Here is a 72,089-nt window from a genome sequence, read left to right as displayed (position 1 = left end):
AGCCACTTGTCAGGTAAAAATCATGCTGCAAATCCTCCACCACTGACAGGCCAACAAATGACTATGATCTTGATGACAATCTAGGGCCACAAGATCTGCGAGTTGTAAATGGAATTGCCAGTATAGAATGCAGGTGCTAATCATGAGTGGGTATCCTAGGTTTGGAAAAGTGATTTACAGATTTACATGTTTGTGTACTACACTAGGATCATCAGTCCTAGGTACACTATTCACAACCCTACGCCTGTGCCTGAGGGGGGTGGCGGACAAGCAACAAATAATTTCTAACAACAAGGATACCCAGGAAGCTTTGGAAAGCTGTACATGGGTTTGGCCAGCACACCACAGGTAAGGAAGAAGTCCAAATAGGGTACACCCAAACCTTGGACAATCCCATCAACACTCATCTTTGGAAATGCAGACCATTGACAACATCATTTCCTATCAGTAACCCATTACTCACAACAAACAGATAGATGCAAGCACACCTCTGGCCATGAGCTGCATGCACACCTAGGCCATTGTACTCAAGTGCCTCATACTCGTAGCACAACATGTGGAGCTACAAGCTGCTAGGAAGTTAAACATACAGTCAAACATGTTCATTAGTGAATAGGGAAGCTGGAGTCTGTGGGTAAGACTTTGGCATCCCTATTCTGGGAGAATCAAGGTCTGACTGGCTGACTAAATCACTAATATGGTCCACTGCTACTTTTTCTGATTTCAAGTTTTATCCACATAACTCATCCTTATTCACATTGCCATGCCTACAGGACTGACCTACAATGCCAAATTATGACAATACGATAAGGATTGGCCAACTCAAAGATGGGGAAAAAAATGATACTCCACTCAAGGAACAAAACAGATCATTGACCAGCGCATCACAGCTTGCTATGTGTCCAACACACAGGAGTCAATCACACATCATCAGCAAACACAATACAGAACAGAAATATCAACACTTACTGAAGATGTCTGGGTCCGCAAATAAAGCCACCTCTCCGATAGTGCAGGGTGCAGGTCCACCTGTAAGGCATGGGAGGGAGAAATGTGCTCAATGTCCGTGCACTATACAACACTTCCAAATACAAATACTATGTGTAATATTAACTCAGAAAGTCAATCCTCTCAGACATGATGATACTGCATCCTACATACCACTGCAAACATGCACAGACCCGGGCACTCCAGTGAGTGAGACACACATATCTGCACACATGTAGTGGCCCTAACTATCATGTGGTAGCAAACATGTTCCTTCATTAGTTAGCAGACAAATTCATGGAGTGTATTCCTCTCATCATGTGTATCCATGAGAGACATGCAAAGCTACTTTCTCTGAGGACTGCAATACCAGTCACCCAGACATTGTGACTAATACCATTTATGACACACAGGTACAATGAACAGAGGACCAGGGACAGTTGTTAGCCCTCAATTTGTATAATTTTCTGCATTTGATGTGCCACAGCTATGGCAAGTTGCACCAACCATAGAGATATGAACCCGTGTGCATACCTTTTGCCATCCATCCCTAATTTAAATGTGGCACTACAAACTCAAAATATCAGTCTAAGATGTTACCTGAGGTAAGCTATAACTTGTTATGTATGTGTCAGAATCCAGTTCAGACATGTATCCGAAAACAATAGAGGGACACATTATTTCTTGAAAAAATGTGGATTTCAAACATATGTTATCAGATACACTCACAAACCACACATGAAACATATGTTAGAGCCACATTGACATCATCAATTGACGTGAAGGCAGTACTAATTTACAGGCTCCTGTTGTGTTTTGAAAGTTAGTCTAGCTGTTGCGTCAACAAATGATGGGAATGTGTAGGAAATATTGTATACCTCACAGGCAACTGTGGCACAGCATTTGTGCTGCTTTTTGACACAAAGGCGGCACAAACGTACAAAATACAATTGTATTTTGTAAGTTTGCACTGCTCTTGCTTCAAAACAGGTCGCAATTGTGGTGCTAACAAAGTAGAAATATGGCCCTGTATGTTTAACTAGCATTCCACATGTTCAAATACATTTCCGGCAGCATATGAACAAATCAGCTACTATCACTACAGAGCATTTAAACGTGCACATTGCTCTGATTTGTAGTCACCAACAGGGCCACCAATCACAATCCCCAGGTGGTTCAGCAGGTCTTGCTCCCTGGCAACAAGGTCAGCCCAGCAGTGCTTCAGCTGGTGGTCATTGTGCAGTGTGTTGTAGATTCTCTGGAGATGGTACAACACCTTTGCCCACCAGAGCCTCCTTGCCTCTGTGTGATAGCCTTGGATCACACAACCACCTGCCTCTATCATTAAGGGTAGGAAGTGGCACACCAGCCAAATAAACCCACCCAGCTCCTCCTCTCCCATCCTGCCAAGACGAGGCCTACCCAACATTCTTGCACAAAAAAAGGGAATAAAGGAGTATAGAGGAGAATAGAGGGAAAGTAGGACAGGGAAATGCAAAATAACTAAGAACACAGCCCAACTATACCCAAACTACCACTACCCACAACAGACTCCCAACACAACAAAGACAAATGTTGACACCACAAATGACCAAAAAAACACTAAGACAGAATACCACAGATAGTTATGAAACACAAAAAGACAATTTAGAGACCACACTGGAGACAAAATCACAAAATGCACAGAGAGACAAGTCAAAACACAGCCACACAGTCAGGAAATATCACAGACTGCAAAGTGAAAGTGAAAGTACACCCACTGTAACAATTCTGTAAACAGGATATTCTAGTACATCACTTCCTGCCTCAAATGCGGTGCATTTTTATTGTTATGTGTCAAGATATTATGACTCTTACAGTCTGTGCGTCATTTTTTTGACGCACATGATTAGAAATAACCCTGCATCCATATTGTGAAATATGTTTCATACTTAACCATTTTCTGGGGGTACAATGTGGGAATTACCGCTCAGGGCCAATGGATGTTTCATGGCAATATGTGTCATATTTCGACATATATGCGTCATTTTATTTACTCATGTGCGTCTTTTTTTGATGCATATGCGTCAAAATTTCTGTCTTTAACTGGGTTTGGGTCATTTCTCATTTGTAATGGTACATGACAGTTGCGACAATACAGAGATAGGCTGATTGCACCCACATTGGGCATTACGGTGTATGGGCACATGTGATAGATCATACTACTGCGGACCATGGTCCTCTACTTGTTGTACCGAATTTGCACTCTTCACTGACGCAATAGAAGGCCAAACGTGTGGGATACATTTAGGTATTACCCAGTTTGGGCATGTTTTGCGTCAAGAGAGGATAGCAAGGCGACCCAACTCAATACAGTAACTCAATGCCTATGGGTCAATGTGTGTGATTTGGCTACAACTATTGTTGTTGTCCCACTGTGTGACCATCACAAGATGCATTTTTGCAAATCTGCTTGTATGCATGTGGAGTCAATGTGTCCAACCCTCAGATGCAAGTCAGTGTGGAAATGAGAGGGGCCATCTGTTAGTCATACACATGGCAACAACTGCTGTGTGCACTTCCTAGGTTTTTTGGAACATAAGCACCACCAATGACAAAGCATGCACAGGATAGATAGCAGACGGTTGTTCATGGCAATGTTCCAAAACTTACCCATCACATGTCCTGGAATGTTGGATACTACTTCCTAGGCCCTTGTTTGTTTACCCACCATGAGTCAGGCATGGGATGATACTATGTGGGTACCGTGTTTGTGACACTGAGTCCCAAATATAATACACAATTGTAATGTTACGCCACAGTTGGAGTCATATAACTGAGCCATGTCTCTCCTGTGGCAGTGGAGGACCAGCAGACCAAGCAGCACGTGTTCACATATTTCCAGTGGTAAAATGCACAGAGGTGTCTGGTTCATGTGTGTGGGCCAATGTTTAGCCTGTATCATTATTGGGGTCTATGTTGTCACATTTACATGCAGGTCTAGTCATGAGTCTGTGGAGCCATTTCCTATATCTACAAAGTATCCTTAGCAGATCAATAGCAGGAAAGCCAATGAGGAATTGAGAACACACATGGGGATGGTCCAGCTCTGTCACTGCAGACGTGTTATGAGACTGTCAACAGGGCAACCTTGGTGTGCTGACAAAGTTAATGTCTCAGGATTCTTATACTGGCAGGTGTCCTCACATGTGTACAGAGGTTGGCCTCTAAAATTCACACTGCATCTGGGAACATCAGTGCCTTTGTGCTGATTAATCTCACAGCTATTCACCACACAAGCCCCATCAATATGTTGGGAGCAATGTGAATCAGAGTGTGGACTGTCAGGGTCCTAACATGTGTAGACATTTCATGCACATTATCTGACGTTGTTTGTTGTGCTGGAGGCACTATGCCCAATCCATGCAAACGGCCATGTGTGTGAATGTGGCTGTACATTCATATGCATCAAAATAGATTTTGAATTTTCTGTGTCCTAATCTGTATCTCAGTAATGCTCCATGCGGCTACACTCTGATTCTGATAGTTAGAGATAATGTTATGCAAAAATGATTATCCAGACCATGATATAGTATATAGTATAGGTGTTTATTGACATATGATAAGACAGTGGTGATGGATGAGTAGAGTTAAAAGAAATTTTGGACAATATGTTGTCTCAGACGCAATCCTGCAGCTGTGTTTGGATGGTCCCCCTCATGTTGATGGACAGCATCCTCCTCTTCCTCCTCTTCAGGCATTTGTGGGTCGGATTCAGATAGCAGAATGTTCCTTCTTACACATACGTTGTGCAGGATGGCACAGGTCAAAATTATTTTGCACACCACTTCAGGTGATTGTAGGAGGCTGCCTCCGGTGATGTCGAGGCACTTGAATCTTGACTTCAGGATGCCAAAGATCCTCTCGACTATGGTGCGTGTACGCCTATGTGCCTTATTATAGGCACGCTCTGCTGCAGTGCTTGTGTTTGCAAATGGGGTCATGATCCATGGCTGGATCCCATACCCCTGATCAGCTGAAAGAGAAAATGAGTGAGAACATGTTGATGTACCTTGCACCATAAATATCACTTTGCATGGCAGTTGTTCTCTTGTGTTGTCTGTAACTCATTGGTGTTTGTGTTATTGTGTGGAATCCTAGGCTTCTAGGATGTACCATCAGCATTGGGTTGTTTCCTTATCTGAACGGGTGTTTGGCTGTTGACTGGATGTCAGCAGTATTTTTGTAGAGTTGCAGTACAGTGTGTACTCCCTTGCATTGTGTCATGTGAAATAGGTGTCACTGTGTCTTATCTGGGGGTGACATGATACTTCAATACACAGAATCAATTCCACAGTGGTGGTAACACGGTTGCATCTATATACCCTGGACATCCCATCCAATTTCACATGTGCAATAGAATTATTGAACCATCAGTGAGACCCTTAGATTTGGCAAAGTGACAATGTGCAACACATCTCCGTACGTTGTGAGCACTGACGTGTTGATACTTTGCCACAATGTTGGTGATCAAACCCCGGTGATCGACAATGGCCTACACATTGATGGAGTATGTGTGCTTCCTGTTGCAGTATAGATGTTCGGTTGCAGCAGGTGGCACAATGCGTACATGTGTGCAGTCAATGGCACCAAGGACGTGTGGGAAGCCATTAATTTGGTAAAACCCCTGTTTTGTCTCCTGCTGCTTCGCCTGTGTGTTGGGGAAGCTGATGTGGCGGTGTGAGGGAGATGATAGCATCCAGTACCTTGGGTAGGAAGGCGGAGAATGATGGCTGTGAGATACCAGCTACCAGAGTGCCAGTGGTTTGAAAGGAGCCACTTGCCAACATGTGGAGTACAGCTAGCAGCTTGGTTTCTGGTGAAATGGTGTGGGGTGTCTGCAAGCTGGGTGCCAACTGTGGCTCAATGTTGCGCAGCAGCTGCTGAATGGCTTGCCAGTTAAGCCTGTACCTCTGAATGATGTCTTGTTGGCGGAGTCCCAGAAGGGTTGTCCTGGTGTGGAATATCCTCTCCTGCCTCCTGCGTTGCCTTTGGGGTCCCTGCTGGTGTTGTGGAAGCTGCTGTTGTTGATCCTGTGCTCTGCGTCTGTGTGCATGCTGGATGAAAAGCACCTCCGTGTCTTCCTTTTGGAGCTCTGCTGTTGCTTCTGTGTGTTTTAATTAAGTACAGGTGTGTTTGCCCCATTTTATCGCCTGCCCTGACCCAGGTGTTATTTTTTTACGCAAATCGGGCTGTGCGTTATTTTCCGCCTCCACCTCCCGACTGTGTGTCATTTTTGCGCGGTAGCATAAATACGGCGCACGGGAGCTGAAGTCATTTTTTGGACGGGAACGTCTACCTTGCATATCATTAACGCAACGCGGTTTCCCGCATCCAGAAAGTGACGCACAGGGCGGAATTTGGGCGTTGGCGAGCTCGGGCCTCAAAGTTTAAATATGGTGCACGTTTGCGCCAATGATGCACATTCGGCGCAGACAGAGTATAAATATGCCCCTTAGTCCGAACGTAGGAAATTGACCAGGACCTCCCAGCCAGCGTATCCGAAGAGAGCTCCACGGATGTCAGATCAAGCTTCAGGTTTTCCCCGGTCGGAGGATTTTCACCTAAAAAAAACGACTAAGTCCAAAGGTAAAATCTCCACCAAGGGCTCCCGCAACATGTTCCCGAGGAAGAGTTCCAGGAGGTCGGATTGGACTGGCAGGTTCGTCCCCCTGAGGAAAATCTCCAGAAAAACGACTAAGGTAGACTTTTGACCGGGGCCTCCCGCGGGCTGTAGCCAAGCCAGGCTCCATCGCGGTCGGCCTTAAACTTTGACTGTGCCCCAGTCGAGGTGCGACCAGATGACCAGATTGGTGCTTTTTGTTTCTATGCGCTATAAAGCAATAATTCTTTCAACATTCATATCTCTGGTTCCCCTTATCTGATTTTATTTGTGTTTGTGTCATTTTAAATCTAAAATATTTACTATTTTTTATAAATTGATTTTGAACTGCTGCTTGACCTGAAATTTATGGTTGCCCCACTGAATCAACTGAAGCTTTTTGCCATGGAGAACAAGAACCAAGACCTCCAGGAATCACTGAAACCTCACACTGAAGCAAGCCTGCCATCATCAAATTGAAAATTGGATTGCCGAGGATGACAGCTCGACTTTGAGAGAAAAAGCTCCAAAAAAGTGATTAAGTGCAAAGATAAAAACTTGACCGACCCCAACTACTCGTTGTATCTGGCCCGCACTCCATTGTGATTGGCCTAAAACTTTGTCTTGGTCCTGGTGCAGCACAAATAAATATCATCATTGGTGCTTTTTACTCTTAGGTGCTAGAAAGCACATTTCTTTATTTCATCTTTAAAAATGTATAACTTGGGTTCCCTACATTGGCCTTTTGTCATTCTAGTGCCACTTTAAAGACATAAATATTCTCTCTATTTTTATAAATGGGTGTTGGATTTTTATTGTGTGTTGTGTCTTACTTAGTTACTGTTTTGTTGATATTAAATGCTTTACACACCTGACTGCTAGGTTAAGGCTGACTGCTCATTAGTAAAGCATCGAGGTTTGAGCAAGGATTAATTTATTGAGACTTTGACTGCACCTTATTTGGGATTGTGGTGTTATCACTATCAGTATGTACCTAGTTGCACCTACTAATAAACCACTTTCAAACAGTTGCTCTTTAACTATGATATGCATGTTAGACACCTATATAGGTTTTGTACATGAGATGCAAACATTGGACGCTAAGGGGCATAGGCATACTCTGCACTGAATTAGTGTAATTTTTGTTTTACTCTAATTCGGTGCAAAACTAACTCCATATTTATACTTTGGCTCTAGGCCTGTCTAGCGCCAACTTTATGGAGGTAAAGTCATTTTTGGACGTGGAAACCTACCTTGCCCTAAAGAGGTGCAAGATAGGCGTTCCCATGCAAAAATGACTCTATGGCCTAATTTATACTCTGGTTCAAAAATGGTGCACGGGAGGGAGGAGGGATCAAAAAATGGTGCAAAGCTTGCTTTGCCCCATTTTTTAGCGCCTGGGTCAAGGCAGGCGTTAGGGGACCTGTGTGCCTATTTCCATGGTGGAACATCATGGAATAAGCCCACATGTACCCTCCCTGGGCCCCAGGGACACCCCCACCCACACTAGAGGGACAGCGGAGGATGGGGTATCCCAGGTAAGTACAGGTAAGTATCTTATTTTATTTTTTAAAGTGCCAATGGGCCCCCATACATGGCACACAGTGCAATGGCCATGCCCAGGGGACCCTGGTCCCCTGTGCTTGCCACTGGGGTGGTAGGCATGACTACTGTCTTTTTTAAGACAGGAGTCATGTGGTATGGATGGTTTTGCGTCAGAAAATGACTCTAGGCAGGTTAGAGTAATTTCTTTTTACTTTAACCTGCCTAACGTAATTTTTTGGTGCAAAACCCCCTTCTTCCATACCACCAGCCCCACCCGACTAACGTAATTTTTTTTACACTAGCCTACCCTTTGCACCGGGTTGCACCATTCCATAAGTATGGTGCCTGGATGGTGCACAGAAATGGTGCAAGCGGGTGCTAAACTTTTTGGTGCAAAACTGCGTTTAAAAAAGTATAAATCAAGGCCTAAGAGTCTCTGGACTATCATAGCACATTAAACACCTCCATGTGCACACTGGACACAGCTAAACACTGTACCCATGCGGCACACCATGGATACTGCAGAAGCCTCCGTGGATGTGACGCATGCATTGTGTGATTTTAGTAAGCTGTACCTCTATGTAATGTGCAAAACTAGGCACACTGTGCAGGGGGTCCAGGCAAGCACATGTTGACGTGTTGGTTTACGGGGGTAAAATCTAGATCACCTAATGCTCTAATTTTTATGGTAGCTTGGTCCAGCAGTTAGGCCAAATATTGGAGAATTGAAAAGCATTTGTTGTACACACAGCATCAATCTTGCAACTTACTCAAAGGAATAACTTGAGGACAATTTATAAAAATACTTCAAGTTTTTATATACATTTTAGGACCAATATCATCAAAATTGGTACTTTCCGAGATGTGGCTTTTTATTTTTTATTTTTTAAATAGGGGCATATTTAAGAAAAGTGGTGCTGTACACAGTGCAGCGCTACTTTTCTTGTGCCCTTTAGACCCCCCTACCACCATCACCATCACGTGTGCACTGTATTTAAAGTACAGCGCATCATGGCACAGGGTAGGGGGCAATAGCGTAAGTTTTTTTTACGCTATTATGGTACACTGCAGGAGTAGCACCAACATATTGGAGCTGCTCCTTCAGAATACATAGTGGCCCATTGTATGCAGTGGCATTCCCCCTTTTAATTAAAAGTGAAGAAAAAATTACACAAGAAAATCTGTTAGATTACCTTGCACCATTTTTTTGGTCTCCCTAATGGGAGAAGGCCCACTTTGCATACATTATGCCTGGATGCAAAGTGCTGCAATGCATGCATTGTGACACTTTGTAAATATGGTGCAGCGTTTTTGGCCTTCTAACGCCAGGTTAGCATAAAAAAATGATACTAATGTGGTGTTGGAATGGCACAGGGGGCTCTCAAATATGCCCCATAATCTTTTTATGCGTAATTACGCACCAAAGGAATCACTGGAGGTTCACCTTTAAATACATATAAAATCATACAGTTTGTTTACTAAGTTTTTCTTTTGCAGGTTGCTTGATGTTGTCGGTGTGTACACTGAGCTTGCTGGAGAAGATTAAGCAGCTCCTGGTTCCAGCGGTAGTAGTGGGAAAAGGTCTCTGGAGCTGGAGCAGGGATATTGCAGGGGACCACTTAGAAAAGCACTGGGAGGGAAGAGTGGGGAAACAAAATGGAAAGGAAGGGATAAAGGGAAGCAAGAGAAACATAAGGACAGGGACAGAGGAGCAAATAGAGAAGGGAACTCAGGATCCCGCGCAGCCAGATAGGAAAGCAAAAAAGGGGAAAAAGAAAAAAAAGGAAAAATTGGAGGGGGGGGAAAAAAGGGGAAAAAAAGAAGAATAGAAAATGACCAGACTTCGAATTGCCTCAATTAATATATGTGGATTAAATGACCCCCGTAAAAGAAGGAAGAATTAAAAACTTTTAAGGCAGATATTTACTGCCTACAAGAGACACATGTGGAGTATAAAAACTCCAGAATTCTAGGGTCACTCGGTATGAGAATGATAGTTTGCTCAGAACAAGATGTCAGAACCAAAGGGGTGGCAATATTAGATCGGAGTAACAAACTGAAATTCATTAGACAGAAGGCTGACAGGAATGGGAGATGGGCGATTGTAGAATGTTAGTTACGGAAGGGTAGCTTTACACTATGCTCTGTATATGGGGTAGTTACGGACGACCCAGCAGTATTGGACACTCTCGCTATAGAGCTAACAGGCTGGTCTCCTCCCTATATTCTTTGTGGTGATTTCAATTTTAATGGCTCTTGGGAGGGATTGCAGGATCTATTAGCACCCATAACCAAGAAATATCAGGGACGCAAGCCTTGCGTATTTAAGGCAATGGTTGGTATGGTATGGTTGGTATCCAGAAAGAGTTAGGATTGGTGGATGCTTGGGTAAAGTTATGCAATCCAGACCCTCGATATACTTACTATTCTGCCCCTCATGCGAAGCTGGCGCGACTTGATTATTTCTTGATATCCCCCGAATTATTAACGCATGGAAGGATGGAACTATATCCGCAGATTATATCAGATCATAACCCATTAGTATTTGACTTGGAATTGGATGGGCTTGAGTATAAGGTCAGGAGGTAGACATTTGAAAGAGGGCTCCTTCAGGATCCTGAATACTGTGACTATATGAGAAATTGGATAGTTGAATTCTTGGGGTTCAACCAGGGGTCAGCATCAGTAGGGATAGCGGAGAAATATCTGGCGCAACGTTTGGAAGGGTACGAGTACGGAGAAAGATCCGGGCACCTGTTAGCAATAAGGGAAAGCCAGAAAACAGCAGCTGGGGTCATTGGAGAGATTAGAGATTGGCAAAGACATATAGGGGGTCATTACAACATTGGCGGAGGGCTCCCGCCGCCCGCCAAGCTGTAACCGCCATGCGGCCGCCAATGCGGCCGCACTCCTGCGGTGCACATTACAACGTCCCCGCTGGGCCGGCGGGCGCAAACCTAGTTTACGCCCGCAGGCCCAGCGGGGATGCGGCCGCAACATAGGAGCCGGCTCCTAATGGATCCGGCGGTGTTGCGGCAGTGCGATGGGTGCAGTTGCACCCGTCGCGCTTTTCACTGTCTGCTATGCAGACAGTGAAAAGCTGCACGGGGCCCTGTTAGGGGGCCCCAGGACTCCCCTTACCGCCAGCCTCTTCCTGGCGGTGCAAACCGCCAGAAACAGGCTGGCGGTAGGGAAGCCATAATCCCCAGGGCAGCGCTGCCCTGGCGGATTATCACCGCCGGGGCTAAAACGGCGGGAAACCGCCGGCCCCGGCGGTGCGACCGCGGCGCTACCGCTGCGGTCGAAATACGGGTCTCCGTACCGCCAGTCTGTTGGCGGTACGGACGCCACTTTAGCCCTGGCGGTCTCAGACCGCCAGGGTCGTAATGATCCCCATAGTGTCAGATGCAGATGGAATTAGGAAGGTGTTCCAGAGATATTATGCAGAACTATATAATGACACATCTGTATTTTCGGACACAGAAATGCTAGAATTCCTAAATTCTAACAAGATTGAAAATTATCGGAGGAGGACCACCTGCATATGGAAGATCAGATGGACACTCTAGAATTAGACAAGGCATTGAGTGAACTTGCAACTGGGAAAGCCTCAGGCCCTGATGCGATCCCCCTAGAGTTTTATAAAACCTTTAAAGTATTGCAGCTCCCGGTGATGATGGAGTTATTTATTCAGGTACAGAACGGTGGGCAAATACCACCATCATGGGATATGGCCAACATAGTAATTTTTTTTTGAAGAAAGGGAAGGCCCCACAAAATCCGGATTCATATCGGCCGATTACATTAATCAATAGTGATGTTAAAATATGCTCAAAAATACTGGCCGCCCGATTATCCTCGGTGATCAAGAAATTGGTAATACCTAGACAACATGGGTTTGTCCCGGGTAGAGACACTACTGATCATATTCGAAGAGTTGTTACGCTCTTCGATGCTACAGAAGTGGCAGAGGAGCCCATGGCAGTCGCATTATTAGATGCAGAGAAGGCATTTGATCAGGTGAACTGGAAATATCTGTGGCAGGTAATGGAGAATTATGGTCTTGGGAAGAAATTCATCCTAGCTGTAAGGGCTATATATAGGTCACTGGCAGTGAGAATACAACTAATGGGAGGGCAATCCGAGTGTATCCAGGTGAGGAGAGGTACCAGGCAGGGATGTCCATGTTCTCCGCTGCTGTTTGCTCTATAAATAGATCCCCTGCTTAGACAGCTGGAAGAGAACAGCAGGATCCCACCGGCGTGTAGGCATGGATGGGATACAAAAGTCCTAGCATATGCGGATGACATAGCCATTATAACTCCCACTCCAGATCTGGCACTAAAAGAAGTTGAAGAGGTGACGAGGAAATTTGCAATGTTCTCTGGATACCTGATAAATAGAACTAAAACACAATTATTGACTAATCAATACACGAACGCCCAGGATAACCGGAGGGTTGATCATGCAGTGTATCTGGGTATCGATATTACACCAAAAGTAGGAGAGATTATTAATCTGAATTTAGATCCAATACTTGCGAAAGCCAAAAAAAGAAGTGCAGGTGGAATAATCTACATATGACTATAATGGGGAGGTGCAATATGGTTAAAATGATCCTCCTCCCCAAATTGTTGTATATGTTTCATGCTGTACCATTGAGTTTTACAAATCCTAGATTGATCATGAGATTTATCTGGGCATATGGCAAGTGTAGAAGAGCGAGTAAATTTATGTCTCTACCACGAGAAAGGGGGGGGTGGTCCTTATCAAACATAAAACTATACCAAATGGCAGCAGCTTTTCAGTACATGCGTCCACTATGGGGGGCTAAGAAAGAAGGGACTGAGGTAGAGGACTGTCCTAATATCTACGAACTGCAGGTAGGAGCAGCAGCCAATGGCTACTTACTAACATTTCACAAACCTGGATACTATAAAAAAGCTCGAAATATGGTATTAGAGGCGGCTTATAAATGCTGGCGATTATGGCGAAAAAGAATGGGCTTGGTAGATTTAATTATTATACTATAATAAAGAATAACCCATTGCTTCCTGAAATATTTAACGAAACTACATGGTAAATTGGGCTTTCCTATGTATAGAAAGGCTAGGGGACTTTTTAGACAATCTCGGGGTTAAGGCATTTGGGGATTTTCAAGACCAGTATGGTTTAGAGCTAAGGGACTTTTTCAAATATCTACAGATACAAGAATTCTTGGGTAAAAAAACAGGGGGGGCACAGGGATTTAGAAGTAACCAACTGCTTAATGACATTTTGGTAAAATCCAATATAACAATCAGTTCAATCTACTCATTATTGATGGCAGAACAACCTGACGACCTGGAGAAGTACAGTGAGAGGTGGAGAGATAAGCTGGCTGACGGGAGTAGTAATTTTTTTAAGTCATTAGAATTGGACATACTATTTTACTCTCCTCTTCATTGCAAGCACAACATTATAAGACCGTGTTTGACTTGTATCATACACCAGCGCATCTTGCCAAGTGGGGGAGCTCATTAGGAACAAATTGTCCGAGATGTGGGATCTATGGAACAGATATTGTACATATGTTTGCCACTTGTGGGGAACTAACGGCTTTGAGAGATGGCATTCAATTTGTTCTAAAAGGGGTCTTGGGACACGATCTGGACTTTACCCCGAAATCATGGACTTAGGGGTCGCCGAGGAAACAGGGGGATGCCATAGAGCATTTATCTTTCTGGCCATGGCGGTTTATCGAATATGTATTTCTTCTGCATGGTTGAACTCACGACCACCGTCATGGCAGCAATGGCTGGGCAAATTATTGTCTGTATATCACCTGGAAATGCCATTGTATGAACGTAATGGGAGACGGGCTAGGAATAAAGGGAAGGCAATATGGGGGCAATTCCAGGACTGGATCCTGGCCCATTAATGTCTAATTAACCCAGGCTCTCCCCAATCCATAATAATGGAAGCTTCCCCCCTTTAGGCCAAGTGGGCTATGTAATTATCTTTTGAACTCTTATATTTTGGGCAAAGTGATGTATGATTGTAACTATTTCTCTTTCCTTTCCAAATAAAATATTTAAATAAAAGAAAAGCCCTGCATAGGTAGGTTTAAATCTGAATCCTTTGGATCTCTTTGGAGTCTCGAGGTCACATGTGGTGGGGGACCCTTAGGGAACAGCAGGTTCTTTGGTGCAGAGCACAGGGCAGTCGAGGGCAGAGCGAATCAGTAAGCCAGTAGCTGTGCACAAGGATGCCCTCTAGAGCAGGAGGTAGGTTGGTTCAAGGGTTGTTTGCAGGATGACGGGGTGCTCTGGTGGGAGGTCCAGGGTGTTCCTGAAGTCCCTCAACTGGGGCTTCCTCCTGGTCCTCTGCAGCCCTGGGTAGTCTGCTTTTCTTGGTGCCCGATGTTGGCTGACCAATACCCAGGGTAATGGCAAGATTTGGCCACTAGAGTTTACAGTGCCACCAAACTTGGCACAATGGCATGGATTGTCCTCACGGTTGTCAGGGAGAAGTTAGTCCAGCTGCGGCATCCAGTTCAGGAGTTAGCAGCTGGTCATCCAGTTCAGGAGTTAGCCGCTGGTCAGTGAAGGGTCCCTCAGTGGCTTGCTGGTTTCTTGTAATTTAAAGTGGTACGGCCACTCTGAAGGGAGTTCTTGGGTGAATTGCAAAGCCTGGAGGTCCTCTGGGATTTTTGGAGAGTTGTCCAGCTGTCCAGCAGCTCCTCAATGGCAACTGTCGTGTCCTGGGTGCAGCAGGCAGGGTTTGGCACCTTTTCTCTGGTGCAACAGGTCCACAGTTCTTATGCTTCAGATCTTTTTGGTGCTGGTCTTCTTTTGTCCATCAAATCTGATTTATATACTGTACTTAATGGGTGTTTCATGGGGAACTTGGTAGTGACCAATGGGTCATCCAGCCTAGGGTCGCTACACCCATTATGTGACCTCTTCCTGTGGGGAGGGGTCACTTCCCTATACCTAACTGGCTAGATGGAGGAAAATGAAATGGAGTGTCCACCTCGCAGGCAACACCTTAGGGGTGGTGCATGCCAGGTGGGGCCACTCCTCCTACCCTTTGTGTATTTTCCCACCATTTTTCCCATCAAAAGTGGGTTTTTGCAAGGGGGTGGTCATCTACTGCTAGCAGCAGGCTTGGGGATCAAGTTTCAATGACAATAAGCCCTTTGAAGCTTGCTGCTGTTAGCACCTCCTCCCAGTGCAGGCTTTTTCTGCAACCCAGAGAAATTAATCTCTCACCCCAAGGTTGTAGATTGGCTTTCTGGTGGTGGCAAGCTGGTTAGAACCAGTCAGCAACCAAGCCAGGGTAGTTGGCTTTTGCAGGGGTCACCTCTTAGGTGACCCCTGTGTACATTTAGGAATAAATACAATACTGGCACCAGTTTGCATTTATCATTCTGAGTTGTTTGATACCAAACAATCCAGGGTTCAGAGTGGCCATCATGTAGCTGTAAAACTATTGTTCACCAGTGTCTAGCACATGTAACAAAATGGCTCCACTGTCTACTCACTATGCCCAAGTTTTGGCAGGGACACAGTGGGGGCGTAGTGCTCATGCATCTATGCCCTCAGATTCAGTATGGTGCACCCTGCCTTAGGGCTGGAAGGCCTGCCAGAGGGGTGACTTACTCATATTGTATGCAGTATGTAGTGGGCAGGGCGCACATGGAGTGTGCCATGTCGAGTTTTCATTTTAGGTTTGCACCAGGACATTCAGCCTGCAACTGCCATGCTGGGAGGATCTGGATGCTTGGCCCTAGAGGGAGTCACAATCAGAACTGCTGCCCTCAGGGGCTTACCCTTAGTACGTCATGCCCTGGGTAGCTAAGTACCATTTATTAGGAACTTACAGTGGCAGCTAAAGGTGTTGCCAATTACCTTTGCAATTTTTAGGGAAAGAGCACTGGCGCTGGGAACCTAGTTTGCAGGATCCCAGTGCACTCCAGTCCAAGTTGCATCCAGAAACCAGGCAAAAAGTGTGTTGGAAGTACTGCAACAAAGTACCAGTTCAGACAGTGATGCTATAAGGTCTGCCTCTGTGGCATGTACACAGAACACTGCTATAGAATGTGCCTCAGTCATGGCCCCATGGACATGTACTACCTCAGGGAGCCACTTCTAAGTTTAGGATAGTGCCACATGCTCCTACGCTACTTTGTGGTGTTGATTTCTCCATAATGTACTGCCACCCTCACCTGCCTGTAATGGGCCACAGCCCTGAAGGCCACGCAGGACAGGGGCAGAATCATCTCAGTGTGAGTTTTGACAGGGCATCCTTCAACCCCCACAGTTACTTCTGTCAATGCCGTTTAAAAATCACAGATATTTTGACCTGGAGCTGACTGCTGCAAGTGTCAATAATTTGCCCGACCAGAGAATAAAACTGTGTACCATATGGGCCTAGTTTAAGATGCAGCGATCCCTGCAACCCCTATTATAAAATGTGGTTGTATGGCGAAACAACGCATTACTTTGCAATGCATGTTGTTACCACGCGTGCGTTGCAACGAGAATACCATTACTACACATACCCTTTATCATGCATGCCCTTACAACAAATTATGCTGTAAAAGAATGTACATTAAAGGCATGTGCATGATAAAGGTTTTCCCTGCCCTGAGTCTTAAATGTGGTCCTCGACGCGACTCCCCCGGCACCCAGCCCTAATAAAAAACTACCTAGCCCCGGTCCTCAGCCCTAAAATCAGACCCCAGCAGGACACTCCAGCGCCCAGCCCTTCTAAATCTACTGACCCCTGCCCTAAGTCCTAAACATGGATGCCAGTGAAACACCCCCCTGGCCCCCAGCCCTTCTAAAAACTACCTGACGCCTGCCCTAATCCCTAAAACCAGACACCTGTGTGACACCCGAGCCCTTCCAAAAAATACCCATCCCGTGCCCTGAACCCTAAAATAGTACCCTTACCCCTGCTCTAAGCCCTAAAACTGTCCCCTCTGCCCCCGCTCCAAGCCCGAATAACATCCTCCCTGCCCTGCCCTAAACCTGTCCCCCCGCTCCAAGCCCTAAATACACCTCTATCCCCACACCCTGTCCTGAGTCCTAGAATCATACCCCTCCCAAGCCCGAAAAACACCCCCACCCGCCCTAAAGCTGTCCCCCACCCCTGCTCCGAGCTCTAAAATCATGCCCGCTCCTTCCCTGAGCCCTAAAACCGTCCCCCTGCCCCACCCACACCCTAAGCCTGAAAACCATCCCCACCCTAAAACACTGCCCCCACTCCAAGCCCTAAAAACATCCCTGCCCCTCTCTAAAATCATCCCTGCCCCCTCCCTGAAATCATCACCCCCACCGCCCAAGCCCAAAAACAGTGGACCCCTCTCCTTCAGGCCCAGTTCCCCCTTACCTGCCTCTCAAAGACGAGCAGCTAGCTCCTCTGAGGAGCAGCGCAGGTCATTTAGAAGGATCTCTCAGTTTTCTCTAACAACGCCAATAGCTTTTACCTCCATTACCATGCATACCACTTACCATGCATAACTTTACAAGATCATTTGTTGTAATAGGATGCGTGGTAAAGGCTATTTGTGGTAATGATGCATGCATTGTAACACATGCATGGTAAAGGCTATTCGGGGTAACTGCAGCACTGTAGTGGCTGTTTCCCTAAAATACAATAAAACAAGCTTCCAGTGTTTTGTCATTCAGTGTGTTTTAGTTTGTATGGAACTTCGAAAACACTATTTAAGTACCACCAAGTCTCACACGTCCATGGTTCACAGCTGCATCAAACATGAGGATTCCTCTATCAGTTGTGTATGTTACCTCTCACTAGGCTCTGTGATACACTTTGTAGCCTGGATTATTAACTGATAACACTCTCACACAATCAACTAACTTGTAACACAACACTGGGAGTTTAAATGTTTTAAAGCAGAGTTACACCACTTCTAGGACATCAACAAGAGAAGGGTGCACCCTGGTGTGAGTCAGCTTCCCACAAAGACATCCATGCATGTGTCCCTGGAAGTTTGTATTGGTGGTATTCAGGGCAGAGTTCTCGGGGACACCACGAGCATGTTTAAACGCCCATCTCCAGTAAGCATAGCACATTCAGCAGCACTCTCAATGAGTGTCAAAACCACAGATGACATCAGAACCTGTGATCCGTGCGGCAACAGTGGGGGAACCACACTCCATATATGGTAGCCAGAAACCTGCGCTACTGCAGAATCCTGAGGTGGTGCATGTGTGACGTGTGTTTAATCTATCGCACTGAAAGCATGCTTACAAATGTGTCCATACATGCCCTATAAGGGACATTAACTATGCAACACAGGTGACACAGTGACACGCCAGAACCTCTGCACTGTATAAGAGATGAGGATACAATTAAGTACATTATTGACTTGAGAGGACACTTACTAAAGTTAACATTTATGCACTGCGTAAGCAGTGTTTGTACCACCACCTGCACACCTGAAAAGAAGTTACAATCAACAACAGGCACACAGACATACACATACCAATTGCACACGTCAGCTATCTTAAAAAGCGAGTACATGCACACACTCTCTTTATGAGATATGTACCCTGTAGTAATACTGCACACTGGATGTAATCACCCACAGGCAAGCACACATATGAGATATGTGTGCAGTCCATTGCACATTGTATGTCTTACATATGAGATTCTCACCTTCGCAAGTGAGTGTTACCAGCCGGCGATGCAGCCTCAGAGACACTCAGCAGGTGTAATGTACACAGCAGGCGCTTTGACCTGCCCATGGTCCAAGTAGACGGCTCGGAATCTGGTAGATTTGCTGAAATCACAGATACTTTATGTCCTCCCCTGGAAGGTCTGAACAGCTACTTTAAAAGAACTACTGGATACAAACAACTTTCATTGAAAAACTATTAAAAAGTAAGGTCACTTTTTGCTAGTTTTTGAAGAGACCAATGTTTGTGGCCAACATTTTCCAAACTTCGTTTAGTGATGCTTTAGGCACACAAAGCAGGGATCAAAAGCCATTTCTGTACACGTGTACGTGAACCTTTTGATACTGTTTGTTGTGTGCATGTGTGGTAATAACATGTAACAGATGTTTACCTTCTGAGGTATACACTGTTTTGGTTTAATATATTTTCCAATATATATATTTGTGTGTTTGTGTGTGTTTTCTGCATTGTTTAGGAAATGTACGATGATGACAAACTGAGCATGATCTGGAGAGCTAAGAACACAGAAGCAGACCTGGGGATGCTTGGCATCACTAAACAAACAATTCAAGCATGTGTGTGCATAAAATCTGAACCCATGTATACGGTCCCTGTAACCTTTTATCTTTTCAGCAAATTTCTAAGGTTTTTTTAAAAATTCTATTTCCTAGCTACTATGTCTTTGTAACCTTTGTTTTTTTCATTGCATACATACATATATATATATATATATATATATATATATATATATATATATATAGTTACAGTAGTTAGGATGCATTTTGTGTGTTACTTTAGAACTATTTGATGAATCTCCATGAAAACTTTTTAAAACGTGCTTTTCTTTTACTAGTTTGCACATGGAAAATGTTGGGGTGATCCATGGAGTGGGGGCCAAGAAACAAAGGATGGGTCCCAAATGTGTTTCCCATTCATTTTCCCATAGGAACTTTAGACACAGTTACAGCCTCAATCGCTGAATGGATTTACACCAGATTTGGCAAATGGTTAGTCCTAGGCTCATAAAGAGTTCTTGATGTGTTTCAGTGTAAATTTATTCAGGAGTTTTTAAGTAATTAATGCTCAAAAACGTTGTATATCTAGGGACATGGAGGCTCTGGTGATCCCAACAGATGTAAACTGAGTTCTGATTGGCTGCCACCACCTTAACCAGGAAGTGGTGGCAGCTATCTTAGGACTAGGGACTCTGTCCTGAGTCAAACAAGTGAAAGAAAAGACACAAGGGATCAGGATAAGAACACCTTAGCCCTTAGGCCTGGTGGTGGGGTCCCAAAGGGACACCCCTGTGCCAAAAGTAAATACTTTTAAAATGTTGCTGCAGATTCGTAGATGTTCTCTAAATCAATATTTTTAAAAAACAAATCAAGCACAGGCTCCAGCACTTGTTTCTTTCCCCCCCTCTGGAGTAGGCCAGGGAAGTGGTAGGGAGCATTTGTGGCTCCCTCTCAAGGCTGATTTTTTTCTCACCCAGAGGGAGCAGCAAAAATAGCTGCAACCTATGGATTGGAGCTATGATGGCTCCTTCTGCATGTGGGGAACTGGCTGTGGGGCTTCCCCAGTGGCACCCAACAGCTGTATGGGTGAGCACCAGGGCAACCACCTTTAATAATATGAGCCCGGAGTTATGGTTTCCCTGAGGCCAATAATGGCTCAGGGGAAATCATGCGGCCCCTCTCACCTCTAATTTTAGAAACAATCCTGGGGGCAGAGTCCTGAGGGCCTTACAAGGCTTGAGGAGAGGGACGTCATGGCCTCCCTCCCCTTTAATTTTAATAGTGGTCCTATGGGATGGTGTTCCAAGGGATAACAATGCTTGGGTATGGTGGTCATGCGACCTCCCTTCGCCTTTAATATTAATAGTTGCTCTGGTGGATGGAGTCCCCAGGGCCTCACAAACTGGGGGGTCATGTGGTCCACCTTCCCCTTAAGAAAAAAAAGCCCTTAGAGATAGGGCCTCAGAAGGCACGAGGAGGGGGGTCATGCAGCCCTCCTACCTTTAAAACATATATGGCCATGGGGGATGGAGTTCCCAGGGCCAGAATTAGGTTTGGGGAGGGAGGGTATATGACCTCTCTCCTCTTTAAAAAAAAAAGGCCCTGTGCAGTGTGGGGTTGGCTGTCTTGGAGGCGTTGGCCAAAGGGCCTGGTTATAGGCAAGGGCCTGTGGCCAACTCCCCACTGTGCACGACCGAAGGCCCTGTGTAGTGTTGGGTTGGCTACCTTTACGGAGGTTGGTCACAGGGCTAGGGTTAGAAATGGGGTCTCTAGTTGGCAGTCAGTTACACCCTGTCCAAATAAGGACCCTCAGTCTAGTCAGGGTATGGGAGATACACCGCTCCGATAACCCCTGCTCTCCCCCTTGGTATCTTGGCACAAGCAGTCCGGTTTATCTCAGAGGCAATATGCAAATAATTTGTACACACACACAGTAACACAGTAAAAACACCACAAATGTACTCAACACCAGCTTAAAAAAATAGCAAATATTTATTTGACTAGAACAAGACCAAAATGACAAAATTCTAACATACACAAGCCAAGATATCAATTTTTAAAGTAAAAAGAGTCTTATTCCAGAGGAATCAATGGATGTGTTGTTTTAGTGCAAAGTGCTTGGAATGCGTCAAAATAACCCTGGAGGGGAGAGGGTGCATCAGAAAAGTGAGCAATGTGTTGATTCCTTACTCGCAAGTGAAGCTGTGCACTGATTCTTTCTCCTCTGGGTAAGTGATGCGTTGATTCTTTCCTCGCAGGGAAGAGATGCAACGCTTTCTGGACAGGCAGCCTCGAGTCTGTGAGACGCTCACAAGGCACTGCACAACACCAGATGAGAATACCCCAACAGACGGCTCTCCTTCTGCACCTCGACCCGACAGCTTCGCTCCGCCGACCTTGCCACGTATCTGCAGAACAACCACTGGCAGCAGATCTTTCTCGCACCTCGCCGTGAAGACATGGAACACTCTTCCCACCCACCTGCGTCAGACCAAGGACCTCCTTACCTTCAGGAGACATCTCAAGGCATAGCTGATCAAGCAGTAGCAGCCCCCCTCAGCGTCTTGAGACCCTCACGGGTGAGTAGTGCGCTTTACAAATTCCCTGATTAATTGATTGATTGATGTTGAAGATTTGACACCCATGGACAATGCGTGGAAAATCCAGATGCACAGCAGCACTAAATCTGTGCTGAGCTGGCGATGCATCAATTTCACAGACACTGCGTACATTTTTCTGCTGCAATGGCTACGGTGTGTGAATTTTGACTCAGGTTACCAGCTTCCACTTCTAAGGGCCCAGGGACTGGATTTGGCACCACTTAGCAAGTCAGGACTCTCAGCAGAAGAGCCAAGGCACTGGCAGATGAAGTCTTTGATGTACCTGAGACTTCACAACAGGAGGCAAGCTCAGTTCAAGGCCTTGGAGGATCTTGGAAAGCAGGATGTAGAAAGCGAAGTCCAGTCTTTTCACTCCCAGGGCAGCAGCAGTAGGACAGCACAGCAAAGCAACAGGCAGAGTGGCAGGTCCCCCTCAAGTGTCCAGCTCTTCTCCCTGGCAGAATGTCCTCAATTCAGGAGTGTTCTAAAGTTGTGGGGTCAGCAGTCCAATACTTATATTCATTTCTACCTTTGAAGTAGGCAAACTTCAAAGGAAAGTCTTTGTAGTGCTAAAGACTCTGCCTCTCCCTGTCCTGGTCCCAGACACACACTAGGAGGTTGAAGACTGCTTTGTGTAAGGACAGGCACAGCCCTGTTCAGGTGCAGATGTCAGCACCTCCCTCCACACTATCCCAGGAAGACTCATCAGGACATGCAGGACACACCTCAGCTCCCTTTGTGTGACAGTCTAGAGTGAATTCACAAACAGCCCAACTGTCAGTCTGACCCAGACGTGTATTCCACAGCCAGGCAGAGGCAGAGAATGGATAAGCAAGAAAATGCTCATTTTCGAAAAGTGTCATTTTCAAACGTACAATTAAAAATCACCTTCACTAAAAGATGTATTTTTAAATTGTGCGTTCAGAGACCCCAAACTAAACATCTCTATCTGCTCCTAACGGAAAAGGCAATCCCCATTTTACCCTATGGGAGAGATAGGCCTTACAATAGTGAAAAACGTACTTAGCAGTATTTCACTATCAAGACATGTAAAACACACCAGTACCTGTCCTTACTTTTAAATGCACTGCACCCTACCCATGGGGCTGCATTGGGCCTAACTTAGGGATGACTTACAAGTAGTAAAAGGGAAGGTTTGGGCCTGGCAATTGGGTGCACTTGCCAGTTCGAACTGACAGTTTATAACTGCACACAGACACTGCAGTGGCAGTTCTGAGACGTTTTACAAGGCTACTCATATGGGTGGCACAATCAGTGCTGCAAGCCCACTGGTGGCATTTGATTTACAGGCCATGGCCATATATACTGCCCCTTATGAGGGACTTACTAATAAGTCAAATATGCCAAACAGGGGGAAACCAATCACCAATCCAATTTAGACAGAGAGCACTTGCACTTTAGCACTGGTCAGCAGTGGTAAAGGGCCCAGAGTCCTAAAACCAGCACAAACAGATCAGAAAAAAATAGGAGGAAGAAAGTGAAGATATATGTATATATATACATACACACAAGGGCGTGAGTTATACTTACCTTAGGGTGCGAGTTATAGTTACTTGAAAGAACTCTAACTATACCTGCTGAATTGCTGAATTTCTATGGTTTTTGAATGGTTAAATCCAGAGCTTAACTATAACGTCTCTGTAACCTTTGGTGTATTTAGGCCCAATTGCCATCAGATGGAATGCAGTACGTTCAAAGAAGTGCACTAGTTACAACTGCTACATGAGTAATAATACCAACTAGCTATGAAATGCAAGCTGTTGTGAGCACAGTTACAAAATTAATACAAGACAAAAAACAATGGCGTACTGCTCACCACTGAAGAATCTGTGGTGTGAGGGCAGGATATGCAGCACAAGACTTGAGAACCACCTTCCATTCTTTGTGCCACTCTGTCACGTCACCACCATCACACAATACACACCAAACACGGGACTTCAGGTTCATCAACCTCACGCATTCTTGCAGCCTTTGTGCAGACATCCTGCTAGACTATTTTCACAACTCCACACTTTTACATAATCCCCTCCCCCCAGCCACGCTGCAATGCTAGCCTTGCTTCACTGATGTGGCTCACAAGAAGCCCTTCTCATGCTATGCGTTCATAGATGTTTATGCACTTCCATGCTGACGTAAAAACAGGGATGTTTCCACCTTTCCTACCTTTCAAGTGTACATTTATAACTGAATCTAAGCATAAATGTCATCTTTTTATCAAGCTGATATACTGTCATAAAATAATTGTTGATTCATCACATGCAGTGCTTAATTTGTAAATTAAAACGTGCCGGTGCTCAAATCCCTCCTCTGAAACATGTGGCTGCTGCATTTAAATGTGCGAGCACGGAATACTGAGGCAGCGTAATCCTGAAGCCATCTCGGGCCTCTTCAATCTATTTAAAGCCACTCACTGCCCCTTCAGTGCACTCTAGCAGCTTTCTGCTTTTTTCCTTTGTGACGCTTTTTCATTTTTCTCTTCCTCCGTCTTTCCCATATGTGTCTTTTGCTCTCAGCAAATGCTTGAGGCAGAAGTATAAGCGCCGGCCCTGAAAAATAAGTGCCGGTGCTCAGCACCGGAAACAACAAGCACAAATTAAGCACTGATCACATGGTCTCCTTCCGCCGTCCATGCAGCAGATTTATTTAGACCCAAGAGGAACGCTGAAAATTTACACTTTTTCGCTACCTTCAATGAGTTGAAGTATTCGTCATTTCTGTCTGTGTACATGTAAGTAATAAGTGATTTTGCTCAGATTAACTTTTCTGTGTTTCTCAAATAAGAACATATTAGATCCAGAAGTGAAAGACCTCGACCTATGCACTCATTACTTTTAGGAAGTCTCCTTCCCATTCTTTCTGAGTTAACACATTTACTCCTAACTTTGACAGAAGTAAATCTGACACCATTTTAGGGTGGAAAACTACCTGCAAAAGTTTAGTAGGACGTTCACATTTGTAGACGTTTATCTTATTTTGCCAAACTCCCTGTCCTGGAATGCCAACAGCCCATGTTGGTTTGCAGATTTACGCTTACGCAAAATTCCAACACACTAGAAGAATTTAAAATCTGAGTAAATTCATTTATGATGACAAAATCTTACGAAATTAAGTTATTATAACTGCTGGTATTGTGCCTCGCTACTTAGGAGCGGACCTATCTTTGCTGATCTGGCAAGCTGTCACCAACACCTTGCTGAACATTTTTGCAAAATTGACTTTCTCAACTGAAATTACAACAAAACTCTGTTTAAATATTTACAGTCAATTTCTTCAGACACATGCAATCCTAATTTACAATCCTGTTTTATGCCACATTCAGAGGTACCGAGTTAACTCTATTGATTTGCTCTGTAACATTTACATTGTCTTTTGCTACATGGAGGTGCATTATTTGTATTCAGTTTCCTCTCCTTCTTAGCAATGCTGCTGACAGTCCTGGAAGTGGGCTAATCACTGCCGGGGAACTGACCTTGACACAGACTTCATATTTAAGCGCTAATACACTACTGCCAGACTGTTTGCCTTGCAATCCTTGCTTTATGACTGCGATTGATCGCTTTGCTTGTTTGCTGTTCCTTTATTTGACTTTTTGATGGACGAAAGGCCAGACCTTCCACAGCAGAGCTTTCTGAATTCAACTGAACAAGTGAGGAAAATTATTTAATAAAAATTGCTTTGCCATTTTCTATAGCTTCTGTGTACTTCGATTAACGGAACAAGTGAATGGATTAGGGAAAAAGAAAATGGACATTTTTTTAAAACGGGCCCATCAATTTCTCTACTGAGGTCTTGTGATGTCTAGTGAATTAAAGAATGAATTAATGAGTTATAGAATGAATTATATGCCTACGTTGAGCACTGTTGCAATGATTAAACTAGCAAGCCACTCATTTTACATTAAAACTTGAAAATGGGTTTGCATGCCACCAAAGTACATGCTGAGATTTCACGATGTTTTTCGAACAGTTTTTTTGCCCATGTAACTTATTCTCACTGCGGTGGGTGTTCCCATGCAACTCCCATGCTGTTTCACACATCCCAAGATTTACAAGACATTGGGCCTCATTACGAGTTTGGCGGTCCGAGGACTGCCATGTTTGCGGTGGTGGTCAGACCGCCAACAGACTGGCAGAGAGGACCGCAAATTATGATTTTGGCGGAGATGCAAACAGAATATAGCCAAAGCACCACTGGCACTGCCAGTGCGGTCAGACCGCCAGGGACGAATTAAGACACCAGCAGGCCGGAGGAAACCAAGTTTCTTTCGGAAGTATTACGCGGTTCTGCAGTGGTCGGACCTACACAGAAACCCAGGCGGAAACAAACTGGAGAAAAGGAGACACTCACCTCCAGGAAGACAGGGAACCACTACTAGACATCATCCCAATGATACTGATCACTGAATGACAATAGAATCTTCACCGACAACCGTAAGTACACACGCCTGTTACAGTTGTATATTGTGACAATTTTGTACTGTTACATAATATACCATAGGGAGGGGGCTGCGAGGGCAACACTCACACATAACAGTACACAGATCTGCACACTCACATACAACAAAGACACACACACAACACACACACTGCAGCGTCAAGAACACACACTTATGCACAACAATGCAGCACAGGCCCTGTCTCATTCAATCCCATACAATATACCAACACGTCACAACAACACCACAACCGCAACAACATAAACACATTGTAAAGCACTCACAACTGACACTGGCCAGGGACTCATCACACATACAACACAATATACAACCAACAGGGAGCAAACACACACAATTACACAATCATACAACTTAGCAATCAACACAAATCACACTCAGGCCACATCATAACTATCATACCATGCAGAATACATGCACACTCACACAGTCAGAGCACACAAAACCACACACCACAACAAACACATGTCAACACAAACACCACACAATACCATCACAACAACATGCCTGCAACATAAACATGCCCATCACACACCACACAGCCTATCCCTGGGGGACAACAGCAGTGCACATACCCTCACATACTGCACAGACAATACAGGAAACATTAGCATCACACACACACAAATACTCAAACACAACCAATGTCAGCCAGGAACAACTCAAACCTAGGAAAGGAAAAGCAAGAGAAAGATGTAACCAGTAAACTAACAACTGGTTGTTCTGAATGTGTTATCATAAATATGAAATAGAACAGTTCAAGGCCATTGGCCAGTCCAAAGTTAAAACAAGTGGTGGGTGCCCCAACTTGACTCCTGACTGCCATGTAACCTCAACAGGTAGGGGCATCAAGGGGCAGGCAGGTACCTCAAGGATGATCTGGGGGTGGGGTGGCTGAGGGTTGGGGGGTTGGGCTTAGGTTTGTGAGGGGGGTTTGGTTTAGGCTTGGGTCCTCTTGGGAGGGGTCGGCCTCTTGTGGAGGGAGTGTACTGGCTGGTGGGTAAAGGAGGCCTTGGAAGTGGAAGGGATGTCCTTGGGGAGGGAACTTGTTCATCTGGGGGTGTCACGGGGGGAGTAGGGAAAAAGTCAAACTCTGAGAGGAACTTTTTTTAGCACACATGGGGACAGTCTTAACAAAAGAGTTTGGGTGTGGAGGGAGAGGGAGTGGTTGTCTGCAGTGTTTGTGTGGATGTCTTGGGTGTGTGTTTGTGGGAGGTATGCTTGTGGATGGTGGGTGTCTGTTGGGTGGGTGAGTGTGGATATTTATATCTTGGGCTGAGGGGTGTTGGAGGTGCTGGGGGATGCTGTGGTGGGTAGGTGGCTGTCCGTTGTGGTGGTGACTGCAGGTATGGTGGATGTGCTGCATGTAGGCATGTCTGTGGTTATGGAGTCTGCAGGTGTGGTGACTGGGGTGGATGTCTAAGGGTCTGCTGGGGTGGTGTCTGTAGGTAGGATGGGTGTGGTGGCTGGATCAGTGAATGTTGGTGTGATGTCTGCAGGTGTGTCAGGTGTTGTGTCTGTGATGCGGGGGTGGTGAATGCATGCCTGTCTGGATTGGGGAAGGGGGATTGGGAATGGGAAGAGGAAGGTGGAGAGGGGATGGTAGACAAAGGGTGACTGGCTGCTGTCAGTGTGGAGGCCAGAGCCTAAAATGTTCTGTGTAGGCCAGCCAGTATACCGTGAATGCCCTCCAGGAACACATTACTCTGTCATATCTGACTTGCCAGTCCCTGGATGACATTGACGATGGTCAATTGATTGGCCTCAGGAGGTCAATAACCTCCTCAATCAGGACAGCAGGGGTAACAGGGACTGGGGTAGAGGTGCCTGCAGAGAAGGAGACGCCCACCCTCTTGAGTGAGCAGGCATGGCCAACTGGTTGGGGAGCTACAGGGAGAGTGGTGAAAGAAAGGAGAGTGTCAGGCAGAGATGGTGCTGGGGTAGTCCCAGATGGGTCCACCACCACTAAAGAACATCCACTAGAGAAGGTATCCAAAGATAATGAACTGGATCCAGTCTCCCCCGTGGAAGACCCCTTGCCCTCCAGGCCACTGGGTCCCTTGGTGTCGATGTCCTCATGACTGGAGGTCCTGTGGCCAGAAGCTTCCCTACTCGGTCGTGCCCTGCCTCCTTTACCTGCTAATACAAAAAGTGAGGTAGGTTCATCACACTCTTCACATATCACCCACATCACATTGTACACATCAATAACATCACATCTAGTTGTCCAACACTCCCAGGCAGTACCAGATTAGTGCCATCATGTCACAACAAGAGAGAATGTACATCCCTCAATCATGACTCAGTCACACACCACCTAAGCTACCTATCTCACACCCACAATAACATTATATCAGCAGACCTATCACACTAACCATTCCATGACAAGGTGACTTACCCACATGAGACAGGGTCCCTATCAACAGGAACATGGATTACCCACAACCAAGCTGTGGGGAATAAATGTAACAGAGAGCTCCACATATCCCATACACAAACTAAATACATACCAACAAATTGGCCTGATGTAATGTACCAGGCAATGCAACATATTGTAAAGCAAACACAAGACAGCATGTTGCACACAAGCCATACCCAACCCATGTCACTGAGTACACAACCTTCACAATGAAAATGTGCAAACATGAAACTACTCTAATTTGCAGAAGCAAATGTTAGATTATGAAAGAGTCAGAACAAATGTCACCTACACATGTACCAATGGTGATGGAGGAAAGGATGATACATACTATGTGGACTAAGTCATCTAATTCATTGTCCTCCTGAAAACAAAGTATAGCACTCATATAAGGGCCTAAGAAGCTCAGAGCATTTACTCACACACAACCTCAGGTAGTATAACTACTATTTCAAGATGATAGACACCTGTCATGCGCATGATGGTGACATACAGTGCAATGTATCATGCAATAGTTCCATCAATAGCCCAATGACTGAGTGGCAACATCACTAAACACACATCAGACATGGCAAGCATTGCATCTGTTTGGGGAAAAAATCAGAAAGACAAACCACATCTGAGGCTCCCATGACAGGTACACACACCATGATGCAAGTCAAATGCCTGACTACACATACCATACCACTCACATGTGTATGTCATCTACCACACCTGCACCACAATGGTGTCAGTGCAAACAATATGATTCCATAGAACAAGGACTCAAAACATATCCAATAGCAACAGAAAGAATGTTAACAACTCTTTTCAATGTTGTTTCATGATGTAACCTTTCAATGTAGACATGATGTTGGCAAAAAACAGGTAAGATTGTAACTGCGAATAATACGTCTTGGCCTATTTATAATGCCTACAACAATATGGCTAAAGGAATAGCTGTGTAGGTACTTCAGACTTACAGAACCTGAACATGGTAATAACATTCATAGGCCTGATGCCAATGTAAGGGATCCAATAGGAGTCTATCAATAACTCAATAGGTACCAACATGTAGGATGTCCACTCAGATGACACATTCCACAGGTCTATCTACATCCCTCACCTACCAAGGGGGGTTCACCTTGTAAGAGGTCTGAATAAGTCATGCAAGTAAGGCATGTGAGATGTCAGATGGACATGACAGCCTCACATGATTCTGTCACTCATCAGAAACATTTTGAAAAGCTGGAATTACTTCAAATTGTCAGAATCTATGTTGCACATAGACATGGATCAAGGGACATTGGAATGGACAGAGGGAAAAGACCATGACAACTTAACACCATGATATTGGGAGTATTGACCTTTAAGTGGAAAGGAACGACCACCAGGGTATGAAAAGCTGTATAGTGGTACACACATTTGAAATAGTCACATGTGCTTCATCATATGCTTCTGTAGAGAGGGAACACCATTGGAGAGTAAGATTTCCCTATACAAATTAGAATGTGTGCATTCGAGTACCAATGTTGGGGACTGTACATCAATGTGTTCCTTGGAGATCCTTGACCCTTTGCACTTACCACATTGTCACAGCCTTGAAACCTTCACATCACACACTAACCTGTTAAAGGGATGTGTCAAATCTGTACTTACCTCCTTGTGGTGGATGTGCTGCCCTTAAATGCCCATCCATTGGGGGGGTCAAGGTTCGACGGCCACCCCGTCCTCATTGGGAGGGCATCCCCAGCTGGGCCTCTGCAGTCTTCCAGGCCCAGCATCTCAGGTCCTCCCACCACTTCCTACAGTGGGTGCTCTGCCGCCTCTGGACCCCCAGGGTCCACACTTTCTTGGCGATGGCACACCAAATCCCCTTTCTCTGATGGTCATTGATCTACAGGGATGACACAGACAAGAAGAGAATGTCATGTCCACATACATAATATTATAACAAGCTGGGTGAAAATACAAGTTAGTGCAACTAGCCATACACAGACTGCCTTCAACATGCCCTTCATTGAGGGATGACCATCTGCAGTCAGGCCATGTGTGATGATGAGACAGGCATACAACATGCATAAAAAAAAGAGGAGGAGGGACCGGGAGGATAATAGTCCTAATAAATGAAAAGGGTACACTGTTCCAAAGAGGAAGAAAAGGGGCCTAATCCTACAGGAGCGAGAACCCTCATGCATCACATTGGATGACTAGCTTCATCATCGGGAAAGCTCCTTGTCAAGCCGGCGCTGCAATGCCTGACGGGCTCCCCGAAGCGGGTTCTTAACCGTATTGCTCTAGAAGTAACAAATGAAACCTGGTCATATAGGTGAGCTACCTTAATCCGAGTAGTTGGTAATAACTTTCTCTTCCCCCTGGACAAATCATGTAGGTCAGCGTCCACCAGAAAAAAGATATTTGGCGTGCCATCGCCAAGGATGTCCGGACCCTGGGGGTCTACCGCAGACGGAGCACCCACTGCCGGAAAAGATGGGAGGACATTCGCCGCTGGAGCAAGAAGACGGCGGAGGCTCAGCTGAGGATGGCCTCCCAACGTGGGAGGGGTGCCCGTCGCACCATGACCCCCCTGACGTTCAGGATTCTGGCGGTGGCGTACCCGGAGTTGGATGGGCACTTGAGGACATCACAGCAGGCACAAGGGGGTGAGTACACTTGCATTCTGCTGACTTAGTGCACAGTGTAGGGGTCTGGGTGGGGGAGGTGGGCTGTGGGTTTCACAAGGCCAGGCAGAGTTCTGTAGGCAAGGTTCCTCCGTAAGGCATGCCATGTGGCACCCCAGCCCACCTCTGTAGAGTGCCAAGTACACCTAGTCATGCCCCTGTGTCATCTATGTGTGCAGATGTCATCCTTTGCCTTGTAGGCTATTTCCCAGGAATTGAACAGTGGAGCCCAAGAGCGCGGCGTAGTGCAGGGGGCTTCTGTGTCTGTCGTGTCCGCCAACGGTAGCGGTAATGCATGCACTCAACATGTCTTTCTTCTGTCGTCCCCGCCTTTTTGTGGTCTCCCTGTTCTTGTGTGCATTAGCATCACCAGGCGGAGGAGCAGTGGCACCGGAGCACGAGGGAGCTGCATCCCACATGCCCATGGAGGGCCACACTACGGACTCGGAGTTCACCAGTGGGACGGAGGGCGAGGGGAGCTCCACGGCGGGGACAAGAGCTGACACCAGTGACACGGACTCGTCCTCTGATGGGAGCTCCCTTGTGGTGGCGGCAACATCTGTGCCCCCTACCTACAGGTACAGCCGGCACCCCACTTCCAGCACCGCCCTCCCAGCAGCCCCTCAGCCTTTGCCCCGTGCCCGCTCACCCGGGAGGGTGGGCATCACCTTTGCCCCAGGCACCTCAGGCCCTGCCCCAGTCAGCCCTGCTGCCCTCAGTGAGGAGGCCATTGACCTCCTCAGGTCCCTCACTGTTGGCCAGTCTACCATTTTGAATGCCATCCAGGGTGTAGAAAGGCAGTTGCAACAAACAAATGCATTCCTTGAGGGCATTCATTCTGGTCAGGCGGCCCTTCAGCAAGCTTTTCAGACTCTGGCCTCAGCACTGATGGCAGCCATTGTCCCCTCCAACTTCCTCCACCCCGACCCAAACCCCTGTACCTCAGCCTATTCCAAGCACACCTACAGACCAGCATGCACACACGTCAACACACAAGGGAAGCTCAGGCAATCATAAGCACCACACATCCCACAGGCACTCATGCAAGCATCACACACATGCAGACACACCAACATCCACTGCCTCCACTGTGTCCCCCTCCTCCTCATCTCCCTCCTCCCTCCCTGTCTCGTCTACACTCACACCTGCATGCACTACCTCTACAGCCACTATGTCCCTCTCTAGCACACCCACCACCACACCCCGCTCACGTGCAGTCACCACCACCACTACCATTCACACGTCCCCTGTGTCCTCTCCCAATGTGTCTGTGACGCCCCCTCTGAAGATACACAAACGCAGGCACACACCCACCCAACAGCCATCCATCTCACGACAGCCTCCAGCGCATGCACATTCACCCAAAGTCCGCAAACGAACACCTCCTACAACCACAACCTCTTCCTCTACTCCCAAACCCCCTCCAGCTACCCGTCCCAGTGTCTCCCAAAAACTTTTCCTGTCCAACCTTGACTTCTTTCCCACACCTCCCCCACCCCGTCCGTCTCATAGATCCCGAACTAGCACCTCAGCCACAACATCTCAGTGACCAGTGGTGCCTGTAGTCACTGGAATCTGGAGTGCACCGGCCACCAGGGCAGCCAGTGTGTCACGGAGCCACAGCACAGACAGTCCCCCACCTGTGAAGCATCAGAAGTTGGCCAGTGTCCGGCGGGAGAGGGGGAAGACTCCAGCCACCAAAGCCGCTCCCAGGGATCCCGGTGGGAGTGTGGAGTCAGCTGTGACACCTTCCAAGGTGGGGAAGGGCCACAAGAAACCCACCAAGTCTGGGAAGAGCAGTACGGCGGAGAAGACCGCCATCATCCACGCTGCCCAGGAGGCCACCGCCAGCACAGGCCCAGCTGCCCAGGAGGCCACCGCCAGCACAAGCCCAGCTGCCCAGGAGGCCACCGCCAGCAGAAGCCCAGCTGCCTAGGAGGCCACCGCCAGCACCAGCCCAGCTGCCCAGGAGGCCACCGCCTGCACAAGCCCAGCTGCCTAGGAGGCCACCACCAGCACAAGCCCAGCTGCCCAGGAGGCCACCGCCTGCACAAGCCCAGCTGCCCAGGAGGCCACCGCCAGCACAAGCCCAGCTGCCCAGGAGGCCACCGCCAGCACCAGCCCAGCTGCCCAGAAGGCCACCGCCAGCACAAGCCCAGCTGCCCAGGAGGCCACCGCCAGCACAAGCCCCGCTGGGCCATGAAGGACCACCAGCAAAAGCCCCACTGGGCCATGAAGGACCGCCAGCACAAGCCCCACTGGGCCATGAAGGACCGCCAGCAAAAGCCCCGCTGGGCCATGAAGGACCACCAGCAAAAGCCCCACTGGGCCATGAAGGACGCCAGCACAAGCCCTGCTGGACCATGAAGGACCGCCAGCAAAAGACCCACTGGACCATGAAGGACCGCCAGCAAAAGCCCTGCTGGGCCATGAAGGACCGCCAGCATCTGAGTCCCTGCAATGGAGACCACCGTCTGAAGCACCGCTGAACAGGGCACTGCCGCCTCAAGCACCGATGAACAGGGCACCGCCGCCTCAAGCACCGCTGAACAGGGCACCGCCGCCTCAATCACCGCTGGCCCATGAGCACCAAGGGCACTGACGCTACTGAGTCCATCACGGGCAGAATGAAGCACTCTGGGCACAAGGCGCCCTCCAGAACAAGTGGAGAGATCAATCCACTACCTCTGTCCTTAGCAGGATGAAGCACTCTGGGCACAAGACCCCCTCCAGAACCAGTGGAGAGAGCTATCCATTACCTCTGTCCTTAGCAGGATGAAGCACTCTGGGCACAAGGCCCCCTCCAGAACCAGTGGAGAGATACATCCACTACCTCTGTCCTTAGCAGGATGAAGCACTCTGGGCACAAGGCCCCCTCTAGAACCAGTGGAGACTGTTATCCACTTGAGAGACTGTGGCTTTGCACTCCCCAGGATGGAACAGTGGGCAGACCACCCACTGGTGAGACTTGAGAGACTGTGGCTTTGCACTCCCCAGGATGGAACAGTGGGCAGACCACCCACTGTAGAAACTTGAGAGACTGTGGCTTTGCACTCCCCAGGATGGAACAGTGGGCAGACCACCCACTGTAGAGACTTGAGAGACTGTAGCTTTGCACTCCCCAGGATTTAACAGTGGGCATGTGGACCCCTCGTGGATTTGGCATTGTGCACTCAACCGGCTGTGGTGCCCCCCCTTTCCCTCCCCCTGAGGTGCCTGTTTAGTTGCTCTCTGATGCCCCTGCAGTGTTCTCTCCATCATGGTCGGGAATCTTGTGTGGGCCTCGCCCATACCGTGTGGGCCCAGTGTTCCACAGACTTAATTGGAGCACTACCTGGACTACTATGCTTGGTATATATTTTGTAAATGGTGTATATATTTATTTTTGCCTACTAGATTTTAAAATATTACAATGGTTACACTCATTTTCTATTGTCTTTGCATTCTTCCTGGGTGGGTGGGGGGTGTAACTGTGATGTATTAATGTGTGTTGTAGTGGTTGAGGGTGGGGGTGTTGCGTGTGTATTTCCCTGTTTTTTCGCTCCCACCTCCCCTGTGTCGGAAGGTGCAGTACTCACCGTGGTCTTCGCCGCTGGCATTCGTGCTCCTGGTAGAGGAGCAGGAAGACTATCGCAGGTAGAATTTGGAGTTCCGGGTCCATGGTGTCCTCGTTCCTCGTGGGGTGTGTAGAGGTGAACATTTTCCCTTCGAAATTCCTGTTTCCGCCGCGTTTTTATCCGCGGTGAATCCGCCCCGGAAAAGGTGGCGGATTGGCCTGTCATAATAGTGTGGGCGGTACATTGTCTTCCGCCTGTCTGTTGGCAATGACCGCTGCACAGTTTGTTTGTACCGCTGTGGCGGTCGGAGTGTTAAAGTGTCTGTCTTTGTTGGCGGTTTCTGCCACGGTCGTAATTGAAAAGTAAATTCCGCCAGTCTTTTGGTGGTCTTACCACTGCTTTAACACCGTCCACCAGGGTTGTAATGACCACCAATATCAGGCAAATAAATTCTACATTTTATTTATATAAACAAATATAATTAATACTAAAAAAAAATATTTAAAAATATACAAATTAATAAAATTAACAACAAAACATAACCATATTTGTTACAAATTATACAAAAATAACAATATATTCAAGGGTGGGTGACTTTTAAAATATTGTTCACAAATAAAATTAAACAAATAATATATTTACATAAATGTATATGTTAATGAAAGGTGATTTAGGCCTTAGAGCAATATTATTTATTTAAATATATTTTACAGTTATTTTACATTAAAAGAATTGTATATATTTCTAAAAAAAATAAACTTTAATAAATGACCTGGTATTTTCCTATATAAGCATTTTCACCCTGGTAGTGGAAAATTACTAATACGAAGTTCACACTCATAAATTCAGTTGTAGGAGACTTCCTCTTTATTTGAGAGGGTGAAGACTCTTAAGCCTATACCTAGCTGTGATTCCCCACTGAGAAATGGTGCACAGCAAAAAATGTGGATGGCTACCATTAGGTTTAGATATACACATTGAAATCACCCTAACCAATTGTAGTTTCAACTGATATATGATCTATAAATGTCTATGTTCCACAGCCCATGGTTAATGAGCACCACTCATTAACACCAGTGCAACAATAGTCATTCTGACTCCTTTGTTTTACCTATGTGCCTGTACTCTGGCTTTTCATTTTCACACTCTTGGCATCTAAACTATGGCACCATCTTCCTTTTAAAATGTGTGAGTGTTCATACGTAAACTTATTTTAAAAAGAATCCGAGAGAACATTTACTTCACAGTACTTTAATTTATAATTTGCTGAATTTACATAGTGTAAAAACGTATTTAGGATGTATTCATTTTTACCTTGACTTGTTCTGTTTAGACTATCAATGCAATGAATGTGCTACTTATTTCATGGGCAAGTGCTATGGATAAAATCATTATTTAAAGGAAAAAAATAAGTAAGTAACTAAATAAATACGCAAGATAGAATAGCAACAGAATGTTTAGGAGTTTGACTCAGAAGGAATCCAATATGGGGAGCCAATGTCAGTGTAGAGGCTTACGAAGCCACCACTGGACCAAAAATAATGGAAAAGCTAGTTAACGCTCGGCTTTCGGAAAATCTTGTTGAAGGCAAGCTGCTGCATCCCAATCAGTCTGGTTTCCGTCCCCGTCACAACACGGAATCAGCAGTTCTAGAAATATCTGACGATATTAAATAGATGTTTGACTCAATGCAAAATGTAGCCCTTATCTTTCTCAACTTATCTACTGCCTTTAATACCGTCCAACACTCTATCCTCCTGGACCACCGTTGTGCCTTAGGGTTAGAGCGTTCTTAGTGGTATTAGTGCAAGTTATTTCTGACCACCAGAGGCCAATCTGTTTGACTTGTGATGACGCAGAAAAGAAGGACTAGCAAATATTCATATATCATATAATCAAAATCGTATAGAGTAGTGTGATTTTAGCAAAGAAAAATAACATACGTGGGAAATTGTGCCCACGGGGTAGTTCGCCATTATTATAAACAAGCCTAATTAATCATGAAGAATCGACAAATGTATTAATCCGACATAAGTGCAAATGTATTCTATGATTTCTTGTTGAAACTGTTTTATGCTTAGCTTAAATTTAGCAGAGGCTTTGGCCTAGTTGGCTGGTCTCAAAATTAACTGCGTGGTTTTCACTTGTATTAACAAAGACATATTATTTTACTTCAAAGGTTGTATTTTTCCAGTAGAAATGACTAATACACTTATATCAAGGTTCCGTGCTAGGCTGGTTTCATCCCTTTTGAAACAAGGTCAGTTTCTGCAGGTGCGGACAATAAAAGCACTGATACAGAAATAATTGGCAAATTTTGTTGCAACTTGTGTTCCAAGGCTCCAAGGACACCTTATGCATAAATGAGTACTAGGAGAAAGACACTATTCATTGGTCAAAAGGAAGCCACCCTATGAACCCTCCAATGGAAGACCCTGAAGAATTTGGAATGTTTCTTACTTAAACCCACCGGACAAAGAGAAGTCAGCCATTTTCTTTGATGCCATTTTGAAGCCTGATTCAAGAAGCCATCTTGGACGACCTTCCGATGCCTTTTCCATTTGATGCACCATGCTAAATTGAAATCTTGTTATGCTGACCGATGTATGAAATTAGTCAAATTCAATTGCTTACACTAGTGATTTGTATTGCCATAACCGAATGCATTATAATCCAGATTTTGCGTAGATTGCGTTTCTTCCGTCGCTATGGACAACTAGTAATGTTTGTATATGTATATCATTTGATTTTGAGACTTACTTATATCGTGCTAGCTTTGTTAATATAGGGAAATAAACTCATTAACTTTTAATAAACCGGTGTGGTTATTCATGGCTGAAAGGTCATGGAGTGTCAAAATACAAATTGTTAATGATTGCTAATGTGTTGTTTGATTACTAAAAGAGTATTGGTTATTGATTAGAAATGGTTATTGATTATTGATTCGAGTGATCCGACTATTTACGGATGAGGAGAGCACAACTAGATTAAAAGGTTCACTGACCTCCGGCGTGTCCAAGTATAAGTAATTTATAAAGACTGGACGTGCTACCACTTGCTCCTTTTTCCTCGCAGGTCAAGGCAATTAACGAGAGGGTCCCACAGGCCTCTTCACTGAGTCCTACACTTTTTAACGTTTTCATGGACCCCTTGACCTCTGTTGGTGAGCCGTTCGGCTGTAAAATAATTTCTTACACTGATGACACTCAAGTGCTCTTTGCCTTCGAGGGTCTGCCTTCCTTTATCGCAGCTCCTTTCATCTGCTGCATGCTGCTGTCTTTGACTGGATGGAGAGCAACCAACCTAAATGCAATGCAGAAAAGATGGCAATGATTTCCTTTGGGTTACATAGCCAATTGATGGGAAGAGCTTTGGCCCCTGCTCTGCCAGCCCCACCACCCCCTTCTTCAGTGGATAAGAACTTAAGGGTGTAGTTGGATAATAGCCTAACCATGAGGGCTTAGAGCTCTGCAGTGGTAAGCCAATGCTTCACGTTGTTAAGGAGTATAAGGAAATTCCTCCCTCTCTTGCCTTTGAAGTAGAGAAGAGATTAGTTATCCACGCCCTGATCACTTCTCGTCTGGACTATGCAAATGTCTTGTATTTAGGAGCAGCGGAAGCTCAAGTGAAGCTCTTGCAGGTGGTCTAAAAATGTGGCAGCAGGCTATTGCTTGGTCTACCTAGGTGCTCTCTGACAGCTACTTCACTTACGCCTCTGAGTTGGTTGCCTGTTAAGAAATGGATTACTTTTAAAGCACTAACAATGGTGCATAGGGCAGTGTTTCTCTCCAGCCCTGGTTATCTTGTAGAGAGATTCATTCAGTACAGTGAAAACTGCTTCCAGGGTGCTCCAAATCGTAACCCATAACAGTAACAGTGAAAGCTGAGCAGTGTCAGTTAAATAATTTAAACCCAATTCTGCATGACCTATATGAGTAGATACTAAGGGTTATATTTATGGCCAAGTGACACAGCCCAGCACATCAAGTCACCTTGTTGCACTGTGCTGATTCACAGGGAAAGGGCAGGAGCGTGCCTTATGTATCCTGATATGGTGCACTCATGTCCTTTCCCCAGTGCTGGTGCATAATGGGCTGTCTAGCACCAATGCAGGCACACTTACACCATGGTTCAAAGGTGCCTCTGTTGCATGTGGGATTGTTTTTGTGCAGGGAGGGGCATCTTCCTGCACGAAAACAATCCACTGATGTTTTTTCCTCTTTCTATGTGTGCTTCAGAGGAAAAAACGAGGAAAAATAAAGATATTTCTCCTTGTTACACCTCACTTGGGGAGGTGTATGTTTTTGGCGCACTCCCAGGTTTTTCACTTCTGGTAAATCTGGGAATGCATCAAAATCCATGGATGTTGCAGAGAAACACCTTTGAAACACCAATGAAAATGTCTCTCGCACAGAGCTCTATGCCCCTGAGTGCAAGATTGATAAAAAGCGGCTCACAAATCTATTTTCAATGATGTGCAGTCGATCAACTCTACATATCCTCAGATGGCAGCACTGCAAAGGCCTACAGGGATACATTTACTTTCATATACTAAGGTCAACTCCTTTATTGACTTAGAGCCTAGCCGGGAAGCGCACAGCTGTTTCAAATACTTCCTGTAATTGTTTGGATCTATTGTCAAGTAAATGTGCCCAACTTAGACTGCTGTCAAAGGGGATCCCCAGATAATTAAAGACAGGGACTATGTCCACTTTAAGCCCTCAAATCACGACTCCTGGGTTTTGTATGTTTGGAGACATAACCATCATGAATGGTTTAGAATAATTACCCCGTAGGTATAAATCAAGCATAATTAGGGTGAAAAACTCCAAAAGCAGTTGTAGCCCATTAGCTATTTGTGTAATCAATACCTCAGTACCTCATTGTCTGGGTATAAAAGACAAGCACAGGTCAATGACCATTCTGCAGCATGTTTTCGCCTTTATTAATTAGATATTGATCCAGGCCATAATATAAATTAGGAACAGAAAAGTTGCCAGAACATCCCAGACGTACTTCTCTACTGGTGTTATTTGAAGCGGTACATTCTCCATTAAGCCGTAATGTATTTTAACAGAGGTGTTGCAATGCAAACGTTGAAGCAAGGTTACAATGCTTGCATCTACTCCCATGGATTCCAACACGCCCCAGAATTTGGAGCAATTTACATTGTCAAAAGTATAGCAGAGGTCAATGAATGCTAAGGGTAGAGCACCGCTCCTGGCTTTGTCATAATTCCCAATTATGAGCGATAAATTAAGGCCTTGCTTGATTGTGCCCATCTCAGGCCAAAATCCATGTTGGACTGGGGAAAGTATATTGATACCAGAATCTTTGAGATAGAAACTAATAATAAGATGGGTCTATAATAATCTGTTTGGGTTCTTTCCTCCTTCTTATAGATAGAAATGATAAGCCTCATGGGAACCATTTCAGAATCATAAACTTTGGAAAAGTGAACTACCTAGGTGTCATTGGAAATTAAACATTCTACCTTATGTATATTATGATCAGTAAAGAAGGGGTGATTCACCACTTCCCAGCAATGATTTTGGTCATTCATCCTCACAGCTGCTTCCAAGTAATCTCAAGCTTCTATTCAAATGTTTTCCTTCCTGATGGTGAGGGCTCCTTTATAAAAACCTTCTGGCCAATGTAATGAGTTCCTCATTTCTAGAAATAGCTTGAATTCCTACTTAAGATTATGGTGAGCAAGAAAGCATGTGAAATCACACCATCTGCATATCATAATGGGGGGCTCTTCTTAGGTTTCCTGACAACAGCTTGGAGACCCATACACTATACAGAAGAGGCAGCGGACCATAGAATGCTGCACCTGTTCTGAAATCCAAGATTAGTAACTTTTTGCCCATCAAATATTACTTTTGTGTGCACTGACTACCAAAACCTGCTGCCAAGTTGCAACCATTAGAAAGGGCTACAAATGCAAAATAAATTGGAGAGGTGCACCACATCCAAAATAACTGTACAAAAATCCCATTCACATATGTGAACTTGTGAGGCTCTTCTCTTTTTATTATGTTCTTAAAATCATCACACATTAAAACAACCAATGTATTTTGTACCTTAAAAAGGACTTCTTCAGGTCTGTAACATAAAAAATACAAATGCCTTATGAATACACACATGAAGACAACATACATACCACGTATATACAAAAAAATACCAACATACATCAAATATAACAACAATGCCAGAATTTTGGGCATATATAACAAAACAATACTACTCATTCATCGAGAGACAGGGACAACTCCACCTCAGGGGAACTGGGAACGGGGGGGCACCTCAGCCGAAAGATGGTACAACGTCACTGCTCCTGGAGAGGGCTGCATGCCCACTGCTTGGTCCTGGGGAGTGCAAGGCCACAGTCTCTCAAGGGGTAGTTTGCCCACTGCATGGTCCTGGGCAGTGCAAGGCCACAGTCCCTCAAGTGGGTGGTTTCCCCACTGCTTGGTCCTCGGGAGTGCAAAGACACAGTTTCTCTGGTGGGTGGTTTGCTCACTGCATGGTCCTGGGGAGTGCAAGGCCACAGTCTCTCAAGTGGGTGGTTTGCCCACTGCTTGGTCCGGGGGAGTGCAAAGCCACAATCTCTCTGGTGGGTGGTTTGCCTACTGCATGGTCCAGGGGAGTGCAAGGCCACAGTCTCTCCAGGGGGTGGTTTGCCCTCTGCTTGGTCCTGGGGAGTGCAAAGCCACAGTCTCTCTAGTGAGTGGTTTGCCCACTGCTTGGTCCTGGGGAGTGCAAAGCCACAGTCTCTCAAGTGGGTGGTTTGCCCACTGCGTGGTCCTGGGGAGTGCAAGGCCACAGTTTCTCTAGTGGATGGCTTCTTCCACTAGTTCTGGAGGGGGCCTTGTGCTCCGTGTGCTTCATCCTGGCAAGGATGGGGTGAGTGAATGACTTCTTCCACTGGTTCTGGAGGGGGCTTTGTACCCAGTGTGCTTCATCCTGGCAAGGAGGGGGTGAGTGGATGCCTTCTTCCACTGGTTCTGGAGGGGGCATTGTGCCCAGTGTGCTTCATTCTGGCAAGAAGGGGGTGAGTGGATGCCTTCTTCCACTGGTTCTTGAGGGGGCTTTGTACCCAGCATGCTTCATCCTGGCAAGGAGGGGCTGAGTGGATGCCTTCTTCCACTGGTTCTGGAGGGGGCCATTGTGCGTAGTGTGCTTTATCCTGGCAAGGAGGGGCTGAGTGGATGGCTTCTTCCACTAGTTCTGAAGGGGGCACTGTGCCCAGTGTGCTTCATCCTGGCAAGGATGGGGTGTGTGGATGACTTCTTCCACTGGTTCTGGAGGGGGCTTTGTACCCAGTGTGCTTCATCCTGGCAAGGAGGGGGTGAGTGGATGCCTTCTTCCACTGGTTCTGGAGGGGGCATTGTGCCCAGTGTGCTTCATTCTGGCAAGAAGGGGGTGAGGGGGCTTTGCGCCCTGTGATGCAGAGGTTTAGGAGTGCAAGGTCATAGTCTCTCACCTGGGTGTCACATCGACAGCTTTTGCAGCGGCCAGGATGCACTGCAGCCCATGTAGTCACCACTACACACTGCTCACCGGCGGTGAAGGCTGCTCAGTGAATCGCAGTTGCGCTTCAGATGGCAGTGCTGGCAGTGGTGGTGGTAGCCTCCAGGCCTTTACCTGCAGCCTCGGACGGCTGCCCACTGGGGCTGCTGCCAGTGGTGCTACTTGTGGCGGTGCAAGTGGCGGTGCTGGCCGTTGTGCAGGTGGCGGTGCTGGCCGCGGTACAGGTGGTGGTGCAGGCAGTGGTGGTGGTAGGCTCCAGGCCTTCACATGCAGCCTCGGATGGCTGAAGTGCCATGGCTGGTGTTCTGTGCCCCTTCCTGCCCTTGGCAGATGGTGGTGCCTCTTTGCTTCTGCCAGTTGGAGTCTTTGACTTGGCCTTGCTGGCTGGTTGTGCCTCCTTCCCCTTGCTGGATGCTGTCCCCTTCTTGACCTTGCCAGGTGGTGGAACCTTCTTGGCCTTGACAGGTGTTGGTGGCACACTGGCTGGGCTGACAGGTGCCTCCTAGGATGCCTCTCACAGCTGCAGAAACAACAGCTGATGTGGATTGGGTGGCTGAGGTGCTGGGCTGGGTTCTGGCCACCCTGGCCCGAGGTGAAGGACGGGGAGAGGGGTAGGGAAGAGGTCAATGTTGGTGAGGAAAAGCTTCTTAGGGACACTGGGGCGGGAAGAGGGTGAAGGTTTGGGAGTAGAGGAAGAGGGAGTGGTTGTAGGAGGTGTCAGTCTGCTGTGTTTGGGTGCAGGTGCATGAGCCAGATGCTGTTGTGAGGTGCATGGCTGTTGGGTGGGTGGGTGCTTGCGTTTGTGTACTTTGGGAGGAGGGGTCACAGACACAGTGGGAGTGGACACAGGGGACGTGTGCATCGATGTGGGGGTGGTGACTGCGAGTGAGGGACGTGTAGTGATAGGTGTGCTGGTGATGGAGCTAGTGGATGAGGATGTAGCGCATGAAGGTGTGAGTGAAGACGCTACTGGGAGGGAGATGGACGATGAGGAGGAGGGGGACACAGTGGAGGCAGTGGATGTTGGTGTGTCTGCATGGGGATGGTGCTTGTGTGAGTGCTTGTGAGATGAAGTGTGGTGATTGTGTTTGCCTGAGCCACTTCTGTGTGTTGAGTTGGGTGATTGCTGGTCTGAAGGTGTGCTTGGGATAGGCTGGGGTTGAGGGGATTGGGACTGGGTAGAGGAAGTTGAAGGAGGGAGGCTGGAGACAGGGACAATGGTTGCCATCAGTGCGGAGGCCAGAGCCTGGAATGCTCTCTGTTGGGCCGCCACACCAGAGTGAATGCCCTCCTGGTATGCATTTGTTTGTTGCAAATGCCTTTTGACACCCTGGATGGCATTCAGTATGGTTGACTGCCCAACAGTGAGGGATCTCAGGAGGTCAATAGCCTCCTCACTGGGGGCAGCAGGGCTGACTGGGGCAGGGCCTGAGGTGCCTGGGGCGAAGGAGATACCCACCCTCCTGGGTGAGCAGGCACAGGAAACATGCTGAGGGGCTGCTGGGAGGGCGGTGCTGGTATGGGGGTGGCGGCTGTACCTGTTGTTGGGGTGGGCACAGAGGTGTCCGCCACTGCCAGGGGGCTTCCATCAGAGGAGGAGTCGCTTTCGGTAGTGTCCCTTCCTGTCTCTGTCGTGGTGCTCCCCTCACCCTCCATCCCACTGGTGCCCTCATCATTGTGGATTCGGCCTCCAAGCCCATGTGGGAGGCAGCTCCCTCCGCTGCCGGTGCCTCTGCTCCTCCGTCAGATGATGATAATGCACACAAGGACAGTGTGACAAAACACGAGGGGGGGGATAGACAGAGGATACACTTGGCCAGCAACACCACTACCGTTGGCGTACACAACACAGGGAACCGCCCTATGCACTAGCGCATGCACTACCAGTTACAAAGCCAGTCACCAGCCCATGGGGTACATTGCCCAACGCCATTAGCTGCACACCTGAAACCCACAGGACCCTGCCAAGTAGTAGTTGCCCACTAACACTATTGGGGTTGGAGTGCTTCGGAGCCTGACCAACAAGTGACCTACCCTGCCAGTCCGCCCTGGCCTAGGGGCACTCACAGCCCACATCCCCTACCCAGGTAAAACCTTAACGCACCCAAAGTCATGATTCTGAATCTGAACTCACCCCCTTGTGGCTGCTGTGATGCCTTCAAGCGCCCATCCAACTGCGGATAGGCCACCGCCAGGATGCAGAACATCGGGTGGGTCAGGCTACGACGGGCACCCCTTCCTCCTGGGAGGCCAGCCCCAGCTGGGCCTCCGCCGCCTTCCTTGCCCAGTGGCGCAGGTCCTCCCACTGTTTGCGGCAGTGGATGCTCCGCCTGTCAACGACCCCCAGGGTCCACACCTCCTTGGCGATGGCACGCCAAATACCCTTTTTCTGGTGGGAGCTGACCTGCAGGAATATATGCATAGAAAAAGGGATTAGTCATAACGTCTGGACTGTTACACTCATAGACCACAATATCCCTCCCATCCCCTTACGCACAGACATTGACCACCAGACATGCAGCACTCTGCTCAGGACACCTCAGCCCCCCACACAAGGCTTACACACACAGCAATCCATACATTCATGGCCCTCCCATCATGCTCACAGTGTACTCACCTGTTTGTCTAGAGGACCATAGAGTAAAGTGTACTGGGGTAGGACCCCATCCACCAGTCTCTCCAACTCCTCCAAAGTAAAGGCGAGGGCCCTTTCCCCTGACACTCTAGCCATTGTTGCTTCCAGACACAGGTCACAGCAGCATTTGCAGTGTAGGTCCTCTCCTGTTGAAGGTCAGGTAGCAAGTGAGTAAACAGATAGAAAATGGCGGTCACGTCCGCAGCGGTGCGTACTGTCCCCACTGGCGTACATCGCCATTGGCTACTGGAACCCATAGGGACCAATGATAACCAATGCGAAGTTGCGGGCGGTCATCGACTGCCGACCGCAACGGCACACAATGCCAGCGGAAGTACCTCATTTCCACTTGTCTCTCCTCACAGGTCAGGCAGCCTCCATTTCAGGGGGGCACAGGCCATGGCAACTAACTGTGTCACAGAAGACATTGGCACATCAACCAACTCTCTAATTCACATAATGTTTCTGTAAAGGAAGAAATGCATTTTTATTTTCATATGTGTGAAAATGACCCTTTGCTCACCCTTTTTCACCCTAGAGTTCAACCGCTGAGGATGTATAGGAGATGGAGACATCCCCCTGTGTACAGACCCCTGGTGGACATGGCGACAATGGAGGACATGCACATTATACTGACCTACAGACTTAATAGGGCCAGAATCCAAGAACTGTGTGCCCACTTGGAGCCAGGCCTGATTTCATCTATCCACCAGCCCACAGGTATCCCCCTATAATGCAGGTCCTGTCAGTGCTCCATTTCCTTACAAGTGGTTCTTTCCAAGAAATAGTGGCCCTGGCATCAGGGATGTCTCAGCCAATGTTCTCCAACGTGCTGACCAGAGTGTTGTCTGCCCTGCTGAAACACATGCGCAGCTACATCATATTCCCCCAGGTGGAGGATTTGGCCACAGTGAAGGCTGACTTTTATGCCCTGGGACATATCCCCAACATCATTGGTGCCATTGATGGTACACATATCGCATTTGTCCCCCCCCCAGAGAAATAAACAAGTGTTCAGGAATAGAAAAAGCTTTCACTCTCTGAATGTGCAGATGGTGTTTTTGGCGGACCAGTACATCTCCCATGTGAATACCAAGTATCCTGGCTCTGTGCATGATGCCGTTATAATGAGGAATAGCAGCATTCCATATGTGATGTCTCAACTCCAGAGGCATCGGGTATGGCTAGTAGGTGAGTCCCTGCCCCCCCCCAGTTGATGTAGGTATATGGGTGTGGGTTTGGCCCTAAGGGTGGGTGTGTGGCTAACACGTATCCCTCGATATTTACAGGTGACTCTGGTTACCCCACCCTCTCATGGCTACTGACCCCAGTGTGGAATGCCAGGACAAGGGCAGAGGAACGTTACAATGAGGCACATGGGCGAACAAAGAGGATAATTGAGCACACCTTTGGCCTCCTGAAGGCCAGATTCCGGTGCCTCCATCTGACAGGTGGATCCCTGTACTACCCACCCAAGAAGGTGTGCCAGATCATCGTTGCATGTTGCACAACCTGGCCTTGAAACGCCAGGTGCCTTTTCTGCAGGAGGATGAGCCTGGAGATGGTCTTGTGGTAGCGGTGGAGCCTGTGGACAGTGATGAAGAGGAGGCAGAGGAAGAAGATGTGGACAAAAGAAGTACTGTCATTCAACAGTACTTCCAGTGACACACAGGTAAGACACTGTGGGGGTCATTCTGACCCTGACGGGCGGCGGAGGCCGCCAGCCAGAGTTCCCCCACCAAAATACCGCTCCGCGGTCGAAAGACCGCTGAGGGTATTTTGGGATTTGCCCTGGGCTGGCGGGCGACCACCAAAAGGCCGCCCGCCAGCCCAGGGCAAATCATCCTTCCCACGAGGACGCCAGCTCAGAAATGAGCCGGCGGAGTGGGAAGGAACGACGGGTGTGTTTACTGGTGCCCACTACAGGTCATACCTATGTAAATATTACAGTACATTTCAATTGCAATGTTTACAGTTTGTTAAACTAATACATATGCCAAACAATTGACAGACTCCATACTTGAATTTGTTCCAAGGGTGTTTATTTACGTGCTAATAAGTGGAGGGGGTATTGTGATGGGCTGGGTTGCTGATGGAGGAAAGTCCAGGGTAGAGTCCAGTCTATTTGTATCACAGGTGCAATGTCCAAGGGGGCATAGGAAACCTATCATGGCTGCTGACCCCTTTGAGGAATGCCAGGACAAGGGCAGAAGAACGTTATAATGAGTCACATGGGTGAACCAGAAGGATAATTGAAAGGACCTTTGGCCTCTTGAAGTCCAGATTCCGGTGCCTCCATCTAACAGGTGGATCCCTGTGCTACTCACCAAAGAAGGTCTGCCAGATAGTGGTTGCATGCTGCTTGTTGCATAACCTGGCTCTCAGACGCCATGTCCCACTCCTGCAGGAGGAGGAGGCTGGAGATGCCCATGTGGCAGCAGTAGACCCTGTGGACAGTGAGGATGAGGAGGCAGAGGATGAGGATGAGGACAACAGAACATATGTTATCCGACAATTCTTCCAATGACACACAGGTAGGACAGTGTTACTTCACATTTCAATTACTTTTGTTTTAATTTGTGTGGCAATGGCAAGCTGATATGTTCAATTTCTATGCCCACTTACTGTTCCCTATGGCAATTCGTTTTGCAGATGTTGGTGACCTGACATATACTCCTGGTGTGATCACTACAGCCAGCTACAGGTCATTAATCTATGGTCATTCTCTGTACAGTTGATTTGCAATGTTTGTACCTGTTGCATTGAATACATATTTGATATACATGACATACTCCAAAATTGTTTTTTTTCAAAGGGTGTTTATTGAAGTGCTAATATATGAAGGGGCAAGTGCAATGGGATGGGGTGATGCTGGAGGAAAGTCCAGGGTGTTGTTCCAGTCTGTTTGTAGCACAGGAGCAATGTCCAAGGGGGCATAGGAAGGGGAGCAATGGCAGTTCAAGGTGGACAGGGTGACAGAGTGGGACAGAAGGGTGACAATCAGGAGAGTCTTATTTCCTTGCAGGGGTCTTGGCAATGTTCTCTAGCTTCTGCCTGGATCGCAGGGACCGTTTGCAGGGTGGTTCTCCTTCTGCAGAGGGTGGGGTGCTGGTGGCCTGTTGGTCCTGTGGTGGGCCTCCTGTCCACTAGCGCCGGCGGAGGTGGAGGGCTGTTCTTCGGTGTGGCTAGTGTCAGGGGCCTGTTGGTGTGCCACTGCCACCCTCATGGTGTTGGCAATGCCTGCCAGCACCCCTGCAATGGTGACCAGGGTGGTGTGGATGTCTTTCAGGTCCTCCCTGATCCCAGGTACTGTCCCTCCTGCAGCCGCTGGGTCTCCTGCAACTTGTTCAGTATCTGCCCCATGGTCTTCTGGGAATGGTGGTATGCTCCCAGGATCCATGCAAGTGCCTCATGGAGAGTGGGTTCCCGGGGCCTGTCCTCCCCCTGTCGCACAGCAGTCCTCCCAGCTTCCCTGTTGTCCTGTGCCTCTGTTCCCTGAACCGTGTGCCCACTGCCACTGACCCCAGGTCTCTGATTGTCTTGGGTTTGTGGGGTTGCCTGGGTTCCCTGCAGTGGTGGACACACTGCTGATTGACGTGTCCTGGGGACAGAGGTATGTGCCCGCTGGGTGGGTGCTGTGCTGGGGTTTCCTGAGGGGGCAGGCTCTGTGGTGGGTTGGGACTGTGGCAGGATAACTGACTGTCCAGAGGTCCCTGATGGGCCAGGTTGGTCATCGTGATCCAGGCGTGCAGAGCTCCTGTCATCACTGTGGTCCTCTTCTGTGGGAGGACTGGATGTGGCTGGCACCCCCTCTCTGGTGATGTTGAGTGGGGGTCCTATGGGGATGTAAATGCAGTGTTATTGTATCTGCGTGTGCCATCTTGTGCATGGATATGTTTCCCTCTTTGGTTGGTATTAGCAAGGCAGCTTTGGCTTGTGTGAGTTGTGCTTGGTTTAGCTAGGTGATTGTCACTAATATGCATGCTGTGGTGATGGGTCTCCATGCAGGTCTGTGATGGGTGTCCATGCATTGGTGTTGCATGCAGGGATTGGTATTGGGATGGGTGGGTTGTGATGGTGGGGTATATGTGAGGCAGTGGAGTGATGGGGTGAGGGCAGGGGTAGGAGTTTGTGATTGCATGCAGGTGGGGGGAAGGAGTAAAGATTTGGGCCCGTATTTATACTTCGTTTGCGCCGAATTTGCGTCGTTTTTTTTGACGCAAATTCGGCGCAAAACTAACGCCATATTTATACTTTGGCGTTAGACGCGTCTAGTGCCAAAGTATGGGCAAATAGCGTCATTTTTTTGCGTGAACGCCTTCCTTGCGTTAATGAGATGCAAGGAAGGCGTTCCCGTCTAAAAAAATGACGGCGACGCAAATGCGTCGTATTTATACTCCCGGGCAAAAATCACGCCCGGGAGTGGGCGGGGCAAAAAACCCCGCATTTGCGCCACTTTTTAACGCCTGGGTCAGGGTAGGCGTTAAGGGGCCTGTGGGCTCAAAATGAGCCCACAGGTGCCCTCCCCTGCCCCCAGGGACCCCCCCTGCCACCCTTGCCCACCCCAGGAGGACCCCCAAGGATGGAGGGACCCATCCCAGTGAAGTACAGGTAAGTTCAGGTAAGTATAAATTTTTATTTTTTTAATTTTTTTTGGTGGCATAGGGGGGCCTTATTTGTGCCCCCCTACATGCCACTATGCCCAATGACCATGCCCAGGGGACACAAGTCCCCTGGGCATGGCCATTGGGCAAGGGGGCATGACTCCTGTCTTTCGTAAGACAGGAGTCATTTAAATGGCGTCTGGGCGTCGCAAAAAAATGGCGCAAATCGGGTTGAGGCGATTTTTTTGCCTTAACCTGACTTGCCCCATTTTAAGACGCCCTAACGCCATTTTCCCCCTACGCCGGCACTGCCTGGTCTACGTGGTTTTTTTCCACGCACACCAGGCAGCGCCGGTCCGCTTGCGCCGGCTAACGCCATTCCATAAATACGGCGCCCGCATGGCGCTTCAGAATGGCGTTAGACGGCGCAAAATTTTTTGACGCTAAACTGCGTTAGCGCAGTTTAGCGTCAAAAAGTATAAATATGGGCCTTGACTTACCAGAGTCCAGTCCTCCTGCTACTCCTGCCAGGCCCTCAGGATGCATGATTACCAAGACTTGCTCCTCCCATGTTGTTTGTTGTGGGGGAGTCCACCACCAGTCCTCTGTATAGCTACCTGGTGACTTGCAACCACGGAACGTAACGTCCCCTGTAGGTCGTTCCACCTCTTCCTGATGTCATCTCTTGTTCTGGGGTATTGTCCCACGGCTTTGACCCTGTCCACGACTCTCCGCCATAGCTCCATCTTCTTAGCAATAGACGTCTGTTGCACCTGTGATCCGAATAGCTGTGGCTCTACCCGGATGATTTCCTCCACCATGACCCTTAGCTCCTCCTCTGCAAACCTGGGGTGTCTTTGTGGTGCCAAGTGTGTAGTGTGAGTGGTATGTGTGAGGGTGTCTGGGGTGATGTGTTGGGGTGTGTGCTGTGAGGTGCGTGGATGGTGTATGGGTGATTATGTGGCTCAGATTCAGTGGGTGCTCCTGGCTTGTCTCTCTCTCAGTTGGCAAAAACATTTTTCGCTATAAGGGGTTGTGGGTGTGCGTTTTATAGTGATCTGAGTGTGTGGGTGTGGTGTGTGTATGTGTGTCAGGTGTGTGTAGTTTGAATTGTCCAATGTGGTGTAGTTTTGTTAGTGTGTGTGTATTTTGAGCGCAGCGGTGTGTACCGCCACTGGTTTACCGCAGTTGAATTGCCACTGTGGTGATTCGTGGGTCATGATGCTGTGGGCGTATTTTTGTTGGCGTAACGGTGTGGGTTGTGGTACTGTCAGTTTATCACTGACCTTTGGGCTGGCGGACTTGTGTAGGTGTCTGTATAGTGGCGGATTTCTCTGTGTGGGTCTTAATACGCATAGCGGTATACCGCCGCGGTCACGGTATGTTGGCGGCCGTCAGCACGCCGGTAGGCGGCATTTACCGCCAATGTTGTAATGAGGGCCATAGTCAGCCAAAGGCCTGACTTTGGGACAGATGTATCATTTTATCTAATAGCGATTAGCTAATTGTGATTTTTTGCGAATCACAATTAAGTAATCTCTATTGAAATGTATGAAACTCCAGGAGTTTCATACTGTGATTTGCAAGGGCTCGCAAATGGACCTACCTCATTAATATTCATGAGGTAGGTTGCAATTTGCGAGCCATTGCAAATGGCTACAATCGCAGGGATGGTGGCCTGCTGGGCTCAGCAGACCACCATGTCTGTGACTGCTTTACAATAAAGCAATTTTTTTTTTTTTAAATGCAGCCCTTTTTCCTTAAAGGAAAATGGGAAGCGTTTAAAAATGAAAAATTAAACGTTTTCTTTTCATTTTTTTAAGAGTAGGCAGTGGTCCGTCCCATTCCCAAAGGGGAAATTGGTGGTAACTGAGATTGTTTTGCGAACGCATTCACGGTCACAAAGCAATCATACATACCTCTGCGATTCGGTATTAGGAAGGGACGCCCTTGACACGCCCTTTCCTAATACCAAATCGGTATGTGTCGCAAATCCAATTTGCGATTCGGTAACAAGTTGCCAAATCGCAAATTGGACTTGTTACATGCCAAAATGCATTTTTTGCGATCGCAAAAATATTTGATACATCTGGCCATTTGGACTTTTCTATCACTTTCAAAATTCACCATGCTACCTTCTGACTGCAGCTAGGAAAAAAAAACACAAATCAAAAAATTGTAATGGGAAGGATGGCGACTAACTTTTAAATCTTTGGTTTCATTTAGGAAAGCTGAATCCTCAGGTCAGATTCTACAATTCCCAAGCAATTGTAATTTTTCTTTTTTTAAGGGTTTTTCACATAAATATGTGGTGGGTAAAGGAAGTAAAACCATAAGGGCCGATCATCTCTCCATAGCCTTTCTGTCACATGTACATCATTTGTTTTATAGCACCTCTCATACCAGTGTATGGTGCTGGAGCACTACTACAAGGTATATGATTCACATGTCATCCACACTGGCAGGCATTTTCCAAGAGTGCTTGGTCTGGAGAAGCACAAACTCAGGACATGGAACATAATACAATGGTTAGTGTTGACTTTATTAATAACAATTCTATTTCTACGCAAGCAAACATTTTTTAGCAGTGTAAGGAAAAGGAAAGACTAGGAAAAAACATAACTTTCTAATTTGTGCCATGCAGTTTGCATGCTGCTTTTTGATGGGAGTTCATGGCTCACTGTGCTAGGTTACAATTGTAACTTATGAACTGCACAGTAACAAAATAATTTCTGTGACAAAAGCAATGACCCACTGTGCTATGCACATAAAATACTATTCTTTGCATGACAAAAGTTCTTTGCAACAGGCATATTATCCATCTGCACTACCTTAGATAAGTCAAAACTGCCACTAGACAAAACTTCCATCTGTTTCCAGCAGTTACAATAATTACCAGATTTATCTTGACGCTTTTATTTTAGCCTGAAAGCTGTTGGATGTACAAGGAACTCTGCAGTGCTTTGCTGCACAAAGGAAGTGATAAATATAAAAACAAGCATGTGTTTTTGTCGAGAGGCCCCAGCTGGAGAAGTGCCGTCTTGCTGGCCCAAGCTGGCAGACCCCCTGGGAATATGTCACAGACACCTGGGCGGGCACAGACCACAGGTTGGGACCCGTGGCTCAATTACATTCAATTATATTTACTCATAATGGCAGGGAGGAGAAATCCTCATTTTACAGAGGGAGAATTGTCTGTCGTGGCGGATTAAGTCATTGTTTGGAGCCCAGTACAAAATACCACCACTTCTCAGAACAGGGAAATGTGTTTCAGAATAGTTGACAGAGGCAATGCTATAGTCAACAAACTCCACAAACAGGGCGAAATTGGGAGGAGGTGGAATGACCTGTGGAGCTGAGTGCATTCCTTGGCCTCCAAGCGTCACCTTGAGGCCCAGAGGACTGGTGGTGCTTCTCCCAGCCCCCCATTACAACTATTTCCCTGAGAGAAGATGGTCTTACAGATCCTACATCCTGAAGGCTTGACAGAAGTCCCTGATGGAGTGGAGACTGGTAAGTTAAACTTATGAATGTCTCACTAAACATAAATGTGGTTTTTCCTCTTAGGTTAGCTGTTGATAATGTCCATTCCACCTCTGTAAAACGGATAAACCTAATTTTAAAAATCACAAATCAATTGTCATCACCAAATCAGCAGCATTATGGTGCTATCACTCCTTTTACTACTGGGCAACATGTGAGGTCAATACATATTTTTTGTTCTTTATTGATCAATTTGTGCTTCTGTTCTTTGTCTGAATGCATTTTATTGCATTTAAGATAACAGGTTCAAACACCCAACTATGATAACACGAAAGTATGGTGCTTGTAAGTCTTTTTTCACCTTTTAACATATTTCACATATGTCATAATTTAGTAAATGTGTGTACATCTTCCCTGCATATATTTTACTAGGAATGTTCAACTTGGTGATGTAAAATTGAAAGGACTACAACTAAATTGATGCCTTGTTTTTGTATCAGGAAAATATGCTTGCAGTGTGATGTTTATCATTGTCTCTTTTCTACCATATATGCACATATGCCAAAATGTCAGGCATTTCTAAAACATCATTTTATGCAATGAATATGTTGTCACTTTCTTGGTATTCCGTTGAAGTGATGTGAATGGTTTTAAAAATCAAATTATGTTGACTGAAATAGTTTATTTCATAGTCTGTTATATTCAGAACTTAAGTTGTAATTATAATAAAGTTACTTAGCAAAGTTCATTTAATGACCAATGGTATTATTCCTACTACATTGTATAATAGTCTGAATTTTAGCCTGCTATGTTTTGGAATGGTTTAGTTCTCCTTTCCCTTGTCTACTGAGTTGGGTTGAATGTGTGGTTTATTTTATGTACACTTCCTAAGTGATCTTTTTCTTTTCAGGACATAGCTTTACATGTTTTTTTTTAAAGTTTGCATGTGTGTAATGTTTGGGTAATTACAAAAAAAAACACTGTAAGGTGTAATCATACCATTAATACTATTTTTTATTTTAGGTTGCTTCATGTGTAGCTCAATACACATTTGATGCATAATCCAGACTTTTACAATTTATTTTCTCGTAATTCATGTTAGGTCCTACACCCGGAGTATGAGGACAACCATCTGTCACTGAGGATACCTCCACTCTATACCAGGATCAGGCCTTCAATGAGGGCTCCATTTCTGCAAGTCTCGATGATGAGGAGCAGCAGTGTCCATCAGGTCAGGTCTGTCTGTGCAGGTAGCTCAAGTAAGTCTCATTGGGCCCAAACCTACACCTCTCACTCCAGCTGTTACAACACCTCTGACAATGGATATGTCCACTTCCTCTGTCCAAAGGAACATCACCCCAATCTTATGACCCCTAGGCCTGGTTGCTGTTGAGCCAACACCACCATCACCACTCCCTACATTCAGCCAGGGCCCAGTGGGATGGGCCATACTGGCTCAAGGGCACAAGGTAGTTGGGGTAGGGTTCTGAGGACCAGCAAAGTGAGGTCACTGAGTTTACTATCAGGCAGGCTACCAATGAAAAAGTCTTGGGATCCCTACATCAATGCCAAGACCTGATGGCCTGGGTACTTACTGAGCTCTGAGACATTAAGCAGTTACAGAGGAAGCACAATGTAAAAATGCAGAATCTTAATTCTAATGAGGTCCCTGACTGGGGTGCTGTTTGGCATTTAGCACCATATGTGCAGGACTTTCCCAGCAACACCTACCCGTTTCTGTGGCCATGCAACATCTGGCCCACTACACTTGCCTCAGCCACAGAAAGGAAGGCCCTGCCACAAGCAAAATCACCTGCAACAACCTCAGTCCCTGCAACTGTGGAACCCTTTTCCCCAGGAGGGGACGTTTATCCAGAGCACCAGGAGAGAATGGCAATACCTCCACCAGCAAGAAAAGCAGAAGCTAATTTCCTCTAGTGTGTGACTACCATTCACTCTGTGGACTATTTTCTGGACACACTGACCATTTTGATGCCTGTTGTATTTTGTACGTTGGACTTCAAGCATTTGTGCCTCTACAATAAGAGTTTCATTCACCATGATTGACTATAACATTGTTTTGTGTCCTTTGTATTTTAGTTATCATCCTGGTTCAGTTCATTTGTGTTTGTAAAATAAATTCTGAACCACAAAGTCAAAGATTGGTGTTGTATTTAGTGTGGTAGTTACTTTTTTATTTCTTCCTTTTATAGTTATTTACAAAATGCAAATAATCAAAATGTATTTTTCCCAAAAAGGGTCCATTTAGGGAATGTTTCTCCCATTTAAAATAGTAGAAATATGATAGGCACCACAAATCATAATGTATTAATTTCATACCTTTGTAAGAAAAAATGGTTCTCATATTTCCCAAAAAATGTGCAACCCATGCATAACCCAACTTGTTTGTGGCATTTTTATTTTTACAGTTCCAGAACTTGACACCATGGAAGAATGGGATATAGGCCCTCATTACAACTTTGATGGTAAATCCCGCTTACCGCCGTGCAGAAGACCGCCAACACACTGCTGTGGCAGCAGAATTCCGCTACAGCTATTACGACCCACATGCCGGAATCCGCCAAAATCCAGACACCCACACAAGTCCGCCACACCAAAGGTCAGTGATAAACTGGCAATAACAAAACCGACACTGTCACGCCAACAGGAATACGCCCACACTATCACGACCCACAAATCCACGCGGCGGTCTTTCAACCGCGATAAACCAGTGGCGGTACACACCGCCGCGCTCAAAATACACAGACATTTACAAACCACAACCACATTGGACAATTCGAAATACACACACCTGATACACATACACACACCACTCCCACACACTCAATATAATATAAAACACACACCCACATCACCCACAAACCCCTACCACAAAAATTGAGAAAGAAGCACAGAGAGAGACACCACCATCAACAATACCAGCATCCACAGGCACACAACACCACCACTCACACAACATCCACGCACCTCATAAAACACACACAAATACATCCCCTCACACATCACAACACACACCACCCCACACATCACCCACACCACACCATGGCACCGCAAAGACACCCCAGGTTCTCTGAGGAGGAGCTCAGGGTCATGGTGGAGGAAATCGTCCAGGTAGAGCCACAGCTATTCGGATCACTGGTGCAGCATACCTCCATAGCTAGGAATGGGGAGCTATGGCGCAGAATTATAGACAGAGTCAATGCAGTGGGACAGCATCCAAGAACACAGGATGACATCAGGAAGAGGTGGAACGACCTACGGGGGAAGGTGCGTTCCGTGGTCTCAAGACACCAGATTGCAGTTCAGAGGACTGGCGGCGGCCCCCACCTCCTCCCCCACAACTAACAACATGGGAGGAGCAGGTCTTGGCTATACTGCATCCTGAGGGCCTTGCAGGAGAAGCAGGAGGAATGGACTCTAGTAAGTCAAATCTAAACTATTACATCCCCCACCCTACCTGCATGCTATCACATACCCCACCCTCACCCTCACCCCATCACTCCAACACCTCACATATGCCCCACTATCACAACCCACACATCCCAATACCAAGCCCTGCATGCAACAACAAAACATGGACACCCATCACCAAAGCATGTCCACTACAGATACCCACACAGATCTCCAAACCAACTATCACACAAGGCCCTAGACAAGAATGCAAGCACTGGAGTACAGGGTCACCCACCCATTGCACACAATGGCACACACAGATGCAATAATCATGCCTTTACACCCCTGCAGGACCCCTACCCAACGTCACCAGACAGGAGGTTCTAGACATGTCCACTCCCCCCACAGAAGAGGCCCAAAGTGATGACAGCAGCTCTGTCCAACTGGATCAAGATGACCAGCCCGGCCCATCTGGGACCTCGTGACAGTCGGTTCCCCTCACACTGGCACATGCCACCACTGAGCCTCCCCCCTCGGGAAACACCAGCACAGCACCCACCCAGCGGGCCCATCCCTCTGTCCCCAGGACACGTCAAGCAGCAGTGTGTCCACCACCACACGGAACCCAGGCAAACCCACCAACCCAAGAAAATCAGGGACCTGGGGGCAGTGGGCACACAGTTCAGGGGACAGAGGAATAGGAAATCAGGGGGACTGGGAGGACTGCTGCGCGACAGGGGGAGGACAGACCCAGGTAACCCACTCTCCACGAGGCCCTCTCCAACATCATGGGAGCGTACCATCATTCCCAGGAGACAATGGCAAAGGTACTGGCCAAATTTCAGGATACCCAGCGGCTGCAGGAGGAACAGTATCTGGGGATCAGGGAGGAACCTAAGTCCATCAACACTACCCTGGTCACCATTGTAGGGGTGCTGAAGGACCTTGTGAACACCAGGAGGGACACTGTGGCACCTCCGCCGGCGCTAGTGGACAGGAGGCACCGCCACAGGACCACGACACCAGCACCCCACCCCCTGCAGATGGAGAACCACCCCGCAAACGGTCCCTGAGATCCAGGACAAAGACAGAGAACAATGCCAAGACCCCCGCCAGGAAATGAGACCACCCTGAATGTCATCCTTCTGTCCCACTTCATCACCCTGTCCATCCATCAACTGCCCTAGCTCTACTTCCTATGCCCCTTTGGACAATGCACCTGTGAAACAAATAGACTGGACATTGCCATGGACAATCCTCCACCATCACCCCTGCCCATTTTACAACCCCCTCCACTAATTTGCACTGAAATAAACACCCTTGAATCACAAAACAATCTGGAGTCAGTATGTGCTTTCACAAATGTGTATTTGCAATAACTAAGGAAAATAGCAATGTCGATTGTATTGTCGACATACCTATGTCACACATCTCTAGTTCATAAGGTAATATAGCAGAGGTCACACAGTGGGACCCACATCTGTGAAATGAAAAGGCAAAGTGACAAGTCAGGGTCCATACACTGGGTGAAAGTGACAGACATATGATAGGTCTAACAATTGTATGAGATGTGTGAGCCAATTACATCTTCTTACCTGTGTCTCACTGGAAGTATTGCTTGATAACGTTGTTTCTGTTGTCGATATCCTCTTCTTCTGCCTCCTCTTCTTCACTGTCCACAGGCTCCACAGCTGCCACAAGACCTCCTTCTGGACCACCCTCCTGCAGAAAAGGCACCTGTCGTCGCAAAGCCAGGTTGTGCAGCATACAGAAATGGGCACAGACTTGTGAATTGTAGAGGTTCCCCAAACAAACCACTTGGACATTGATGGAATAGTAGCTCTTTCTGCTGTGGTACACTTGTTCATTGCCATGTGGTGGGACCAAAGCAACATGTGCAATATCAATGGCTCCCATCACATATGGGATGTGTGCCAAACCACAGAATTTAGCGTTCACATGGGTCAAATCCTCACATTGAGGGAAGCGGATATAGCTGTCCAGGTGTTTCAACATTGCTGAGAGTACATCCTTCAAATCAAGACTGAAAATAGGCTGGGACATCCCAGCTGGTAGGGCCACTGTATTTTGGAAGTAGCTTATGACCAGTGTGAGAAAAGGCCTCTTTTTGTCATGGATAGCCCCCACTTTTTGTCTGGCATGTGATGTAGCCTCAAAGTTGTTAGTGCCCAGGGACCCTCCTAATCAAGTTCCCTAGGCCAGATCTCTTTCCCTAAAACGACTGTGATGCATTAGTACACTTGGCAACACCTTCAGCTGCCACTATAAGTCCCTAGTAAATGATACTTAGGTACCCAGGGCACAGGGTACTAAGGGTAGGCCCCTCATGGCAACAGCACACATTGTGCCACCCTCTAGTGCCATGCGTCCAGAAGCACCCAGCACTGCCACTGCAGGCTCAGTGTTCTAATACAATTCTAAAAGACAAATCTGACATGGCACACACCCCGTGTGCCCTGTCCACTATACACTGCACTATAGGTAAGTCACCCCTCTGGCAAGCCTTCCAGCCCTAAGGCAGGGTGCACTATATGACATTTGTGGGCATAGAAGCATGAGCAATATTCATCTACTGTGCCGTTGCAAAACCTGGGGCATAGTAAGTGAACAGAGCTGTTATTTTAATGCATGTGCTGGACACTGCTCAGTACGATTTTCACAGCGACATGATGGCTACCCTGAACCCTGAGTTGTTTGGTATCAAACAACTCAGACTGATAAATCCAATCTAGTACCAGTATTGGATTTATACAAAATGTACCAAGTGGTCACCTTAGAGGTGCCCCCTGCAAAAGCTAACTACCCTGGCATGGTTGCTGGCTGGTCACAACCAGCCTGCCACCACCAGACAAGATTCTGAATCCCTGAGGTGAGAGATCCTGCTCTCTGGGATTCAGAACAAAGCCCTTCATGGGTAGAGGTGCTAACACCCCCCCCCCTCAGGAATGTGAAGTGTCCTGCTGGCAAGTTTCAAAGGTATTACTGCCCTTGAAACTCGACCCTCAGGCCTCCTTCTAGCAGCAGCTGGCTGCTCCCTTGCAAACTACCACTTCTGGCAGGAGCAACGGCAGGAAAAATGACAAAGGGTAGAAGGAGTGGTCAGTCATGTCTTGTACCACCCCTCACCTGTTGCATGTGAGGTAACCTCTCCATTTCATTTTCCTCCATCTTGCATGGAAGGAAAATAGCCAATCAGGTGTAGGGAAGTGACCTCTGCCAACAGGAAGTGGTCACTTAGTGATGGTAGATGACCCATTGGTCACTACTTGGTACCCCCTAAAATGCCCACTAAATACATTACTTAGTGGGAATCCCTAGGCCAAGAAATCAGATTCTAAGGACAAAAGAAGACCAGCAACAAAGAAGACCCAAGGTTTGTGAACTGAAGTCCTGCTGCACCAAGAAAAGGTGCCAAACTCTGCCTGCTGCACCCAGGACTCAACAATCACCGCTGAGGGAATGCTTGGACGTCAGATGGACTCTACAAACCCCCACAGGACCTCCACTCTTCAAAAATCACCACAGATCTCCCTCCAGAGTGAAGGCATCACTCTGCAACACCAAGAAACCAAAGACCCAGTGAAGGCCACTTCACTGACCGGCTGCTGACGAATGAGGACAAAACCTACCAGTGTACCAAGTCTGGTGGCACTGCACCCTCCAGTGGCCGGACATCGGACACCCTGAAGAATAGCCCATTCTGGACTAAAAAGGACCAGCAGGAAGCCCCAGTCGATGTACTTCAGGAACCACCTGATTCTCCCACCACAGTGCCCCTTTTAACCTGCAAGCAACCCTCAAAGTGACCTACCTCCTACTTCCAAGGGTACCTTTGTACACAGCTCCTGGCTCACAGATTCGCTCTGCACCCGGCCACTCTGTGCCCTGCACCGAAGATTCCGCAGTGCCCTAAGGGTCGCCACCCCTTGCAACCTCGACACCCCAAGGGTACCCACTGGACTTACCTTTAAGTCAGGCTGTACAGTGCTTTTCCAAGTGGTCCCCGGCAGTGGCCTAGCATCAGCTCCATCATCGTTCTGCAGCTTCTCCCGCCAGATCCTGGAGTCACACAAACTTCTGCTCCAGGGAGCCCACGAAGACGAACTTGACGTACCTCCAAAAGGAAAGACCGGCAAATGCATTGCCTGATTTAATGTGGATTTTCCAAATATTTCTCCATTGATTCCTATGGTGCGTAATTACGCACAAAAAAGACTAACTTATTAAAACTTTCAAAATTCATAACTTAAAAAGTACCTACCTGTTCTGGATGACCTTGGTCTTAAAAATGTTTATAAAAATCTGAAGTATTTTTGTAAACTGGACTCAAGTTATTCTTTTTTGTGTGTGGTCTTATTTATTGATACTGTGAGTACATCAAATACTTTGCACTTCTCCAAGATTAGCCTAACTGCTCGACCAAGCTACCATAAAAATTAAAACATTATGTGGTCTAGTTTTTACCTCTGTAAACCAATGTGTGGTTGCTTGGACCCCTTGCACAGTGTGCCTAGCTTTGCACACTACATTGAGGGACAGTGTCCTACAGGTGGTGATTTGCACTTCAGGATCCATGACTGGGGGCACAAGATTGTACTAACTGTGCTAGGTACACAGGTTGGGGGGGGTATGTTGTTGGCTGAGATGCTGCAGCAGCTAGGGTGGGAGGTGGTGATGTGGGTACATTGAGACTCTCTGTTGCTGTCTGAACAGGCTGACCAGATGTGCCAGGTCTGTTATCCACATGTCCAGGTGTGCTGTCATCCCTGAGGGCTTCATCCAGGGGTGAGTTGGGAGCTGTTCAGTGGACAATGTCTGCCCAGGTGCAGTGTCAATTTCACCTGTTGAGAAATAGAGTAAATTATTATTGGAGGAAATGTGGAATCTACATCCGAATGTTTTGTGTCACAGTAAGAACAGATCTAAGAAAATTTTAATAGGTAGGGTTTCATATTGTGATATATTTCCATGGTATTAAAGTTGTTGAGAAGACATCTGTGGAGGCTGTAGAGGCTGTAAAAACTGTGAGAATTGAGCAGCTCATCAGATGTGCTAAAAAGTTGCATTTTACATGAAGGAATGAACATGACATTTAACAAACAGTTACGCCAACACAGTGGAGAGGTAACACATGCATTTGTCCAATCTAAGGCCTAGTTGTGTAAGATACAGGCAAACACACAACTTGGTTGTCTATGTAGCAGTGGACATCATGTGAGTAGTGCAGAGTCAATGGGTTACCTGCCACTTCTAAATACTTGATGTACACACTTGGTAAGGCATCAATATTTTCATTTGGAGATACCAGGACAACATCAAGCTAGGTAGGCAGATGTGTATTTGAGTTAAGAATGATTTATAGATTACTCAGTACATAATGAGTGAACATCAGTTGTGATGTTGCAAAGAAGTGAATATGGGCAAGAGCACAATGGCCTCTTGTTTTGCGTTATAGAAAGAGGGCATCATGGTTGTTGCAGTCATGCCGCTTTCTAACTCCCAACACTAGACAAATGATAAACTCCATGATGAGTGAATGTCGGTTGTGACATGGCAAGAGCACAATGGCCTCTTGTTTTGCGTTATAGAAATAGGACCTCATGGTTGTTGTAGTCATGTCACTCTCCCTACTTCCCAACACTTGACAAATGTTTAGATTTACATACCTGTGGGCACACTGCAGTCAGGTTGGACCATACATTCACATGAAGACACATACTGTGGGTCCTAGGATGATCTTATGATATTAAAACACTTACAGTCCCCTTTCCATCATATGGCATAAAATGGAAATTGATACATGTAATGTTATGAATGACAACACACATTGAAAATCTACTGCCTCTGATACTTTGGATATTGCATATTATGAAAGTAAATCAACAACATAATGGCAAAAGCTGAGATGTGAGCATACAAGACATTGAAGTTTTGTGACAGTTTTTGTGGTGTATAACTCACCAGAGATGGCCAGGGATTGGAAAGAGTTGCAATGGGGCTCTGGGAGGACCACCACCAATCCTATGGGATTCCATGTGTTGCCTGGAGGCCAGGGAATGTACCTTACCCCTCAGGTCATTCCACCTCTTCCTAATGTCCTCCTTTGTGCGCAAGGTGGTACCTCCAGCATTCATTCCATTGACTATCCTTTGCCACATTTCCATTTTCCTACTGAGAGGAGTATGTTAGACATGGGCTCCAAACAATTGTGGCTCTACTCTTATGATTTCATCCACCATGACTCTCAACTCATCCTCAGAAAACATGGATTTTTGGGACATGACATGACTGTAAATTTTAGTGTGTGACAGCGACTAACTAAACAAGACAAGTGATTTTGGGGAAAAAATTAGAAGAAGTATGTGAAAGGTCTGCCTTATATCACACAAATTAATATGTCTTGCTGTGATGCAGTGGAGCGGCAAAGGCTCATGGTCTGGGACAGGGTGTGTTTTTATAGTGTGATTTGCAGATGTGTCTACTTGGCCAATGGATGTCAGCTGTGTTGTTTTTATATCCATCCAATGGGCACTTTTCTGGAGCTTTGCTCTGAGCGTACTGCGACAACCAATGTCAACTGTCTTTTTGTAATAGGCTCGCCGGTTGGCCACAGCCATGAAGTTGACAGAGTGAACACCTCCAGCATTGCAGCCCACCACACCGTTGGCAGGCAGCAAGTTGTTGACCCAGTCTGCGGATCAAACTGCATACATTGTAATATGGCAGGTGAGAGACCACCTGCACAGTGGTCTTTTTGGGACCATACCGTGGTGGTCTGATGGTGCGACCACCAAACTTGTAGTTGGGCCCTAAGTCCGACTCTTAGACTACTAAAATTCAAATATCAAAATTGTATTCTAGCAGTAGTTTGCTAGGTGAGCAATAACGATCTTAGGTGCATCTCTTATAAAAAATATATTATATTACAAGACTGGATGCTACTGTTATGCATTCATGTTTTTAAAAGTACTCATGTAACAGTTTAATGAAACAAATAACATTACAAAACAACCAACAGTCTAGAATTAGAACTTCTTCAATACATAAATACACCCATCCTGGAATGTTCTTCCCCTTTTAAATGCTGCTTCTGGGCAAGATAAGTAGCATTTGTTTCCAGAGATTTTAATGAGTACATCAGGTTTTGAGGGTTTGCAATTTATGGAAATTCGGTATATGTATGTGCTATATTTGAATCAATCCAATGAATTCAGTGTATAATGTATGTACAACATATGCATGAGGCGATATATTAGGTATTTAGATCAAGATTTTAAGAAACATACTGATACTGTAGACATGTGCCGATTACAGTATTTTTCTGTGTGATTTCAAGTATCTACATCATGCTTTGGTTTCAGTGCAAACTGTGAGGGCAATTGCTTCTCAACAGTAAGGTCATCACAAGCCAAGAGCATACCTCATGCACTGGTAGCAGCTAATTGGTGTTCTTAGAACACAGGCGGGTATGTGCCGAGCATGAGGCTCGTGTTCAGAGATCAGTAAGCTAAGCGCTGGGCTTAGGAGCAGGGAACAGCTAAACACCATGCATTAGCACAGGAGTGAGCTGACAGTTTTGATTAAATGGGGAAAGCGTCTTCTTTATGACACATACTTGTGGGGAAATCTCAAAAGATTTGTTGGCCATATTGCTTTGGGCCACAATAAGTGTACTGGCAATAGGAATATGCAAACACAATTGTGACTCTTGCTGTGCTTTAGCAGTTGGATGTCAGTTTCTACCAGTGTTTTTGCCAAGTGAGTGAAGGGTTGTTTGGCAATAGAAGTTTAGGAATATTTTAGTTTAAATGTGATGAAGAATGTCTTCAGAAAAAGAGAAAGGTGTAGAGGACTTGCCAGAGGGAAAGTTAAGTGAGGAGATAATTATACAGTTGAGTCAACAGGAGATGAGGAATTCTGTGCAGGAAATTATTGAAACTTTTATAGATAAAAGAAGAGAAACATAGGGTCTGATAATGACTACTGGGCCTTATCATAATGAGATTCTGATAGTAATGAAAAAAGGGGAAGGAAGAAAGGAAACCTAAATATTTAGAAAATAACAGAAGTAGTGAGTCACAGTACCATTACGATTTGCTGCACACAAAGCCTAACTGTAAAGAAAGGTGGCCTCAGCAGTATGCTAGAGCGGGATGTCCGCAGCAGCATGCAGGGCATACTAGATGATGATGCATAGGGCAAAGGTTTAGACAGTAAATGTATAAGGGGAGAAGATAAAAATCTGGATAAATATGTGCTGGATTTACAGAAGGGTAATGATGGAGATAATTACTTATTTGGTGAAGAGGTATCGGCTTCAAATTCAAAGCACAGTAAGAAGAATCCTTTGGGTAAAAGAGATGTTTTCCCCTTATAATATAAGACATTCTATCAATCAATCAATCAATCATAGTATTTATAAAGCGCGCTATGTACCCGTCAGGGTTTTCGAGGCGCTGAGCGGTCGAAGAGCCAGGTCTTGAGGAGCCTTCTGAATGCGAGGAGGTCCTGGGTCTGGCGAAGAGATGTGGGGAGAGAGTTCCAGGTCTTGGCGGCGAGGAAGGAGAAGGATCTGCCGCCGGATGTCTTGCGCTGGATTCGGGGTACGATGGCGAGGGCGAGGTTGGCGGATCGGAGTTGACGTGTTGGAGTGTAGAAGTTAAGTCTGGTGTTGAGGTAGGAGGGTCCGGTGTTGTGAAGTGCATTGTGAGCGTGGGTCAGGAGTTTAAAGGTGATCCTCTTGTCTACCGGGAGCCAGTGGAGTTCCTTTAGGTGAGGGGAGATGTGACTTCGGCGGGGTATGTCGAGGATCAGTCGGGCGGAGGCATTTTGGATGCGTTGGAGTCGTTTGATGTCTTTGGTTGGGATGCCTGTGTAGAGTGCGTTGCCGTAGTCAAGTCTGCTGCTGACGAGGGCCTGGGTCACCGTCTTTCTGGTTTCTGTTGGGATCCACTTGAAGATTCTGCGGAGCATTCGAAGGGTGTTGAAACAGGAGGAGGAGACGGCGCTGACCTCTTTGGACATGATGAGGGCGGAGTCCAGGATGAAGCCGAGGTTTCTTGCGTGGCTTGCAGGGGTGGGCGGGGGTCCGAGGACGGAGGGCCACCATGAGTCGTTCCAGGCCGAGGGAGTGCGCCCGAGGATGAGGACTTCCGTCTTGTCGGAGTTGAGTTTCAGGCGACTGTGGTTCATCCAATCGGCGATGGATTTTAGTCCCTCGTGGAGGTTTGTTTTGGCGGTGAGCGGGTCTTTGGTCAGGGAGAGGACGAGCTGGGTGTCGTCGGCGTAGGAGATGATGCTGAGATGATGTTGGCGGGCCAGTTGAGTGAGGGGGGCCATGTAGACGTTGAACAACGTAGGGCTGAGGGAGGATCCTTGGGGGACGCCGCAGATGAGGTTGGTGGCTTTGGAGCGGAAAGGGGAGAGACGGACTCTCTGCGTTCTGTCGGAGAGGAAGGATGAGATCCAGTGGAGGGCTTTGTCTTGGATGCCGGCTTCCTGGAGGCGGGTCAGTAGGGTGCGGTGGCAGACGGTGTCAAAGGCGGCTGATAGGTCGAGGAGGATGAGGGCTGAGGTTTCGCCGTTGTCCATTTGATGTCATCTGTGGCGGCGAGGAGAGCAGTCTCAGTGCTGTGGTTTCGTCTGAATCCGGATTGTGAGGGGTCCAGGATGGAATTGTCTTCGAGGAAGTGGGTGAGCTGAGTGTTGACGATCTTCTCGATGACTTTCGCTGGAAAAGGGAGGAGAGAGATCGGACGGAAGTTTTTGAGATCGTTGGGGTCGGCCTTGGGTTTTTTGAGGAGGGGTTGGATTTCTGCGTGTTTCCAGCTGTCCGGGAAGGTGGCAGAAGTGAAGGAGAGGTTGATGATCTTGCGGAGTTCGGGGGCGATGGTGGCGTTGGCTGAGTTGAAAACATGATGGGGGCAGGGGTCCGTGGGGGAGCCTGAGTGGATGGTGTTCATGCTTGTTATGGTTTCTGCCTCGTCCACGTGGGTCCAGGCGGTGAGGCGGCAGTCGCGGGAGGAGACGTCGGGGGTGGGGTCTGGCGGTGGACCGGTGTTGAAGCTGTCGTGGATGGTAGCGATTTTCTGGTGGAAGAAGGTGGAGAGGTCGTCGCAGAGTTTCTGGGATCTATAGATTCATACTGGTGGCCACTGGAGCATGCAAGAAGTTTTATTAAGAATGGTTAAGGAATCCTTTGGAGAAAGAATTAAGAAGTGTTCTGAGGGGTGCGTGTTCAAGGCCACATATAGATGACAAGGTCTGTTTTACTCCTAATCTTGGTCCTGAGTTCTGTTCAAAATGGGCAGAGATCCTCAAAAATGTCTTAAGAGATTTTTGAAACAATGCCTCTTGGGTATTTTGAGTCCATTGAATGGATTTTACATATGCCGGAGGAAGCATATTCAAGAAGACTTCTATTGGATTTGGATTTATTTAGAGGATGGAGACAGAGGGCTCTAGTGATGGGCAATGCAAATGCTGGCTTTAATGTGGAGAGAAGGAAGGCAGCTTTGAAAAAGATTAATCTAAAATTAGGAGACTTAGCAGGAAAAGAGGTATTCTTAAAAGAGGCTGTGGTGAAGAACTTTAGTAAGTAAAAACCTTCACAGCCTTAGATAAGGCTCTGAATCATATAAGGAGACTTTTGGGGAAAGGTTTTTGGAAAGGCTTGCTGAGGACTTCAGATGTCCCACTACAATTTCAAACAAAGAGGTGCTGGAAGAGGTTTCCAATCTGGAATGACCTTCTATTCTCAGAGGGGAAGGATTTCAAGAGCTAGAGAAATCCGAGCATGAGTTCAAGGAGCTTCTGGATTTCAATGAACGTACAGTGATTGCTTTTGGTTATTTCCAAGAAAAAATAGGTGGTCTGTCAAGGAAATTTACCAAAGTTTGGTAAAGATAACATGAGATCCTCGGGTCCTAGAGATGATTCAGGGTTTCAAGATAGAATTCACAGAGGTACCCAAGAAATCAGAGATCCAAGGAAGTTAGCTTTGAACAAGGATTAGTAGTCAGTAGTGGATAGAGATAAGGATATTGTTGGAGAAAGGAGCAATTGCACAAGTGGGTGAGAAGGACAAGGTTTTTGTAAGTACACTATTTCTGGTAGAAAACAAAGACAAGGGTTAGACACCTGTAATAAGTTTTAGAAATTGGAACAAATGTCTAGTTTGCAGGCATCTCAAGATGGAAGTTATCCATGTTTTGAGAGATATGCTGCTAAGGGACAATTGGCTGGTGAAGCTACATCTGAAAGATTCAATCAAATCAGAAGAAGGGCCAAGGCGATAGATGCCACCTTACCACACTAATGAATAAATATCTTAGTAAATTACCCCAATACAAATTGTGCACAAGACTTGAAGACCAACCCTCCTAGTCCTCAATACACCAGGACAAGGTCCTGGAAATTCAATATCCACATAAAACTTAGCAGTCACATAGATTCCAAATATAAATGAAAGGTTCAACATAGTCTGATTCCAAAGTTATTGACGGCAGATTCTCACAACTTCCTTCTCGGTGGAGCAAGTTATTTTTATTCATAAATGTTCATAAAAAACATCTTCCTTTACAGTTCGTAGTAACTATAGTATCCTCTTTTTATTCATAAAGGTTCATAAAAAAATCTTCTTCTATAGTTCATAGTAGCCATAGTAGTTGCAATTCATAGTAGCCATTGTAGCCAACACGTTTCATCCTGAAGGACCTCTCCAAGGCTAAAACCATACAAATACAACTATATGTACACATAAATACACATAAATATATATAAAATCTTTTTTTACAAATATTAGACTTTACATTCTATTTTACAAAGACACACATTATTCACATATTTACCCAAAACACCACCTTACAACGAGAAGCATTCTTACATTTGCACTAGTGTTTATTGAAAAGAGGATATTTATTAGTGACCTGCTTGCTTTAGACCTCAAAGTCACATTTAATCATGTGACTCATTTACTGCTCTGTGCAAGACCATTACGAAATTTTAAACTATAACATGTCTGATCGAGAGGCAAGCTCTATATGTCATTGATTTGTTTCTATGTGTCTACTCTACATTATATAGTCACATAAATAACAATTCCCCGTCTCATTAATAAAAAAAACATATAACACTGAATTTGAAAAAGAAATGAGGTAAAATAAAATCATGAGGACAAACAATAGTATAACTTCATTGAACAATCCCATAAAGCATCAAGCAATATACACTAAAAAAATATGTATGAGAAAATAAGATGCTATTTTAAATATCACAAATTTAAATTCAGTCACCACTCGATATTAGAAAAACTTTTTAGCTCTTATATTTAGCAGCAAGGGAAAAGAAGGTGCAGAAAACATTACAGACCCTAATTTAGTCTGCAGCAACCCTTACCTCAAGTATCAATTCTTCAACATTTCTGCTACGGCGTCCCATTGTGGAAAAATCAACGAACCAATTCCTTCATTCATGTCTGCATTTTTATATCCTGAAAGTGATTGCTGTCACCTGAGGCTTTAACCAGGATCTTTACAAACTCAAGCGTTTCTGGCGGCCATCTTGAACTGACTATGAATATCTTAGATTTCGACTGCCCGTATGTCCATCGGCAATTATGTCAGTATTTAATAAGATGTTTCATGAATGTATAGATTGCTAGAATACTGCAAAATTGGCAAAATATGCTATATATATTCCTATAGATGATATGGAAAAAGCAAATTCGTAACATAAAAATGAACAGATATACATATACATAAAGCCCTGTTCAGAACATGGCAGCCGTATTGAAAAGCCAGAACCACTGCACATTTGAATATTTATGGTGGCCATCTTGAGATGTCTACGATTATCTAGATCTCACCTGCCTCTGCATCCCATTAACAGTCATATATGTGTTTAATCTAATGCTTCAAAGATACATATTAAATATGATGCTTTGAAGATATCCATGCAAGCTTTATATTAAGTTTGTGTAAACGTTTACTAAGTTTGTATCATGAACACGTCAGACTAACATGTACATACCTATAATGCCATCCAAAACAAGGCGGCCATCTTTAAATAATATAGGCCCTCATTATGACCCTGGTGGTCGGTGATAAAGTGGCGGTAATACCACCAACAGGCTGGCGATAACTACCGTCAAATTATGACCATGGCGGAAAGATCTCCGAAAGACAGCGAATGTACCACTCTGGCCTCCATGACGGAAACAACCGCCACTGCGGTGAGAGCCGCCAACAGCCAAGCGGAAGTCAATGTTCCACCCACCATATTAAGACACAGGACACTGCCACCTTTTACCGGGTGGTACCAACGACATCAAAAGCCTGGCGGAAACTGAGCTCAGAAGTGAAAGGACTCACCATTGGAGACACAGGGAAGAACCACGCCACCATGGAACCTGAACTGCATGTTTTTCAAATGATATTCTACGTTCTGCTCCACCACAAACACCAACGCCGGCAAAGACGACGACGGTGAGTACAGCCGCCTAGCACACAAGGGAGGGGGGGAAAAAGAGAGTGACAAACACGCGTACAACACCCCCCCCACACACACACACACACCATACACACAACCAGATGCATTACAAAAACAATTTGACCCCTTAACTTGGCTGAATAATTCAAGGACAAAATGATTTCGCCAAAGTGTTTGTAATAAGATCGACACAGTAGAAATAATAAGTTAGGCAAGATAATAGATATAAGCATATTTACAGAGAGAAGGACACAGCCCAGTCCTCGATTTATGTGGGCCACATGGCCACAGGCCAAAGTCCAAGGCCACACGTCACCTGCTTCAACACGGAGAGAACACTGCAGGGGCATCAGCTATTAAATAGGCAGGCACCTCAGGGAGACGGAGGACGGGGGGCACATCAGCCAGGAGATGTAACAAGACCACTGGTTCTGGAGGGGGCAACATGCCCTGTGCTTGATCCTGGGGAGTGATGGGCCACAGTCTCTCATCTGGGTGTCTTACCCACTGGTTTTGGAGAGGGCAACATGCAGTGTGCTTGGTCCTGGGGAGTGACGGGCCACAGTCTCTCATGTGGGTGTATTACCCACTGGTTCTGGAGGGGGCAACATGCCCTGTGCTTGGTCTTGGGGAGTGATGGGCCACAGTCTCTCATGTGGGTGTCTTCCCAACTGGTTCTGGAGTGTACAGGCCGCACAGCAGCCCATGGAGGCAGGATTACATACCGTCTGCCAGAAGTGACGGCTGCACTGTGGTGGTGCTGCTGGTGGGGGAGGCTCCTGCCCATCCCCTGCACCCTCGGATGGATGCACAGTGGTGGTGCTGCTGGTGGGGGGAGGCTCCTGCACATCCCCTGCACCCTTAGGTGGATGCACAACCATGGTTGGTGGTGGAGGCTCCGTCACAGTTCCTGGTCCAGGCTACTTGCCCTTCCTGTCTGCTGGTGCAGACTCCTTACTCTTCCTGCCTGCTGGTGCAGGCTCCTTGCTCTTCCTGCCTGCTGGGGGACTCATTGCTCCTCCTGCCTGCTGGTGCAGGCTCCTTGGCCTTTTGGGTGGCAGGTGCAGGCCCCTTGCCCTTCTTGCCTGCTGGGGCGGTCTCTTTCCCCTTTAGGCTGGCTGGTGCAGGCTCCTTCCCCTTCAATGCATGTGACCTGAATCCCTTTCCACCACGAATGGGTGCGGTTAAGACTGGGCCCGTGGACTGGGTGGCTGAGGTGTTTGGCTAGGTTCATGATACCCTGGCCATAGGTGCAGGACAGGGGGTAGGGAAGAGGTCAGTGGTGGATAGGAACAGTTTTTTAGGGACATTTGGTTGGGAAGAGGGAGAAGGAATGGGAGTGGATGATGAGGGAGTGGTTGTTGGAAGTGTCTGTCTGCTCCTTTTGGGTGCAGGTGCATGGGCTGTATGCTGCTGTGAGGTCGATGGCTGTTGGGTGTCTGAGTGCTTGTGTTTGTGTACTTTAGGGGGGCAGACACAGTGGGAGAGGACACAGTGGATGTGTGCATGGCTGTTGTGGAGGTGTCTGCCAGTGAGGTGTGTGTTCTGCTTGGTGTGGTGATAATGCTGGCAGTGGATGATGATGTAGTGCATGCAGGTGTAAGTGTACATGTGGCTGGGAGGGAGGTGGTGGAGGGTGAGGAGGGTGAGACAGTGTAAACACTGGATGTTGTTGTGTCTGCAACTGGATGGTGTTTGTGTGAATGCCTGTGGGATGAATTGTGGTGCTTGTGTTTGCCTGTGACACTTTTGGGTGTTGTCTTGTGTGCATGCTCGTCTGTATGTGTGCTTGGGAGAGGTTGGGGTTGAGGGGAATGGGACT

This window comes from Pleurodeles waltl, chromosome 1_2 (assembly GCF_031143425.1).
Source record: "Pleurodeles waltl isolate 20211129_DDA chromosome 1_2, aPleWal1.hap1.20221129, whole genome shotgun sequence".
Taxonomy (NCBI): domain Eukaryota; kingdom Metazoa; phylum Chordata; class Amphibia; order Caudata; family Salamandridae; genus Pleurodeles; species Pleurodeles waltl.
Note: the sequence above shows the minus strand (reverse complement) of the source record.